The 71476-nt window shown below is 51.8% G+C and overlaps 3 protein-coding genes across 4 annotated transcripts in view; all 3 read left to right on the forward strand.

Annotated features, from left to right (window-relative positions):
* The first annotated feature begins 11139 nt into the window (after positions 1-11139).
* On the forward strand, positions 11140-23772 carry LOC140716259 (uncharacterized). Its single transcript, XM_073028868.1, is given in 6 exon segments — positions 11140-11419; positions 11901-12540; positions 12543-12733; positions 12735-12993; positions 13038-13321; positions 21354-23772. Coding segments are annotated over 5 exon segments (2406 nt in total). The 5' UTR covers positions 11140-11419; positions 11901-12053; the 3' UTR covers positions 22539-23772.
* A 213-nt stretch (positions 23773-23985) lies between these two features.
* On the forward strand, positions 23986-38589 carry LOC140716463 (uncharacterized). Of its 2 annotated transcripts, XM_073029211.1 has the most exons (3): positions 23986-24103; positions 32461-33450; positions 34033-38589. In XM_073029211.1, exon 3 carries the CDS (start codon positions 34172-34174, stop codon positions 35111-35113), a length of 942 nt encoding a protein of 313 aa, XP_072885312.1. In that variant the 5' UTR covers positions 23986-24103; positions 32461-33450; positions 34033-34171; the 3' UTR covers positions 35114-38589. The 2 variants fall into 2 exon arrangements, with proteins under 2 accessions (XP_072885312.1, XP_072885313.1); XM_073029212.1 differs by lacking the exon at positions 32461-33450 and having other exon boundaries at positions 24031-24103.
* An 11898-nt stretch (positions 38590-50487) lies between these two features.
* The window catches only part of LOC140716260 (uncharacterized), a 29706-nt gene continuing 8717 nt past the window's right edge, over positions 50488-71476 (forward strand). Inside the window, 4 exon segments of the mRNA XM_073028869.1 lie at positions 50488-50606; positions 51277-52421; positions 62293-62448; positions 65381-65735. Of these exon segments, the coding sequence (XP_072884970.1) occupies positions 51361-52421; positions 62293-62448; positions 65381-65735 (1572 nt within the window). The 5' untranslated portion in view covers positions 50488-50606; positions 51277-51360.

The raw sequence follows: 71476 nt of genomic DNA on the forward strand, positions 1-71476 counted from the left end.
CTGCTCACCCCCTTCCCTGTACATTGCTGAGGCAATCTGAGCCGTTCCGGTTCCTGGCACCCCTGGGTGCCCCTACCACGTCCAGAGCAAGTCATGTCCACTCCTCCTGCTGTGGAGTGTTGTATCACCCCTTTCCTTCTGAGCCACAGCACCAGACCCGGTCACTGCAGCTTGCTACCCACCATCCGTCGCAGGTCTTCTCCCTCGGTGATATCATGTCACCTGTCTCTAGCTTGGTCAACCTTTTCTCATAGGACCCACCTTCCAGTTCGGCAAATCTCCTCCGCACCCTCTCTAAAGCTTCCTCATCCTTTCTGCACTGAGGCGACCAGAACGGAACACAATGCACCAAGTGTGGTCCAACCGGGGGTTTATAGAGCCGAAACGTTGCCTCGTCATCCTGAGCCCGGTTCCCTGATGAGTGAAGGCCACCACACCGCCTGGCATCCCAGCCACCCGATACCATCCCATCACACACTCCCGGGGCCAGACACAGAGTGAATCTCCCTCCACACCGTCCCATCACACACTCCCGGGGCCAGACACAGAGTGAATCTCCCTCCACACCGTCCCATCACACACTCCCGGGGCCAGACACAGAGTGAATCTCCCTCCACACCGTCCCATCACACACTCCCGGGGTCAGACACAGAGTGAATCTCCCTCCACACCGTCCCATCACACACTCCCGGGGTCAGACACAGAGTGAAACTCCCTCCACCCTGTCCCATCACACACTCCCGGGGTCAGACACAGAGTGAATCTCCCTCCACACCGTCCCATCACACACTCCCGGGGTCAGACACAGAGTGAATCTCCCTCCACACCGTCCCATCACACACTCCCGGGGCCAGACACAGAGTGAATCTCCCTCCACACCGTCCCATCACACACTCCCGGGGTCAGACACAGAGTGAATATCCCTCCACACCGTCCCATCACACACTCCCGGGGTCAGACACAGAGTGAATCTCCCTCCACACCGTCCCATCTCACACTCCCGGGGTCAGACACAGAGTGAAACTCCCTCCACTCCCTCCCATCACACACTCCCGGGGTCAGACACAGAGTGAATCTCCCTCCACACCGTCCCATCACACACTCCCGGGGTCAGACACAGAGTGAATATCCCTCCACACCGTCCCATCACACACTCCCGGGGTCAGACACAGAGTGAATCTCCCTCCACACCGTCCCATCTCACACTCCCGGGGTCAGACACAGAGTGAAACTCCCTCCACACTGTCCCATCACACACTCCCGGGGTCAGACACAGAGTGAATCTCCCTCCACACCGTCCCATCACACACTCCCGGGGTCAGACACAGAGTGAATCTCTCTCCACACCATCCCATCACACACTCCCGGGGCCAGACACAGAGTGAATCTCCCTCCACACCGTCCCATCACACACTCCCGGGGTCAGACACAGAGTGAATCTCTCTCCACACCATCCCATCACACACTCCCGGGGCCAGACACAGAGTGAATCTCTCCCCACACCGTCCCATCACACACTCCCGGGGTCAGACACAGAGTGAAACTCCCTCCACACCGTCCCATCACACACTCCTGGGGTCAGACACAGAGTGAAACTCCCTCCGCACCGTCCCATCACACACTCCCGGGTCAGACACAGAGTGAAACTCCCTCTACACACTCCCGGGGTCAGACACAGAGTAAAATTCCCTCCACACCGTCCCATCACACACTCCCGGGGTCAGACACAGAGTGAAACTCCCTCCGCACCGTCCCATCACACACTCCCGGGTCAGACACAGAGTGAAACTCCCTCTACACACTCCCGGGGTCAGACACAGAGTGAAATTCCCTCCACACCGTCCCATCACACACTCCCGGGGTCAGACACAGAGTGAAGCTCCCTCCACACCGTCCCATCACACACCCCTGGGGTCAGACACAGAGTGAATCTCCCTCCACACCGTCCCATCACACACTCCCGGGGTCAGACACAGAGTGAAACTCCCTCCACACCGTCCCATCACACACTCCCGGGGTCAGACACAGAGTGAAACTCCCTCCACACCGTCCCATCACACACTCCCGGGGTCAGACACAGAGTGAATCTCCCTCCACATCGTCCCATCACACACTCCCGGGGTCAGACACAGAGTGAATCTCCCTCCACGCCGTCCCATCACACACTCCCGGGGTCAGACACAGAGTGAATCTCCCTCCACGCCGTCCCATCACACACTCCCGGGGTCAGACACAGAGTGAAACTCCCTCCACACCGTCCCATCACACACTCCCGGGGTCAGACACAGAGTGAAACTCCCTCCACACCGTCCCATCGCACACTCCCGGGGTCAGACACAGAGTGAAACTCCCTCCACACCGTCCCATCGCACACTCCCGGGGTCAGACACAGAGTGAAACTCCCTCCACACCGTCCCATCGCACACTCCCGGGGTCAGACACAGAGTGAAACTCCCTCCACACCGTCCCATCGCACACTCCCGGGGTCAGACACAAAGAGAAACTCCCTCCACACCGTCCCATCACACACTCCCGGGGTCAGACACAGAGTGAAACTCCCTCCACACCGTCCCATCACACACTCCCAGGGTCAGACACGGAGTGAAACTCCCTCCACACCGTCCCATCACACACTCCCGGGATCAGACACAGAGTGAAGCTCCCTCTATCTGTGTTATTGAGATAACAATCTCTTGGTGAAAAATTGCCCCACAATTCCTCAAATGCACGCTCACCCCAAGCGTGTGCCCCCTGTCTATCCAGTCTCTCAGAGACACGAGATTCTGCTAATGTTGAGCAAAGCCCAGATGACAGAGTAACTCAGCAGGTCAGCCAGCGTCTATGGTGGGGAATAAACAGCCGAAGTTTCAGGCTGAAACCCTTCATCGGGGCTGCAGCGGAAACGAGCTGGGAGAGGGGAGGAGTAGGTTAGGGGAGAGCACAGGTGAGGTGTAGGGAGGGTGGGGGGTATGTGGGGGTGGACGATAGGAGAAACTGGTGGTAACAGGTGGGGTAGGACTGGTCTAGAGGAGAATGAATCTGAGAGGAGAGGGTCGTGGTGGAGAGGGAACCGGACGGAGGTGGTTGGCAGGTCATCAGGGTGAGTGAGGAGAGAGGGTCACCAGAATGGGAAAATAGTATTTAGCTTATTACCTGCCCCTACACCTCCTCCCCACTACCTCTCAGGTCCCCAAACAGTCCTCCCAGGTGAGACAACATTTCACTTGCGAGTCTTGTGATCATCTACTGTATCTGGTGGTCCCAGAGCGGCCTCCTGACACCCAAAGGAGATTGGGGAGCTGTTTCGTCCAACACTTTCACTCTTTCTGCCACAAAAGGCAGGATTAGCCGGCGTCCGACCATTTCAATTCAACATCCCATTTCATACTGACGTGTCTGACCATGGCCAGGTTCAGCTTGGAGGAGCAACACCCCAAATTCTGTCTGTGAGGCCTCCAGCCTCGAAGTTGAAGATAAATTTAATATCAACGTACGGATATCTCACCACGTAAAATCTTGAGATTCATTCAGAACTCTGACAGTGAATAAACACTACAGACAAATAACACTGAGAACTGGAGTTCCGGAGTCCTTGAAAGTGAGTCCCTAGGTCGTGGAACTCCTTCAGAATTGATGCCAGTGCAGTTATCCACGCTGGTTCAGGAGCCTGATGGTTGAAGTGTAATAACTGTTCCTGAACCCGGTGATGTGGGTCCTGTGGCTCCTGTACTTCATTCCCAGTGGCAGTGTTGAGAAGGGAGGTAGCCTGGGTGGTGGGGGTCCTTACTGGAGTGACCAGCACTTTCTCCAGCTTCTGGTCGCTTCTTCCCCTCTCTCCTCCTGTCTCCTCGTCCCCTCTCCTGTCTCCTCGTCCCCTCTCCTGTCTCCTTGTCCCCTCTCCTGTCTCCTCGTCCCCTCTCCTGTCTCCTCATCCCCTCTCGCTTCCTGTCTCCTCGTCCCCTCTCGCTTCCTGTCTCCTCGTCCCCTCTTGCTTCCTGTCTCCTCGTCCCCTCTCTCCTCCTGTCTCCTCATCCCCTCTCGCCTCCTCTCCTCCCATCCCTTCCAATCCCCATTCTGGCTCCCCTCTCGTCCCTTCCTCTCTGCTCTCGTGACCTGACCATCTCCTCCCTCTGCATCCCCTCTTCCTTCCCCTTATTCCTCGGTCCAATGTCTTTCCTATTAACATCCTTATTCTCTTGTCATTTACCTCTTCCACCTATCAGATCCAAACTTCTTACAACATCCCCAGTGCCCCAACTCAACTGGTCTCCCATATCACCTTGCAACTTGTGTTCCTCCATCTCTCCCGACATCTGATTCTGGCTTCTACCTTCTTCATCACCGATCCTGATGACAGTTCTCAGCTCAAAACTTGTTGTGAAGATGTCACCTTAAGGTCCTGTACAGTTGTACAGCTGCAGAGAAGGGGGGTGTGGGGGGCATGATGGATATCCAGTTTCCTGGGCCCGAGACCCTCAGCTTTCTGACTCAGGGGTATGACTTTTTCAAAGGGTCAGAGTCGTTTGTGACAAAGTTAAACTTCTAACAGATATTCCTTGCTCAGCTTTATGTTGTAAACGAGAACCAGTCTTCAGTTCCTAATATAAATTGCAAACAGTAATCAGTTTGAAGTTGAAAGCACAACTTTGCAAACAACAGAGTTACAGAGCACAGTTTGCTCCCCCAGGGTGGGGAAGGAGGTTTGGGGGTGGGGGATACAGGGGTTGCCAGGTGCTGAGAGGTTTGGTTTGTGAAGGAGCCTTCTTGTCTGCACAGCCAAGTGCGAGACCATGGGGTTGTGTCACAGCACATCAGACATGCTTACAGGCTGGGGTATTTGTGTGCTCGCAGAGTCCGCCTCCCGGCATTAATTGTGGGTGTTTGGGAAATCTCTGTCACCAGAAGCTTTCAGACCGTCTGTGTGAATTACTTTGTCCCGGCAAAGGTTTCTGGAAAATATCACACGCAGATGACGTCTCCAAGCAGAAAACGGTTCAGATATCAGAAAGCATTGGCGATTGTTCGGAGCGACACGGAGACTGACAGATCAGCTGATGTGACAGAAAGAACTAAACTTCTTTCCTCAGCCTTCGGTCTCTGCGGCTCGTTCGTCTGCAGCTCCTTGGCCTGTTCCTTTAATTTGTAAGGATTGTACTTGTGTTTGGAAATTGGCTGTGGTTTGTAAATCTTTTGTAATTCAGAGATCTTTTATAAGTCAGAAATCCTCTGTAATTGTTAAATGTGTGTTTAGACCAATTTGTATAAATTTAACCGTGAATCATTGAAAATAGAATAAAGTCTGTTTAAGCCACTTTGTTAGCTGGAATATCTCATCCTGGGGGGTGGGGGGGGGGGTTGGTACAGGCAGCTGGACCTCGGGGCAGACAGAGAACCGGGAGCTGTTCCTTGTTGATACAGTATAATCTCCCTAGGGTAAGGGGGTGGGGGTAATCTATATCAGATAGGCTTAAAATCTTCTGTTGAGTTGAGAGTTTTGTGGAGGGGGTGTTCACGTGACATTGCCATTTCCGGATCAGCACCTTTGGGTGGAGCCACATCATGTGTTTGTTTTTAATCCAGATGACATTAACACCACTGCGTGTCCCCCGCCGCAGAGATTCACTTGCTCTCGGCACCATCGCAGCCACGCGGTCTCCGATAAGCATCGCCCGCACGGAGAGCGTGAACCAAACGTAACCGATGCCCGTTAACGGAAAGCTCGGTGTACTGCCATCACGCTGTCGCTGTACTGAGGAGGCGCCGAGGGCTTTGTCGGTCGGTTCAGGGACTCAGTGACTGAAGAGAAGCTGCGGTTCCTGAACCTCAGTGGTGGGGCATCACGGGCTTCTGCCCCTCCTACCCTCCGGCAGCCGTGAAAAGGTGGCACGGCCCAGCTGGTGGGGACTGAGATCTAGAGACAAGGGGCTGGTCCACAGACGCACGTAGCAACAAATTCCACAAATTCAGCAATCTTTGGATAAAGAAATTTCTCCACATCTCTGGTTTGAAAGGGCACCCCTCTTGTCCTAGACTCTGCCATTATAGGAAACATCCTTTCCACATCTAATCTGTCTAGGCCTTTCAACATTGAGCTCCCCACTCATTCCTCTGAATTCCAGTGAGTACAGACCCAGAGTCATCAATGTTCCTCGTATGATAACCCTTTCATTCCTGGAATCATCCTTGTGAACCTCCTCTGGACCCTCTCCAAAGCCAGCACGTCTTTTCTAAGATGACGGACCCAAAACTGTTCACAATACTCAAGGTGAGGCCTCACCAGTGCCTTATAAAGCCTCAACATCACATTCCTGCTCTTGTAATCTAGACCTCTTGAAATGAATGCTAACATGGCATTTGCCTTCCTCACCACCATCTCAACCTGCAAGTTAACCATTTGGGTGTTCTGCACAAGGACTCCCAAGTCCCTCTGCATCTCAGATTCCTGGATTTTCTCCCCGTTTAGAAAATATCCTGCACAATTATTTCACTACCAAAGTGCATGACCATGCATTTTCCAACAGTGTATTTCATTTGCGACTTTCTTACTCATTCTCCTAATCTGTCCAAGTCCAGCATCCTACCTGTTGCCTCAACACTACCTGTTCCTCCATCAAGCTGTAACTATCTCCACAGCACCTGCAATGATGAGAATCTGTTTGTGTTCCATCTTCCTCCTTCCTTGTTCAGAAACACAAACCTCCCTCAGGCTCTAATTATGTTCTTTAGTTTAAGAATTTGTGTGTCATTTATGTTTAATTTACATCTTTTCTGAAAGCTGTACAGGTGCCTGTGGATTTTCATGGCAGCTGTGCCTACGTGGACCTGCACATATCAAAGATTCATTTGTTATCAAACAAAATCTGCAGACTACCACTCAGAGATTTGCCTTCTCCAGATAGTCATGAAAGAAGGAAAACCACGGAACTCGGGTCAAAGAGAAACGGGGACTCCAACCCCCACCCCACCACACACAAAAAAGTACGGCAACATGATAATCACCCCACAGAAAATGGAACAAGAATATTGAGCCCTAAATCTACCCACCCCACACAAAACACAAATACACCAAACCCCAAATTCTCACCCCACACAAAAACACCAACCCCCAAACTCCCACCCCCACACAAAACACAAAAACTCCCACCCCCACACGAAACACAAAAACTCCCACCCCCACACGAAACACAAAAACTCCCACCCCCACACAAAAACACCAACCCCCAAACTCCCACCCACACATAAAACACAAAGACACCAACCCCCAAACTCCCACCCCCACACAAAACACAAAAACACCAACCCCCACACGAAACACAAAAACTCCCACCCCCACACAAAAACACCAACCCCCAAACTCCCACCCCCACACAAAAACACCAACCCCCAAACTCCCACCCCCACACAAAACACAAAAACACCAACCCCCACACGAAACACAAAAACTCCCACCCCCACACAAAAACACCAACCCCCAAACTCCCACCCACACATAAAACACAAAGACACCAACCCCCAAACTCCCACCCCCACACGAAACACAAAAACACCAACCCCCAAACTCCCACCCCCACACAAAAACACCAATCCCCAAACTCCCACCCACACATAAAACACAAAGACACCAACCCCCAAACTCCCACCCCCACACAAAAACACCAACCCCCAAACTCCCACCCCCACACAAAACACAAAAACACCAACCCCCACACGAAACACAAAAACACCAACCCCCAAACTCCCACCCCCCACTCAAAACACAAAAACACCAACCCCCAAACTCCCACTCACACATAAAACACAAAGACACCAACCCCCAAACTCCCACCCCCACACAAAAACACCAACCCCCAAAATCCCACCCCCACACAAAAACACCAAACACCAAAATCCCACCCCCACACAAAACACAAAAACACCAAACACCAAACTCCCACCCCCACATAAAACACAAAGACACCAACCCCCAAAATCCCACCCCCACACAAAACACAAAAACACCAAACACCAAACTCCCACCCCCACACAAAACACAAAAACATCAACCCCCAAAATCCCACCCCCCACACAAAACACAAAAACTCCAAACACCAAAATCCCACCCCCACACAAAACACAAAAACACCAAACACCAAACTCCCACCCCCACACAAAACATAAAAACACCAACCCCCAAACTCCCACCCCCACACAAAACACAAAAACACCAAACACCAAACTCCCACCCCCACACAAAACACTAAAACATCAACCCCCAAAATCCCACCCCCACACAAAACACAAAAACACCAAACACCAAAATCCCACCCCCACACAAAACACAAAAACACCAAACACCAAACTCCCACCCCCACATAAAACACAAAGACACCAACCCCCACACAAAACACAAAAACACCAACCCCCAAACTCCCACCCCCACACAAAACACAAACCCCCAAACTCCCACCCCCACACAAAACACCAACCCCCAAACTCCCACCCCCACACAAAACACAAAAACACCAACCCCCAAACTCCCACCCCCACACGAAACACAAAAACACCAACCCCCAAACTCCCACCCCCACACGAAACACAAAAACACCAACCCCCAAACTCCCACCCCCACACGAAACACAAAAACACCAACCCCCAAACTCCCACCCACACACAAAACACAAAGACACCAACCTCCAAACGCCCACCCCCACACAAAAACACCAACCCCCAAACTCCCACCCCCACACAAAAAGACCAAACCCCAAACTCCCACCCCCACACAAAAACACCAACCCCCAAACTCCCACCCACACATAAAACACAAAAACACCAACCCCCAAACTCCCACCTCCCACACAAAACACAAAGACACCAACCCCCAAACTCCCACCCCCCACACAAAACACAAAAACACCAACCCCCAAACTCCCACCCCCCACACAAAACACAAAAACTCCAACCCCCAAACTCCCACCCCCACACAAAACACAAAAACACCAAACCCCAAAATCCCACCCCCCACAAAACGCAACAGAACATCGACCCTCAAGCTCCCTCCTCTGCACAATAAAAATAATTGAGAATGGCCAAAATCACAGAATATAAAAACCCTAGGACTGAAATAGTTCACTGTCCAAATCCAGAAAGTCCACAACTCGGTAACGTCCCTGGACATCATCAAACGAGGGAGACACCACTGGATCGTAAATGCCTATACCCCCGGGCTACGGCGATTCGCTACACAGTGACACCTTCTCCAGCAGCAGAATGATCCCGTCCATGATCCCAGCCGGCAGTTGCCGCTGAACCCTCGCTCAGCTTCTGCATTCTCCTCGGTGTTTCAATCTTCCTGGGTGCTTCAATCGGTGAAATGGAGGCCTCGAGGGTTCCAGCTTCCTTCCAGGAGCCTTCTCGGAGACAGCAAAGCACCGGAACGCTGACTCAGACTCTAAACTCACAGGCTTTAACCGTTCCAGAAATAAATTCAACGTAAAAACCCCATGCAAAGCTATGGAAATGCAGGGTTTTGTGGTCTATCGAGAAGATGTCAACTGAGGGAGCACCGTGAGCAGGCACCATCTTAGCCAGACATATCTGGTCATATCTAGCTGCTTCGCTGCCTGGTATGGGAACTGTACCTCCCTCCATCGCAGGACTCTGCAGAGAGTGGTGCGGACAGCCCAGCGCATCTGTAGTTGTGAACTTCCCATTATTCAGGACATTTACAGAGACAGGTGTGTGAAAAGGGCCGGAAGGATCATTGGGAACCCCAGTCACCCCAACCACAAACTGTTCCAGTTGCTACCATCCGGGAAACGGTACCGCAGCATAAAAGCCAGGACCAACAGGCTCCGGGACAGCTTCTCCCACCAGGCCATCAGACTGATGAACCCACGCTGATATAATTGTATTGACTGTCCTGTTGTACTTATTATAAATGACTATCAATTGCACATTGCACATTTAGTCAAAGATCTTTACTCCTCCTGTATATGAAGGATGTAAGTAATAAAGTCAATCCAATTCAACTCTGTAAACTTGACTTTGAGACAAAGAATTTATCAGGCCGAACAGCATCTGTGGAGCTGCTAACCCCTACAAGCACGTGGCCGTCACCGCTGACAGCGCAGTGGCTGGCTGAATCACAGGTGGAGAGGAGTCAAGGTGGGTCCCCAGACTGAGAGGCACCACACCACCAACCTCTCGCTCAGCACCAACAACCCCAAGGATCGAACGGTTGACTTCGGAACGGAGAAGTGCAGAGACCGGAGCTCGCTGGTGGATCACTGATGGAAAGACGGCTGCAAACACTGTGCATTAGCATCTCGGAGGACCTGCTGTGGGCCCAGGAAGAAGGCTCACCATTGCTGCTGCTTCGTCCTTCAAAGCTTAGTGAGGTTCGGCAGTGTTATAATGTGAACAAAATCACTAGAGAGACACTGTAGTCTTTTATTCAACAAAGTGATTCTGTCCGACCCAGTATTACATGACACTCTGTTTGCTAAAGATCAAAGGACAATTCAGTATTTATAACGTATGTACAATGCTTACTGTGAATTACACGTGTAACTTTCACACCTGCGTCTTCGCACCCACACTCCAGACACCCAATCAACATAGTCTGGTTTTTCAATTACCTGCTGTCCAGAGCTCTCCAAAAGTGGATTGTAGATTAAATTTAGAATACAGTCCTGGAAAACGCTGTCCAGGACCGTATTCTAAATTTAATCTGCAATCCACGTTCAGATTGGTTGCTGAAGTGATTATTTGATATATAGAATATGTCCCGACGAGGGAGGACATAGCTTCCCTATGGCAAACTATGGATGTGCCCTTGACTGGTTGCATCATCTCACCGCTCTCCCATCTGGCAGAAGATGCAAATGTACCACCAGGCTCAGGAAAGATCCTACCCCTCTGTTACCCCTCTACCCCCGAGTATCGAATGGTTCCCTATTTAAATAAGATGGGTTTGATTACTGTGTCTGACAACACCCGGTACGTTTGATCCGCCCACCTGTCAATCAACCGGTCCTAGTTACACCCATTCAGCCATCCTATTGGTTGGATGGCAAGGTTGGGTTCACCGGGTACCCGGATTGGCGAATGCGCCTGCCCATCAGGAACCAAGCGGGGGAGTTGTGATGACGCCACATCTGATCACGTGGGAGCTCGGTTCGGCCAACGGGCAGCGGCGGCGCCTGCTTCCCGATTGCGCAGCCCATCTGGTCGGTGTTTCCTGCCAGATTCCCCCGATCTTCACCGGTTCCCGTTGGCGACTCTTACCCCGCCGCCGGGTGGGAACCTGCAGCCGGGGACTGTCCACCGCGTAGGTGCCAGGGCGGGTGATTTACTCTGGAGCGGGGCCCGTACTTCCGAGCATGCGTAGTGTTGTCCGTTCTTTCGACGTCACGTGGTGCGGAGGGCGCTGGCTGAAAAGGTAGAGCGGTTTCAGGGGCGCGGGGCATTGTGGGATATGCGCTCACCATCTACTGTTTGCAGAAACTCCGAAACCCAAGTTTTTCATCGCGCTCTCCGCTGATTATTCTTGTCGCAGTTTGTCATGAATAGTTTGATTTCAGATCATCAGGTTTTTAGCACCTATAGTAACACTTTTTAAAAAAATATTGCAACCTGATAATGGCAGGGATATGAGCTTGTTGGGCTACGAGGAAGCTGGGGAAAGAAGTACTGAATTTGAGACTCAGACCATTTAAAAAGATATTTGGTGCTAAATTCAGCACAGTGGTACAGGTTTTAATTTATTACTGTTACTTATGTGGGAAAAAATGTGTATGCTTGATTGTGCCAAACATGAAATGGTGAAATGGAGTTATGTTTTACAGTTATTGTTATAGGCTGTAAAATTTACTGCAGTTAACCTATATATATATATAGAAGACTTCTGTTTACCTTTTCAGGTATCAGAGACTGCTTTCTATGTCCCTCTCACAACAGCATCATCGAGCCTAAGTGGAGCATCACAGCAGGCTAAGCGAAGTCCAAGCGTTCACACCACAATCTCACAAAGTGACTCAGGAGTGTCAGGACCTGACTGACAACAGCAACAACCAATGGAAGAAAAACCCAGTGACATCCTTGTGGAGATACCCGCTGCCGAGGGCAGTGAGGGTTTGCCGAGGAGCAGGCCCGCCCGGGAGGGCCCGTTGCCCTGCACGCTGTGCGGGAAGGTGTTCGCCTACCAGTCCATGCTGCGGCGCCACTGGCTGGCGCACACCGAGATCCGGCCCTTCAGGTGCGACGACTGCGGCAAGGCCTTCAAAACCGGCCCGGACCGCTCACGGCACCAGCGCATCCACACAGGCGATACGAACTTCATCTGCCCCGAGTGCGGCAAGGCCTTCAGCCACTCCTCCCACCTGCAGGCACACCTGCGCACCCACACCGGCGAGCGGCCCTTCCCCTGCCCCGACTGCGGAAAAGCCTTCGGCCACTCCTCCCACCTGCAGAGGCACAGGCGCACCCACACCGGCGAGCGGCCCAACGCTTGTCCCGACTGCGGAAAGGCCTATGGCCACTCGTCCCACCTGCAGAGGCACCGGCGCACCACACCGGCGAGCGGCCCTTCACCTGCCCCGACTGCGGCAAGGCCTTCACCTACGACTCACACTTGCAGGTGCACCGGAGGATCCACACCGGGGAGAAGCCCTACACCTGCACCTTCTGCGGGAAGAGCTTCGCCCGCTCCTCTCAGCTTCAAGCCCACCAGCGCACCCACACAGGGGGAGAGGCCCTACGCCTGCCCCGACTGCGGCAAGAGCTTCAGCACGTCCTCCATCCTGCTGCAGCACCGGCAGGTCCACACCGAGGAGCGGCCCTTCCCCTGCCCCGTCTGCGGCAAGGCCTTCAAGAGCCCCCTGAACCTGAAGCAGCACCACGTGATCCACGCCGGGGAGAGGCATTTCTACTGCGCCGTCTGCGGCAAGGCCTTCGCCCGGTACTCCAACCTGCGGACCCACCGGCGGGTCCACGCCGACGAGACGAGCTTCGCCTGACGCGGGAGCAGCAAGGCCTTCAGTCTTTCCCCGTGCCTGCAGCTGGCCCAGCGGGCTGTGCTCCTCCTATCCCGAGTGCGGCAAGGCCTTCGTCAGCTCCTGGACTACGGGGAGGTCCCACTGCGGTGGAGCCCTTTGCCTTCCACGTTTGTGGGACATCACAGCTCCAGAACCACCGGAGGACCCACACAGGAGAGGGGCGCTCTACCCGCACCGACTGTGGGAGAGCTTCCACTCAGTCCTCCCAACTCCTGGGCCATCTGAAACTCACTCTGCCTCGGTCTTCATTCAGGGGAGCGTGTGCTTCCATTGTCCGCTCGGGTGCTGTATCTGTCTGTTCCACGTTCCCCCCTCTTTCACAGGGGCAGCTCATCCACCTCCGCCCCTCCCCACCTAACTTCTGGGTATCTGGTGGGGGGGGGGGGGCAGTGTTGCAGGGGACGTGATGCAGCTGCCAGTGAGCTTTTCCGGGCAGCAAGGACTTGTGCCTCTGGAGGTGAACTTTGTGCGACGGGACCTGGGTAACTGTGGTCGGTGCTCACAGAACAGGGCAGGGGGTGGACACCCCAGAGGCAGCTGAAGAAACTGTGGAGGCACAAGTTGTGATCTTTCACGAGTCAATCGATTCTGTAGCATTTCCGGAGGAGGGCTGGGCAAGTGGCAAATGTTACTCCACTCTTTAAGAAGGGAGGGAGGCAAAAAACAGGAAATTCCTTCAATTCCACTTCCCATTCCGACCTGTCCGTCCACGGCCGGCTCTGCTGTCGCGATGAGATCACACGCTGGAGGAGTGGTAGCCTCCAACCCGATGGCATCGATATCGATTTCTCAAGCTTACAGTAATTGCCCTCCCCGCCCATTCCCTTTTCCCCCTCTCACCTCATCTCCTTGCCTGCCCATCACCTCCCTCTGGGGCTCCTCCCCCATGGTCTTCTGTCCTCGCCTATCAGATTCCCCCTTCTCCAGCCCTTTATCTCTTTCACAAATCAACTTCCCAGCTCTTTACCTCACTGCCCCCTCTCCCAGTTTCACCTGCCACCGACCACTTGTACTTCTTCCTCCCCTTCCCCCCACCTTCTTACTCTGGCTTCTCATCTTTTTTTTCAATTCCAGTCCTGAGGATGGGCCTCGGCCTGAAATGTTGACCTTTTACTCCGTTCCATAGATGCTTCCTGGCCTGCTGAGTTCCTCCAGCATTTCATATGTGGAACGATCTGCCAGAGGGAGTGGTTGAAGTGGGTAGTTCCACATTTACACTTGGACAGGGTAGGAAAGAGAGGGATGTGGGCCAGGAGAGGTCAACTAGGACCGGAGCAAAGTAGGCACCTTGGTCAGTACGGATTGGGGTCTTGGCCTGAAACATCAACTGTTGACTCTTTTCCATAGATTCTGCCTGGCCTGCTGAGTTCCTCCGGCATTTTGTGTGTGTCGCACGGGAAACGATAGGCCAGTTCAATAGTTGCTATGATTTTGGAGTCCTTATGAAGGGTAGGGTTTCGGGATTCTTGGAGGCTCGTGATAAAATGGGCCAAAGTCAGCATGGTTTCCTCAAAGGGCAAACTTTCCTGATAAATTTGTTGGAATTCTTCGAGGAAGTAAGGGGCAGGATAGGCAAAGGAGAGTCGGTGGATGTGGTGTACTCGGATTTTCAGAAGGCCTTTGACAAGGTGCCGCACGTGAGGCTGCTCAGCAAGAGTCCATGTTATTGAGGGGAAAGTGCGAGCATGGATGGAAGACAGGCTGACTTAGCAGAAGGCATAGAGAGGGCCTTTTCTGGTTGCTATTCCCTATTCCCAATTCCTCCATCACCGCAGCATCTGCTCCCAGGATGAGGCTTTCCGTTCCAAGACATCTCAAATGTCTTATTTCTTTAAGGATCGCGGTTTCCCTTCTGCCGTAACCAATGATGCCCTCACCCGCATCTCCTCCATTTCCCGCACTTCGCCCCCCACCCCATCCTCCCGTCACCACAACAGGGACCGAGTTCACCTTGTCCTCACCTACCACCCCACCAGCCTCCGGATCCAGCATATTATCCTCCGTCACTTCCACCACCTTCAACACCAGGAAGCACATCTTTCCCCCTCTACGTTCCCTCCATGACTGCCTGGTCCAAACGTCCCTCCCCACAGATCTCCCACCTGGTACTTATCCCTGCAAGCGTAAGTGCTACACCTGTCCCTACACCTGCTCTCCTACCACCATTCAGGGTCCCAAACAGCCCTTCCAGGTGAGGCAACACTTCACTTGTGAGTCTGTTGGGGTCATCTATTGCATCCGGTGCGGCCTCCTCTACATCGGTGAGGCCTGACGCAGATTGGGGGAGTGCTTCATCGAGCACCTCCGCTCCGTCCGCCACAACAGACTGCCATGGTGAGGCCAAACTCAGGTGGGAGGAGCAACACCTCATAAACTGTCTGGGTAGTCTCCAGCCCCTTGGTATGAACATCGAATTCTCCAACTTCCGGTAATTCCCTCCCTCTCCCTTCCCCCATCCCAGTTTCACTCTGCCTCCTCCTCCAGCTGCCTATCACCTCTCTCATGATTCTGCCTTCTACCACCCACAGTGCTTTCCCCTTACATTCCTTCTTCACCTCTCCTGCCTGTCCCCTCCCCCACCCCTTGATCTTTCCTCTGATTGGTTTTTCACCCTCCCCCACCCTCCCCACACCTTCTTTATGGGGCCCCTACCCCCTCCCTCTTCAGTCCTGACGAAGGGTCTCGGCCCGAAACGTTGACTGCTCGTTTCCACGGATGCTGCCCGACCTGCTGAGTTCCTCCCGCGTGTTGTCTGTGTTGCTTCTCTGGCTGCTTTTCACATTGTGCGTTAATGATTCGGATGACGGAATCGATGGCGTTGCGGCCAAGTTTGCAGGTGACACCGAGGCAGGCGGAGGGGCAGGTGGTGTCGAGGAAGCAGGAGCCTTGGACCGATTGGGAGAGTGGGCGAAGAAGTGCCGGGTGGAATGCGGTGTAGGGACGTGGATGGTCGTGCACTCTGGTAGGAGTAGAGGCGGAGACTAGCCTCGAAACTGGGGAAGAGGGAGGAAATGCTGCAAGTTCAGAATTCAGAAATGGATTCCCTAAAGGTTAATTTGCAGGTTGAGTCGCTGGTAAGGCAGGCAAGTGCGATGTTGGCATTTGTTCCGAGAGGGCTAGAATACGAAAGCAAGGAATGACCACACTGAGGCTTTGTAAAGTGTTAGCCAGACCATTAGCAACTTTGGGCCCTTTTTCTAAGAGTTTGCTAGCGTTGGAAGCGGCCCGGAGGAGGTGAACGAGAATGATCCCAGGAATGGAAAGGTTAATGTAGAAGGAGTGTTTGATGGCTCTGTGCCGTACACGCTGCAGTCTGGAAGAATGAGGGGAGACTTGTCGAATATTAAAAGGCCTAGACAGAGTGGACGTGGAGAAGATGTTTCCGATAGTGGGCGGGGTCTGGGACCAGAGGGCACAGCTCCAGAATACAAGGACGTCCCTTGAGAACAGAGATGGTGGGGGGGGGGGGGGGGCGGGGGAGAGGTTTCTTTAACCAGAGTGGGGGGAATCTGTGGAATTCATTGCCACAGATGGTGGTGGTGGTCAAGTCATTGGAGTATTTAAACTGAGGATTGACTAGTAAGGGCTGTGAAAGGGCTACAAGAAAATTGGATGAGAGGGATAGCACATCAGCCATGATGTAATGGCAGATGGGCCGAGTAGCCTAGTTCTGTTCCCATGTATTACAGTGCTGTTGTGCAATCCCTTCAGCCTTCACAATGTCCACACGTCTCTCAGACATTCACATGGCCATCTGAGCTCTGAGGACCTCTGAAAACCCTCTGTTTGTATCTGCTACCACCACCACTCCAGGCACCCATCAACCTGTTGGACGCATCTTTAACCTTCGCCCTTTTGTCTTAACTGCATGCTCTCTGGTATTAGACATTTCCACACGGGGCTGGGGGCGGGGGGGTAGATACAGCTGTCGACTCCAACTATGCCTCTCATAACCTTTGGAACTTCCCTTGCCCTCCACCACGTCAGAGAAAGTAATCTAAATTTTGAAAAGGTATCTAGTGTTTTCCACATTAACTCTTCTCGGGCCTACTGGTATCAATTTGAACCGACGTTTCAGTGACAGACTCTGCCATCGTCATCACAGATGATGCTCGGGCAGTATTTGTACCCCCGTCGTCCACCCCTCCTGATTGGTCAGTCCTCGTCCAATCAGGTTTCCCTTGTCCCACCTTGTTTACAATCGAATTCCAGCTCTTTACTTATGGAGACCTTGAACTTTGTTCAAATTCTTTGCCATTACGCTGTGGCTCTGAGAATTAAGCAATTGGGAGGGACGGACGATGGGGGTATAAATACCACTGGACTAGACATGCCCAGGGATCAGCCCTGAAGAAGATGGCAGAGTTTGTCATCGAAACATCGGTTTCTACCGGTACCCGGTTGAAATCCCGAGGAGAGTTATTTAATCCAAGTTTGTCTAATGTCTCATAGCTCATACGCTCTAAACCAGGCAGCGTCTGGTGAATCTCGTCTGCATTCGTTGCAAAGCCTCCACACACTTCTGATAGTTTTAGAGATACAGTGCGGAATAGACCCCCCCTCCCTCCAAGCCACGCCGTCCGGCCACCCATGATTTAACCCGAGCCCAATCACAGGACAATTTATGATAATTAACCTACTGACTGACCGGTACGCCCTTTGGACGGTGGGGAGGAAACCGGAGCAGCTGGAGGAAACCCACATGGTCACGGGGGAGAGTTAAAAACTCCTTGGCGGAGAATGCCAGGATTGAACTCTGACCGCCTCACGACCATAGTGCACTTGGGATGAAAAGGCCGAAGGGGTTTCAGGACTCGGACTGGGTGACGGTACGTGACTGGCTGAAGTGTTCCACGCTGGGATACTCTGGGACTCGGATGCTTGGGGGTGGGGGGGGGCCTAGGTTGTAATAGGCTTGGACTGTATCTGCAGTGCCGTGTTGTAAATGTTAGTTACGGGAAGTGTGTGGCATTTTGGTCTGTATTTCAATGTTGTGGTTTTAAAAAAATAAATCAGATGTAACCCCAAGATCTCCAAGACCAATCTGATCCCACCCTCCCACTTAACCCAATCCTATTGCTGTCTGAGCCTGTAAAATTGTCCCAATGTATCTGCCTCCACCACTGCCCCAGTAATGTGTTCCATCACACCTACCACTCCCCGTGTGAAATGCCGACATCTGTCACCGCTGTACTTTCCTCCAATCACCTTCGTTAGAGCCACATCTGTCCTGGGAAAACGAGTCTGTGGCCTATCTCATCCTCCTTGACTGCCAGAACTCCCTCAACCTATCCTCACAAGACATGCTCTCCAATCCGGGCAAACCTCCTATGTACCACCTTCAAATGATCCACATCCTGGACGGTGAGGCAGACCAGAACTGAATACAATATTCGCAGCGTGATCTAACCCGAGATTGAAAGAGCTGCAACATTACCTCGCAGTTCTTGAACTCAACGACCCCCCCCCCCCCCCCCCCGTAAGACTCACACAAAATGCTGGAGGAACTCAGCAGGTCGGGCAGTGTCTATAGAGAAGGGTAAACGGTCAGCGTTTCGGGCCGAGACCCTTCAGCAAACCTGCCGAGTTCCTCCAGCATTTTGTGTGTGTCACTTGGATTTCCAGCATCTGCAGATTTGCTGTTGACCCGATCAACCTGCAGGGCAATTTTGACGTAGCTGCAGACTGCAAGGTTCCTCTGCTCCTGCACACTGCTAAGATCCCTGTGTTCTGTCCGAGAGTTCAACGTTCCAAAGGGAATCAGCTCGCGCTTTTCCAGGTTGAACTGCAGCCGGGCTCTGCTTCCTATCGGTGTCCTGACGAAACGTAGGACAATCTTCCACACTGTCCACAACACCAGCAAACTTTATACAGGTCCACAATCCCTTATCTGAAATCCGTGGGGCCAGTTGCATTTCGGAATTCAGAATTTTTTTGGATTTCGGAAAATTGATAATTTACAGGCGACAAATTCAAAGCAAAGCTCACTGTACACCGTCCCAACACACAAGTCTGGTGCTCAGACATTGAGTGAAGCTCCCCCTGAACTGTCCCATTCCCATCACACACATCCCAGGTCAGATACGGAATGAAACTCCCTCCACACCGTCCCATCACACTCCCGGGGTCAGACACAGAGTGAAACTCCCTCCACACCGTCCCATCACACACTCCCGGGGTCAGACACAGAGTGAATCTCCCTCCACACCGTCCCATCACACACTCCCGGGGTCAGACACAGAGTGAATCTTCCTCCACACCGTCCCATCACACACTCCCAGGGTCAGATACGGAATGAAGCTCCCTCCACACCGTCCCATCACACACTCCCGGGGTCAGACACAGAGTGAAACTCCCTCCACTCCGTCCCATCACACACTCCCAGGGTCAGATACGGAATGAAGCTCCCTCCACACCGTCCCATCACACACTCCCGGGGTCAGACACAGAGTGAAACTCCCTCCACACCGTCCCATCACACACTCCCAGGGTCAGACACAGAGTGAAACTCCCTCCACACCGTCACATCACACACTCCCGGGGTCAGACACAGAGTGAAGCTGATTTGATTGAGCTGGGAGAAATCGAAGAAAACTGCTGGATAAAATTTCCTGATACAGTGAGGGAGGCGTGGAGGGTCTCCTGCCCCTCTTCGTGAGTGGCTGTTCTATAGTGGAGAGTTCTTTTGGAATTCTCCGCCAGTTTGGGCTGCGTTTGATGGCGGCTGCTAATCGTTTAGCTTCTCCCCGCGGCCCCGTCAAATCGCCAAGAAGCCCCCCCCCCCCCCCCCGTTTCGCTCGTAAAGGGGGGAAGAGAATCATTGTCATTCCGCCACACCGGGTCAACGCCCCTTCCTCTGGTCGGCCTGATATTTCCGAGACCGAGGGAGCATTCCCTGGCTGGGAATCTGGCGCCGTTCCGAAAAGGACGGTGGAGTGATGGGCGTTTTCCAACTGCCCAGCAGCCCAGGCTGGTCTCGGAAGCCGGCGATGTGCTCCAGCTCTGTGTACTGATTTGATTCGTAAGTTTTTTTAATAATGCATTTTGGTGCATGTGACAATAATCAATACTATTATCAATTCGATTACTGAGTTCATTGATGGACATCCGGATCTTCCAACCCATCAATCAATCCGTCTTGGTTAACGCCCTCTCACGCAGTCGACACACTGATTGGATGAAAACCAGAGGGGATTCTCTGCGCTGAGCTCTGATTGGTGAAAGGGCCTGTTAATCAGGCGCCAAGCAGGGTATGTATATACACATCAATGACGTCTATGTGGACGGGCGCTAGGATCACGTGGGTGGTCTCGGTTCCGTCAACGGCGGCGTCTGCTTCCCGGTTGCGCGGCCCATCTAATTGGTGCTTCCCCCCCCCCCCCCCGGATTGCCCTGATCCTGACCTCTCCTGTTGGTGACTCCCACCCCGCTGCCACGGGTGTGTCCACCGCCCAGGTTAATTTACACGGGAGCGAGGCCCGGTCTTCGGAGCATGCGTAGTGTGGTCGACCGATACTTAGTCCCGTGGTCCGGAAGGCGCGGGCTGATGAGATAGAGTGGCCTCCGGCGCGCGGGTCATTGTGGGAGAAGTGTCCGCCATGCTCCATTGGCTGACGCTTGGAAACTCTTGTTATTCATCACGCTCTCCGCTGCTTATTCGACGTACATTTTGTTCTGAGTAGTTTAATTTCAGATCGAGCAGTTTTAGCGCCTGCAGCAGTGCCCTCCCCTTTACCGATTTTGATGCGTTTGAGCAGAGAACAGAGGTATAAATTCTTTGGGCTACGATAGTTAACAGAACGACGTCCAGAATGTGGGAGTCAGGTGATATTGGATGCGAATTTCGGCAGAGCAGTACAGGTTTTGACTTATTACTGTCGATTCTCGAAACACTTGACAACCATGTGAACCATCAGATAGATCATGCCAACATAAAACAGGAACACAGTGACACAACCTCAGATTGGGGGACGTCCATCTCAAGCAGCGGATGAATTAAGGCAGAGGCAGAGGTGAATAGGTTGTTGATCAATCCGGGCCTCGGAGAATACGAGGAGAAGGCAGAAGAACGGGGTTTGAGAGGGATAATAAATCAGCCATGATGGAAAGGCGGAGAAGACTTTTTTGGGGCTAAATTCTGCTCCTATATCTTACGCTCTTGAAACAGTTACAGAGAAAGATTGTAACATTTACCACCATTAAACTACATTTAGATGTCTTCTGTTTGTATTTTTAGGTATCAGACTGCTGTGAAGGGCTTGCTTTGTCCGCCCTTAGCATCATCGAGCGTGGATGAAGCATTAGGACAGAGGAAGTTGAGACCAAACGCTCAAACCAAGATCTCGCCGCGGGACTCTGACCCACCAGGACCCGGCTGACAGCAGCAAACAACCAATGGAAGGAAAGGCCAATGACCTCCGTACGGATGTACCTGCCTCCAAGGGGGGAGAGGGTGTGCAGAGAAGCTCATCCCCAGGGGATAGCCAGTCGCCCTGCCCGCTGTGCGGAAAGGTGTTTTCTGACCAGTCCACGCTGCGGCGCCACCGGCTGGCCCACACCGAGATCGGGCCCTTCAGGTGCGACGACTGCGGCAGGGCCTTCCGGAACAGCCTGGACCACATGTGGCACCGGCGGATCCACACGGGTGAGAAGAGCATCACCTGCCCCGAGTGTGGCAAGGCCTTCAGCAGCTTCTCCTACCTGCAGGCGCACCTGCGCAGCCACACCGGCGAGCGGCCCTTCTCCTGCCCCGACTGCGGAAAGGCCTACAGCCACTCCTCCCACCTGGTAGTGCACCGGCGCACCCACACCGGCGAACGGCCCTTCTCCTGCCCCGAATGTGGCAAGGCCTTCACTCACTCCTCCCACCTAAAGGGCCACCAGCGCACCCACACCGGCGAGCGGCCCTTCTCCTGCCCCGACTGCGGAAAGGCCTACGGCCACTCTTCACACCTGGTAGTGCACCGGCGCACCCACACCGGCGAGCGGCCCTTCTCCTGCCCCGACTGCGGAAAGGCCTTCACTCACTCCTCCCACCTAAAGGGCCACCAGCGTACACACACCGGCGAGCGGCCCTTCTCCTGCCCCGACTGCGGCAAGGCTTTCGTCCAGTCTTCCCAACTTGTGGAGCACCGGAGGGTTCACACTGGGGAGAAGCCCTTCACCTGCCCCTTCTGTGGGAAGAGCTTGGCTCGGTTGTCAGAGCTGCAGGCCCATCAGCGCACCCACACGGGGGAGAAGCCCCACGCCTGCCCCGACTGCGGGATGAGCTTTAGTACCACCTGCAGCCTGCGGCAGCACCAACACGTCCACACCGAGGAGCGCCCCTTCCCCTGCCCCGAGTGTGGCAAGGTCTTCAAGGCACCCCGGAATCTGAAGCAGCACCTCGTGATCCACGCCGGGGAGAAGAACTTCTTCTGCACCGTCTGCGGGAAGGCTTTCGTCCGCTCCTACAACCTGCGGAGGCACCAGCGGGTTCACACCAAGGAAAGGAGTTTTGCCTGACGCAAAGACCTTCACCCGTTCCTCCTACCTGATGGCACACCCACACCGGCGAGCGGCCCTTCTCCTGCCCCACGTACAGCAGGGCCCTCATCTACTCCTCCCAGCCCCTGGACTCCCGGGCGATCCTCACCAAGGAGAAGCCCTTCACCTTCCATGTCTGCAGGGAGGGCTTCACTGGCTCGTCACAGCTCCAGAACCATCGGCAGATAGAGTCGATCAGCTGTCCTGATTGTGGGGGGGCTCCTCTCAACTCCGGCCCACCAGCGCACTCACCCCCACCCCCCCCCCCCCATGTAGGGCAGACGTGGTCTCAATTCGGGGGGGGGGGCGCTTCCAACCCACCCTCAGATGCCGTCTGCGTGTCTCTCTATTCTGATTGCATCCTACGTTAGGGATAGAATCTCGGGCGGTTGGGGGTTGTTGACGGGGGTGTAATGCAACTGTAACTGAGTTGCCCATGGCAGATGTGTGAGCGTGGACGTGGGCCTCTGGCAGTGAACTCTGTGGGGGGAGAGGAGGGTCAGTGTAAGTGTGGTCGGCAGAGCCTAGCAGAGAATGTAAAGCAGAGTAACTGCGGAAGTAAAAAACAATTTGCCACGCACATCTCCTTTAAACTTTTCCCCTCTCACCCTGACTTTGGTGTGAGACCTTTCTCCCTGGTAAAAAGATTCAGACTGTCTGCCCCATCGATGCTTCACATAATCCTTTAAACTCCAGGCAATGTAAACCAAGTTCTTCCAAGCTGTCCCTGTAGCTCTGTCCCTCCTACCCACACAGATCCTCCACACCCCTCCTGTGAAGGGATGACCCCAGGTGTTTGTGATGGGACGGTGTGGAGGGATTTTCACTCTATGTCTGACCCCGGGAGTGTGTGATGGGACGGTGTGGAGGGATTTTCACTCTGTGTCTGACCCTGGGAGTGTGTGATGGGACGGTGTGGAGGGAGTTTCACTCTGTGTCTGACCCCGGGAGTGTGTAATGGGACGGTGTGGAGGGATGAGGTCTGTTGTAGGATTGGGACTCGGTGACGATACACACTTGGCTGATATGTTCCAGGTTGGGACACTGTGGGACTCGGAGGGTGGGAGAGGAGTTGTGGTTGTGGGCGTTGCCATTGGATTAGAGCTGGGCTGTATTTACTGTGTCGATTTGTTAATGTAGATATGAGAAGTGGTGAAATTCTGAGCCGTATTTTAATGCTGTTGTAAAAAAAATAAATTAGTGTTCTTTAAAATTCCTTGTCTGTTGATTTGAAACATTGGGACAGGGAGCAGTAGAGGCCCTTCGGCCCAGAATGTTGTACTGGCATTTTAATCTAACACTTCCCTCCCACATAACCCTTCATTCCTCTGTTGACAAAGGTGCTGTTTGAGTCTCTTAAATGTCCTTACTGTACCGGCCTCTACCTCGTCACGTGGTAGCGTGTTCCTCACCTTCTGTCCAAAGCAGGGGGCCTGCAGAAGAACTTCAAAAGATCAATAGCGCGGGGTAAGGAAGTAGCAGATGGATTACAGTGTGGTCTGGGACCGGGAGTGTGGAAGAGCGGCTGGTTTGCAGTAGCTGAGGTCAGTATCTGCCGCGACGTTTTGTGTGGGAAGTGCGTGAGGCTTCGGGCTGTTGTAAAAATAAATAAACCAGATCTAACCCCAAGATCTCTAAGGCCAAATCTGACCCCACCCTCCCACTTAACCCTCTTTTGCCCTTTCATTCCTGAGCCTCTAAAATGCCCCCAGTGTATCTGCCTCCACCACCGCCCTGGCAGTGGGTTCCACGCACCCACCACTCTCCGTGTGAAATGCCGACACCTGACAGCTCCACCAAACTTTCTGCCTCCTACAGAAGGGGTACAATTAAGCCATTTCTGCCCAGGTAAAAGTCTCGAGCTGTCCACTCTATCTCTGCCTCTAACCGTCTTACATACCTCTATAAAGTTGCCTCTCAGCTTCCTTTGTTTCAAAGAGAAAAACACTGTCTGGGTAAACCCATCCTCAGAAGACACGCTCTCCAATCCAGGCAGCACCCAGCGCCCTCTCTAAAGGTTTCACATCCTTCCTCTAATGAGGCGACTGGAACCGAACACTGTACTGCAAGTTCAAAGCCTGCCTACAACCCCAAGATTCATTTCCTTGCAGCCATACTCAATAATTCCAATAACCACAATAGGATCAGTGAAAGTCCGCATCAGCAGAACAGACTGATACGCAAAAAATACAAATAAATAAATAAGCAGGAATTATCAATAACCTCAGATAAAAAGTCCTTGGAAGTGAGTCCAAATGTTCTAGCAGCAATTCAGTGAAGGGGCAAGTGAAGTTATCCCTTTTGGGTCAAAGGTCCGATGGTTGAGGGGCGGTAACTGTTCCTAAACCTGGTGCTGCGAGTCCTGGGGCTCCAGTACCCTCTTGCTGACGGCCGGAGAGAGAAGAGATGGTGGGGGTCCTGGATGGTGGATGCTGCTTTCCTGCACGATTCTCCGTCTGTATGTGCTGGGTGACAGGGGGAGCTTTATCCGTGATGGACTTGGACACAAGTGAGGTCTAAAGATAGTTTTATGGAGATGCAACATTACTTCACACCTGTTGAATTCAACCCTCATCTTCTCCATGTTGATGGAGAAGATCCTGAGAGGCAGGATTTATGAACATTTGGAGAGGCATAATATGATTAGGAATAATCAGCATGGCTTTGTCAAGGGCAGGTCATGCCTTACGAGCCTGATTGAATTTTCTGAAGATGTGACTAAACACATTGATGAAGGAAGGGCAGTAGATGTAGTGTATATGGATTTCAGCAAGGCATTTGATAAGGTACCCTATGCAAGGCTTATTGAGAAAGTAAGGAGGTATGGGATCCAAGGGGACATTGCTTTGTGGATCCAGAACTGGCTTGCCCACAAAGGCAAAGAGCGGTTGTAGGTGGGTCATATTCTGCATGGAGACTGGTGACCAGTGGTGTGCCTCAGAGATCTGTTCTGGGACCCCTACTCTTTGTGATTTTTATAAATGACCTGGATGAGGAAGTGGAGGGATGGGTTAGTAAATTTGCTGATGGCACAAAGGTTGGGGGTGTTGTGGATAGTGTGGAGGGCTGTCAGAGGTTACAATGGGACATTGATAGGGTGCAAAACTGGGCTGAGAAGTGGCAGATGGAGTTCAATCCAGATAACTGTGAAGTGGTTCATTTTGGTTGGTCAAATATGATGGCAGAATATAGTATTAATGGTAAGACTCTTGGCAGTGTGGAGGGTCAGAGGGATCTTGGGATCTGAGTCCATAGGATGCTCAAAGCAGCTGCGCAGGTTGACTCTGTGGTTAAGAAGGTGTACGGTGTATTGGCCTTCATCAATTGTGGAATTGAATTTAGGAGCCGAGAGGTAATGTTGCAGGTACAGTGGTAAGCAAAAGTTTGGGCACCCCGGTCAAAATTTCTGTTACGGTGAATAGCTAAGCAAGTAAAAGATGACCTGATTTCCAAAAGGCATAAAGTTAAAGATGACACATTTTTTCAATATTTTAAGCAAGATTACCTTTTTATTTCCATCTTTTACAGTTTCAAAATAACAAAAAAAGGAAAAGGGCCCTGTAACGTTCTCGCTCGGGTGTGAAGTAACGCCGAGGTAAACGTCGAGATAAACCAGAATCAATGCAAACGAGACCGCAGTAAGATTAACCATTTACTGTTCACTCTTCACATTAACGCATGGTGAAAACTGTTGAAAAACAATACAAGATTGGTACAGTGTTTGTTCCCTTCTAAATATCACATTTACATTGTGAATACTTGCAAAGGTAAAACTACAATAACTACATTACATTAAAGTGCAGCATACAGTCAGAATCTAGCTGCTCCATTGGCTGCTTTAGATACACTTCAATACAAACTATCCCGACTCTTTAACTGACGAAAAGGTAAACCTTACCGACCGTCGTTACTTTTAACAGAATCGGCGTTAACATTTTAACTCAAAATACCGATTATCTAATGACTTACAGCGTTGCTTTCACTGTGTCTTTGGTGCATAGAGAGACCCTAGTCAGCGTTATGGTCGCACATGTGAGTGACCCCCACCCTTGCGTGAATCTCAAACCGGTAATTCCCCACAAGACGCGGCGAACCCGGATGTGACGTCGTCGCAGCCGCGATGTATTACAGACAAATCAATTGATTTAAACAATCCTAACTTTAACTAAAAATGCTAACAAATTACTACGCGAAAATATTATAAACTAAATAACTGCCATAAAGGCAGCACAGGCCCGAAGCAAAAGTTTGGGCACCCTGCATGCTCAGTACTTAGTAACACCCGCTTTGGCAAGTATCACAGCTTGTAAACGCATTCTGTAACCAGCTAAGAGTCTTTCAACTCTTGTCTGGGGGATTTTTGCCCATTCTTCCTTGCAAAAGGCTTTGAGTTCTGTGAGATTCTTGGGCCGTCTTGCATGCACTTCTCTTTTGAGGTCTATCCACAGATTTTCGATGATGTTTAGGTCGGGGGACTGTGAGGGCCATGGCAAAACCTTCAGCCTACACCTCTTGAGGTAGTCCATTGTGGATTTTGAGGTGTGTTTAGGATCATTATCCTGTTGTAGAATCCATCCTCTTTTTGTCATCAGCTTTTTTACAGACGGTGTGATGTTTTCTTCCAGAACTTGCTGGTATTTAATTGAATTCATTCTTCCCTCTACCAGTGAAATGTTCCCCGTGCCACTGGCTGCAACACAAGCCCAAAGCATGATCGACCCACCCCTATGCTTAACAGTTGGAGAGGTGTTCTTTTCATGCAATTCTGCACTCTTTTTTCTCCAAACATACCTTTCCTCGTTGCGGCCAAAATTCAGCATCAGAAGTTTGCAAAGGAACATCTCAACAAGCCTGATGCATTCTGGAAACAAGTCCTGTGGACTGATGAAGTTAAGACAGAACTTTTTGGCCGCAATGAGCAAAGGTATGTTTGGAGAAAAAAGGGTGCAGAATTTCATGAAAAGAACACCTCTCCAACTTGTGCCCCCACCCCCCAGAGGTCAGACCAAGTTGAGTTTATTAAATCAGTCTGTGCACTGTCCCATGAAAGGAGGGGCCATTCTGTACCTGGTGCTGGGTCATGATCCTGGCCAGGTGACGGACCTTTCAGTGGGTGAGCAGTGACCACAACTCATTAACTTTCAGGACAACTATCGACAAGGATAGGTATCGTCCTTGTGAAACAGTTTTAAATTGGCTTGGGGCAATTTACAAGGGCATTCGGCAGGAACGAAGAAGAGTTAATTGGAAACAGCTTCTCTCTGGCAAGTCCACATCAGACATGTGGAGGGTGTTTAAAGAGCAATTGCACACAGTGCAGGAAAGGTATGTTCCTGTCAGAAGGAAGGATCTGCATGGAAAGAGAAGAGAACATCAGAGAGGTGATGAATTTAGTCAAGAAGGAAAAGAGAAAGCATGTAAAGCTTCAGATGTTTGGATCAAAGGAAGCAGATGAGGAGTGTTAAGGAACTAAAGGGAATGGGGAAAGTCAGGAGGGGCCATGAAAAGTCCTTGGAAAGTAGGATTAAGGTGAATCTCAAGGCATTTTATACATATATCGAGAATTTGAGGAAAACTTGGGAGAGGACCACTCAAGGACGGGGGGTGGGGGGGGGGGAACATTTGCTTGGATGCAGAGAATGTGAGTGAGGTGCCTAATGTGTACTTTGGTTCAGTATTTACCAAGGAAAAGGAAATGGAGGAGCAAGAGATCAGTGCTGAGTGTATAAATACATTTGGGCACTTAGAGGTCAAGGAGGAGGAAGTGTTGGGCCTCCTGATCAGGATTAAGATGGATAAGTCCTCAGGCCAGATGGGATTTACTCCCAGTTACTGAAGGAGGCAAGAGGTGAACTTGCTGGGTCCTTGACCAGTATCCTTGTGTCCTCTCTCACCACAGGTGAGGTCCCAGAGCACTGGTGAGTGGCTTATGTTGAACCTCTATTTAAGGAGGGAACAAGGGAGAATTCTGGGAACCTATAGACCAGTAAATCTCACTTCAATTGAAGGGAAATTCCTCAATAAAAATCATAGGGATAGAATACCTGAGCACTTGGAAACCCATGGCCTAATTAGGGAGAGCCAGCATGGCTTTGTGTGTGGCAGGTCATGCCTTACCAACTTGATGAATTTTTTGACAAAGTGACAAGACAGACTGATGAGGGGAGGGCAGTGGATGTTGTCCACATGGATTTTAGGAAGGCATTTGACAAAGTCCCTCATGGGAGGCTAATCCAGAAGATTAAGATGCATGGGATCCGTGACAAATTAGCTGTTTGGGTTCAGAACTGGCTTGTTCATAGAAGACAGAGGGTAATACTTGAGGGGACTTGTTCAAGCTGGTGGTCGGTAATTAGTGGAGTTCTGCAGGGATCTGTGCTGGGATCTCTGCTTTTTGTGATGTATATAAATGATCTGGATGAAAATGCATGCGGGTGGGTTAGTAAATTTGTAGATGATACCAAGACTGGTGGGGTTGTGGATAGTGTAGAATTCAGTACGATATAGATCAGTTGCGGATACGGGCAGAGAAGTGGCAGATGGAGTTTAACCCAGATAAATGTGAGGTGTTGCACCTTGGTAGGGCAAATACAAGGAAACAGTACACTGTTAAGTGAACAGTGCTGCTGAGCAGAGAGATCTCAGGGTCCAAGTTCATAGCTCCTTGAAAGTGGCTGCACAGGTGGATAGGGTGGTTAAGAATGCTTATGGAATGCTTGCATTTATTAGTCGAGGCATTGAGTTCCATAGTCAAGGGGTTATGTTGCAACTTCATAAAACTCTGGTTAGGCCACATCTGGAGTATTGCGTAGAGTTCTGGTTGCCCCACTGTAGGAAGGATGTTGAGGCTTTGGGGAGGGCGCAGAAGAGGTTTACCAGGACGCTGCCTGGTTTAGAGGGCGTGTGCTATCACAAGAGGCTGGATAAACTTGGATTGTTCCCCCTGGAGTGGCGGAGGCCGAGGGGAGATCAGATAGAGGTTTACAAGATTATGAGAGGCAAAGATAGAGTGGACAGGGAGTGTCTTTTTTCCCCCAGGGTAGAGGTGTCTAATACCAGAGGGCATTCACTGAGGGTGAGAGTGGGTAGGTTCAGGGGGGATGTGAGGGATGTTTTTTACTCGGAGAGAGGTATGCCTGGAATATGTTGCCTGGTGTGGCAGTGAAGGCAAATACATTACAGGTGTTTAACAGCGTTCAGATAAGCACATGAACATGAGGAGATGGAGCGATTTGGACATTGTGTAGGTGCGAGGGATTAGATTTCGGGGGGTTTTGATTAACTTTTTAACTGGTTCAGCACAACTTTGTGGGCTGAATGGCCTGTTCCTCTGCTGTACTGGAAGCAATTCAGAAGGCACGGGATATATACATCCCAAAGAGGAATAAGTCTTCTAAAGGCGAGATGACGCAACCCTGGCGAACAAGAGAAGTCAAAGCCAACATTGAAGCCAAAGAGAGGGCCTGTAACAGAGCAAAAATGAGTGGGAAGTTAGAGAACTGGTGAGCTTTTTAAAAACCAACAGAGGACAACTAAAAAGTCATTAAGAAGGAAAAGTGAGCGAGCCAGAAATATTAAAGAGGCTACCAAAAGTTTCTTCAGAGACATAAAATATAAAAGAGAGGCGAGAGTGGGTATCGGACCACTGGAAAGCGATGCCGGAGAGGTAGTAATGGGGGACGAGAAAATGTCAGATTAACTGAATAAGTATTTTGCATCAGTCTTTACTGTGGAAGACACTAGCAGTATGGTGGAACTTCCAGAGTGTCAGGGGTCAGAAGGGAGAAGGTTCTTGAGAAACTGAAAGGTCTGAAGGTAGATAAGTCACTGAAGCTGAAGTCACCTTCCGTGTCTCTCTGGTGACTTTGTTCACAGTCACAACAAGGGTTTTACCTGTGATGGGCTGGTCTGTAACCATATCCTTTTGGGCAGGTTAGCTAGAGTTGTTCAGGTGGAAGATCCAGATGTCAGGGGTCATGAACTGTGTGAAGTGGGTACCATTACTAGGGAGAAGGTTCTTGAGAAACTGAACGGTCTGAAGGTATTTAGGTCACCTGGACCAGATGGTGTACACCCTAGGGTTCTGGAATAAGTGGCTGAAGACATTGTGCAGGCATTACTAATGATCTCTCAAGAATCACTAGATTATAGAATGGTTCCAGCAGATTAGAAAATTGTGAGTGTCACTCCAATCTTCAAGAAGGGAAAGAGGCAGAAGAAAGGAAATTACCGGCCAGTTAGTCGGACTTCAGTGGTTGGGAGGATGTTGGAGCTGATTATCGAGGGTGAGGTCTCAGAGTCCTTGGAGGCAAATGATAAAACAGGCCACAGTCAGTACAAGGGGAAGTCTTGCCTGACAAATCTGTTGGAATTCTTTGAAGGGATTTTTTTTTTTAGCAGTCAGCCATTCTTGTCTGGCGCCTGGTGTCAGGGTTGGTCTCCTTTCATATTAACTGGGTCACGGTATGAACGTTCCTGACTCAACCCTTGTTTTTTACAAGGCCAAGGGGCTCGTTCGATGCTTAACCCTGGCACAGATGGAAAGCGTGCTCGGGAGTGGCCCGACTTGGATTCGAACTCGGGAGCCTTCGCTCCAGAATCCGGCGCTGATGCCACTGCGCCACCAGCCAGCCCTTTGAGGAAATAACAAGCAGGATAGACAAAGGAAAATTGGTTCATGTTGTGTACTTGGATTTTCAAAAGGCCTTTGACAAGGTGCCACACATGAGGCTGCTGAACAAATTGGAGTCCTTGGTATTAGAGGAAAGGTTCTATCATGGATAAAGCAGTGGCTGACTGGCAGGAGGCAAAGAGTGGGAATGAAGGGAGTCTTTTCTGATTGGCTGCCGGTGACTAGTGGTGTTCCACAGGGGTCTGTGTTGGAACCAATTCTTTTTACATTATATGTCAGTGATGTGGATAACAGAATTGATGGCTTTGTTGCCAAGTTTGTGGAGAATACAAAGATCGGTGGTGGGGCGGATAGTTTTGAGAAAGTACAGAGGCTACAGAAGGACTTAGACTAGGAGAAGGGCAAAAAGTCCACAGATGGGACACAGTCTCAGGATGTTTATGGATGTGCACTTTGGTAAAGGGTTGACTGTTTTCTAAATGGAGAGAAAATACAAAAATCTGAGGTGCAAACGGACTTGGGAGCCCTTGTGCAGGATCTCTGAAGGTTATTTTGCAGGTTGAGTCTGTGGTGAGGAAAGCAAATGTGATGTTAACATTCAGTTCCAGAGGACGGGAACATAAAAGCAAGGATGTAATGTCGAGACTTTATACGGTGAGGCCTCACTTGGAGTATTGGGAGCAGCTTTAGGCCCCTCATCTTAGAAAGGACGTGCTGAAACTGAGGAGGATTCAAAGGAGATTCATAAAACATCATTCCAGGATTGAACGGCTTGGCATATGAAAAGCATTTGATGGCTCTGGGCCTGTATTCACTAGAATTCAGAAGACCTCATTGAAACCTATCGAATGGAGAAAGGCCTTGATAGAGTGGATGTGGAGAGGATGTTTCCTATGGAGAGGGGTGGGGTCTAAGACCAGGGGATACAGTCTGAGAATAGAGTGGCGGTGAGGAAGAATTTCTTTAGCCAGATGGTGGTGAATCTTGTGGAATTTGTTGCCACAGGCAGCAGTGGAGGTCAAGTCTTTACGTATATTTAAGGCAGAGGATGATAGATTCTTGATTGGTCAGGGCATGAAGTGATACGAGGGGGCAGGGGATGTGAAGGCAGGAGATTGGGGCTGAGAGGAATAATGGGTCAGCCATGATGAAATGGCAGAGCAGACTCAATGGGCCAAATGGCCTAATTCTGCTCCGTACTGAATCTTAGGGTCTTATTATGGTCAGTTGGTTCGAGCTGCTCCTGAAATTGGTGATGTGTTATTACAGACCTCTGCACCTCCTTCCCGATCGTAGCCCTGGAAAGATGGCCCGGCCTGATTGATGAGAAACAGGGACGCAGATCTTGCACCGTATGATCCGCCCGCAGTGCACAGTCTCTAAATTCCGCATTCCATTGTCACTTCTGTGCTGCAGAGAGTTGTAAATTTAGTCAGCTCCATTGTGTCCAAGGCATCTCCAAGCAGCAGCGCCTCATCCATTATTAAGCACTCAAATCACCCGGGACATGGCCTCTTCTCACTGTTACCGTCAGGGAGGAGGTACAGAAGCCTGAAGACACACACTCAGAAATTCAAGAACAGCTTCTTCCCCTCTGCCATCGATTCCTAAATGGACATTGAACACCGCCTCACTAATTTGTAAAAATTTGTTTTCGCCCTACTTAATTAATCGTTTTATTTTCTAGATTATCATGTTTTGCATTGTACTGACGCCGCTAAATTAACAAACTTCACGGTGTATGCCGGTGATGTTAAACCTGATTCTGATACACTGTGTAATTATTTGATTGAATAAACAGTTTTCCAGGCGATATTTTTTACTGTATCGCAATGAAGTGACAATAGTAAACCAATTCCAATACTAATTCGATAACTCGGTCCTTTGATGGGCGCCGGGCACCGGGTCCGCTTCTTCCACCGACCCATCAATCAACCGATCCCGGTTACGCCCACTCCGCTGTCCCTTTGTTTGGATGACAACCGCAGGCTTCAGACCATCCGTTCCTCGGATTGGCTAACGGGCCTGTATATCAGAGGCCAAGCCAATCAATCGCGGGTATCGTTCGGTGGGCGGGCACAGGGATCACGTGGAGCCTCGGTTCCGGCAACGTGCAGCGGCGAAATCTGCTTTCCGGTTGCGCGGCCCATCTGCTCGGTGTTTCCTCCCGGATTCCGCCGATCTTGACCGGTCCCTGCCGGCGACTCCAACCCCGCTGCTGAGTGGGACACTGCGGCCGGGGGCTGTCCACCGCCCAGGGTAATTTACAGTGGAGCGAGGCCCGCACTTTGAGCATGCGTAGTGTAGTCGATTGATACTCCGTCCCGTGGTGGGAAGGTCGCCGGCTAATGAGATAGAGCGGTTTCTGGCGCGCGGTACATCATGGGATATGTCTCTGCCATCAACGTTCTGCAAAATCTGGAAACCTAAGTTCAGCATCTCGCTCTTCTCCAGTTATTCATCATGCAAATTGTCCTGAATAGTTTGATTTAAGATCATCAGCTTTTTAGCGCCTTTGTGACATATTTTAAACATTGTATTTGAGTAGAGGATAGATATATAAATGTGCTGGGCTGGAAGGAAATTAATGAAAAAAGTCTCTGGATTTGGGAGTCAGAACCATTTGAATAGTAATACTGGATGTGAATTTGGCACCACAGTGCAGATTTTGATTTATTACTGTCACTTAAATTCATGAAAAAGATTTTATATTGGCGGCATTTAGACAGATCATGCTAAACGTAAAGTGGTAAAACAGAATTATGTGTGACAATTACAGAGACAGGTTATAAAATAACCACCATGAACTTATATGTAGAAGTCTCCTTTCTGTCTTTTCAGAGACTGCTGAGAAAGATTTGATTTGTTTGTCCCACACTACACCAGCGTTGGAGCCAAAAGGTGAAGTCAAGCGTTCACACCAAGATCCTGCAGAGTGACTCGGGAGGGCCAGGATCTGACAAACAGCAGACGACGACCGATGGAAGGAGAGCCCTGTGACGTCCTCAGGGACATACCTGTCTCCGAGGGTGGCGAGGGTGTGCTGGGGGGAGCACCCTCCGGGGAGAACCTGTTGCCTTGCATTTTATGTGGGAATGTGTTTCCTGACCAGTCCGTGCCGCACCACAACCGGCTGGCCCACAATGAGATCCGGCCCTTCAGGTGTGACGGCTGCAGCAAGGCCTTGAAGAGCGGCCAGGACCTCTCTCGACTCCAGCGGATCCACACTAGGGAGAAGAGCATCACCTGCCCCGAGTGTGGCAAGGCCTTCAGCAGCTTCTCTCACCTGCAGGCGCACCTGCGCAGCCACACCGGCGAGCGGCCCTTCTCCTGCCCCGACTGCGGAAAGGCCTACGGCCACTCTTCACACCTGGTAGTGCACCGGCGCACCCACACCGGCGAACGCCCCTTCTCATGCCTCGAGTGCGGCAAGAGCTTCATTCGCTCCTCACACCTACTTCAGCACCGAAGGACCCACACCGGTGAGAGGCCTTTCTGCTGCCTCGACTGTGGCAAGGCTTTCGTCCAGTCATCCCACCTCGTGCAGCACCGGAGGGTTCACACGGGGGAGAAGCCCTTCACCTGCCCCTTCTGCGGGAAGAGCTTCGCTGGATTGTCAAAGCTCCAAATCCATCAGCGGTCGCACACGGGGGAGAGGCCTCACACCTGCCCCGACTGCGGGATGAGCTTTAGTACCACCTGCACCTTGTGGCGGCACCAACACGTCCACACCGAGGAGCGCCCCTACCCCTGCCCCGAGTGTGGCAAGGTCTTCAAGAGACCCCGGTACCTGAAGCAGCACCTCGTGATCCACACCGGGGAGAGGAACTACTACTGCACCGTCTGCGGGAAGGCTTTCGTCCGTTATTCCTACCTGTGGAGGCACCGGCAGGTTCACAACAAGGAGACGAGCTTCACCTGACGCAAAGACCTTCACTCGTTCCTCGTACCTGATGGCACACCCACACCGGCGAGCGGCCCTTCTCCTGCCCCACGTGCAGCAGGGCCCTCATCAACTCCTCCCAGCCCCTGGACTCCCGGGCGATCCTCACCAGGGAGAAGCCCTTCACCTTCCATGTCTGCAGGGAGGGCTTCACTGGCTCGTCACAGCTCCAGAACCATCGGCAGATAGAGTCGATCAGCTGTCCTGATTGTGGGGGGGCTCCTCTCAACTCCGGCCCACCAATGCACTCACCCCCCCCATGTAGGGAAGGCGTGGTCTCAATTCAGGGGGGAGGAGGTGCGCTTCCAACCCACCCTCGGGTGCCGTCAGCGTGTGTCTCTCTGTTCTGGTTTTGTCATCCATTAGGGATAGAATCTCGGGCGGTTGGGGGTTGTTGACGGGGGGTGTAATGCAACTGTAACTGAGTTGCCCATGGCAGATGTGTGAGCGTGGACGTGGGCCTCTGGCAGTGAACTCTGTGGGAAGTGAGACGGGTCAGTGTAAATATAGTCAGTTCAGGCCCTTTGGCCCACAATGCAGTGCTAACACCTAATCCCTTCCGCCTACACAATGTCCAGATCACACCCTTCCCTGCACTTCGGTGTGCCACCTTAATGGTCTTAAACTCCTCTGTCATACCCACCTCACCACCACATTGGCAGCATATCCCCGGTACCCATGACTGACTATGGAAGTGAAAAACAACTTGTTTCCCACATCTCCCTTAAACTTACTGCCTCTCACCTCAACTCCAAACTCTCTAGTCTGAGACGTGTCTCCCTGGTAAAAGGATTCTGACTGTCTGCTCCATCTGTCTTCCTCAAAATCCTGTCAACTTCCATCAGGTCCCCCTTCAGCCTCTGCCACTCCAGGCAATGTAACCCAAGGTTTTCCAAGCTGTCCCTGTAGCTCTGTCCCTCCTACCCACACAGATCCTCCACACCCCTCCTGTGAAGGGATGACCCCAGGTGTTTGTGATGGGACGGTGTGGAGGGAGTTTCACTCTGTGTCTGACCCTGAGAGTGTGTGATGGGACGGTGTGGAGGGGAGATTCACTCTGTGTCTGACCCCAGGAGTGTGTGATGGGACGGTGTGGAGGGAGATTCACTCTGTGTCTGACCCCGGGAGTGTGTGATGGGACGGTGTGGAGGGAGATTCACTCTGTGTCTGACCCCGGGAGTGTGTGATGGGACGGTGTGGAGGGAGATTCACTCTGTATCTGACCCCGGGAGTGTGTGATGGGACGGTGTGGAGGGAGCTTCACTCTGTGTCTGACCCCGGGAGTGTGTGATGGGACGGTGTGGAGGGAGATTCACTCTGTGTCTGACCCCGGGAGTGTGTGATGGGACGGTGTGGAGGGAGTTTCACTCTGTGTCTGACCCCGGGAGTGTGTGATGGGACGGTGTGGAGGGAGTTTCACTCTGTGTCTGACCCCGGGAGTGTGTGATGGGACGGTGTGGAGGGAGTTTCACTCTGTGTCTGACCCCGGGAGTGTGTGATGGGACGGTGTGGAGGGAGTTTTACTCTGTGTCTGACCTAGGAGTGTGTGATGGGACGGTGTGGAGGGAGATTCACTCTGTGTCTGTCCCCGGGAGTGTGTGATGGGAGAGAGTGGAGGGAGTTTCACTCTGTGTCTGACCCTGGGAGTATGTGATGGGACGGTGTGGAGGGAGATTCACTCTGTGCCTGACTCCGGGAGTGAGTGATGGGATGATGGGGAGGGAGTTTCACTCTGTGTCTGACCCTGGGAGTGTGTGATGGGGCGGTGTGGAGGGAGATTTACTCTGTGTCTGACCCCGGGATTGTGTGATGGGACGGTGTGGAGGGAGTTTCACTCTGTGTCTGACCTAGGAGTGTGTGATGGGACGGTGTGGAGGGAGTTTCACTCTGTGTCTGACCCCGGGAGTGTCTGATGGGACGGTGTGGAGGGAGTTTCACTCTGTGTCTGATGGGACGGTGTGGAGGGAGATTCACTCTGTGTCTGTCCCCGGGAGTGTGTGATGGGAGAGAGTGGAGGGAGTTTCACTCTGTGTTTGACCCTGGGAGTGTGTGATGGGACGGTGTGGAGGGAGATTCACTCTGTGCCTGACTCCGGGAGTGTGTGATGGGATGATGGGGAGGGAGTTTCACTCTGTGTCTGACCCTGGGAGTGTGTGATGGGATGATGGGGAGGGAGTTTCACTCTGTGTCTGACCCTGGGAGTGTGTGATGGGACGTTGTGGAGGGAGCTTTACTCTGTGTCTGACCCCAGGAGTGTGTGATGGGACGGTGTGGAGGGAGTTTCACTCTGTGTCTGACCTAGGAGTGTGTGATGGGACGGTGTGGAGGGAGATTCACTCTGTGTCTGTCCCCAGGAGTGTGTGATGGGAGAGAATGGAGGGAGTTTCACTCTGTGTCTGACCCTGGGAGTGTGTGATGGGACGGTGTGGAGGGAGATTCACTCTGTGCCTGACTCCGGGAGTGTGTGATGGGATGATGGGGAGGGAGTTTCACTCTGTGTCTGACCCTGGGAGTGTGTGATGGGACGGTGTGGAGGAAGATTCACTCTGTGTCTGACCCCGGGAGTGTGTGATGGGACGGTGTGGAGGGAGTTTCACTCTGTGCCTGACTCCGGGAGTGTGTGATGGGATGATGGGGAGGGAGTTTCACTTTGTGTCTGACCCCAGGAGTGTGTGATGGGACGGTGTGGAGGGAGTTTCACTCTGTGTCTGACCTAGGAGTGTGTGATGGGACGGTGTGGAGGGAGTTTCACTCTTGCCTGACTCCGGGAGTGTGTGATGGGATGATGGGGAGGGAGTTTCACTCAAGTGTCTGACTCCGGGAGTGTGTGATGGGATGATGTGGAGGGAGTTTCACTCTGTGTCTAACCCTGGGAGTGTGTGATGGGATGGTGTGGAGGGAGATTCACTCTGTGTCTTTCCCCGGGAGTGTGTGATGGGACGATGTGGAGGGAGATTCACTCTGTGTCTGACCCCAGGGGTGTGTGATCGGATGGTGTGGAGGGAGATACACTCTGTGTCTGTCCCCGGGAGTGTCTGATGGGACGGTGTGGAGGGAGCTTCACTATGTGTCTGAACCGGGGAGTGTGTGATGGGACGGTGTGGAGGGAGCTTCACTATGTGTCTGACCCCGGGAGTGTGTGATGGGACGGTGTGGAGGGAGATTCACTCTGTGCCTGACCCCGGGAGTGTGTGATGGGACGGTGTGGAGGGAGATTCCCTCTGTGTCTGACCCCGGGAGTGTGTGATGGGATGGTGTGGTGGGAGTTTCACTGTGTGTCTGACCCCGGGAGTGTGTGATGGGACGGTGTGGAGGGAGCTTCACTCTGTGTCTGACCCCGGGAGTGTGTGATGGGACGGTGTGGAGGGAGATTCACTCTGTGCCTGACTCCGGGAGTGTGTGATGGGATGATGGGGAGGGAGTTTCACTCTGTGTCTGACCCCGGGAGTGTGTGATGGGACGGTGTGGAGGGAGTTTCACTCTGTGTCTGACCCCGGGAGTGTGTGATGGGACGGTGTGGAGGGAGTTTTACTCTGTGTCTGACCTAGGAGTGTGTGATGGGACGGTGTGGAGGGAGATTCACTCTGTGTCTGTCCCCGGGAGTGTGTGATGGGATAGAGTGGAGGGAGTTTCACTCTGTGTCTGACCCTGGGAGTATGTGATGGGACGGTGTGGAGGGAGATTCACTCTGTGCCTGACTCCGGGAGTGAGTGATGGGATGATGGGGAGGGAGTTTCACTCTGTGTCTGACCCTGGGAGTGTGTGATGGGGCGGTGTGGAGGGAGATTTACTCTGTGTCTGACCCCGGGATTGTGTGATGGGACGGTGTGGAGGGAGTTTCACTCTGTGTCTGACCTAGGAGTGTGTGATGGGACGGTGTGGAGGGTGTTTCACTCTGTGTCTGACCCCGGGAGTGTCTGATGGGACGGTGTGGAGGGAGATTCACTCTGTGTCTGTCCCCGGGAGTGTGTGATGGGAGAGAGTGGAGGGAGTTTCACTCTGTGTTTGACCCTGGGAGTGTGTGATGGGACGGTGTGGAGGGAGATTCACTCTGTGCCTGACTCCGGGAGTGTGTGATGGGATGATGGGGAGGGAGTTTCACTCTGTGTCTGACCCTGGGAGTGTGTGATGGGATGATGGGGAGGGAGTTTCACTCTGTGTCTGACCCTGGGAGTGTGTGATGGGACGTTGTGGAGGGAGCTTTACTCTGTGTCTGACCCCAGGAGTGTGTGATGGGACGGTGTGGAGGGAGTTTCACTCTGTGTCTGACCTAGGAGTGTGTGATGGGACGGTGTGGAGGGAGATTCACTCTGTGTCTGTCCCCAGGAGTGTGTGATGGGAGAGAATGGAGGGAGTTTCACTCTGTGTCTGACCCTGGGAGTGTGTGATGGGACGGTGTGGAGGGAGATTCACTCTGTGCCTGACTCCGGGAGTGTGTGATGGGATGATGGGGAGGGAGTTTCACTCTGTGTCTGACCCTGGGAGTGTGTGATGGGACGGTGTGGAGGAAGATTCACTCTGTGTCTGACCCCGGGAGTGTGTGATGGGACGGTGTGGAGGGAGTTTCACTCTGTGCCTGACTCCGGGAGTGTGTGATGGGATGATGGGGAGGGAGTTTCACTTTGTGTCTGACCCCAGGAGTGTGTGATGGGACGGTGTGGAGGGAGTTTCACTCTGTGTCTGACCTAGGAGTGTGTGATGGGACGGTGTGGAGGGAGTTTCACTCTTGCCTGACTCCGGGAGTGTGTGATGGGATGATGGGGAGGGAGTTTCACTCAAGTGTCTGACTCCGGGAGTGTGTGATGGGATGATGTGGAGGGAGTTTCACTCTGTGTCTAACCCTGGGAGTGTGTGATCGGATGGTGTGGAGGGAGATACACTCTGTGTCTGTCCCCGGGAGTGTCTGATGGGACGGTGTGGAGGGAGCTTCACTATGTGTCTGAACCGGGGAGTGTGTGATGGGACGGTGTGGAGGGAGCTTCACTATGTGTCTGACCCCGGGAGTGTGTGATGGGACGGTGTGGAGGGAGATTCACTCTGTGCCTGACCCCGGGAGTGTGTGATGGGACGGTGTGGAGGGAGATTCCCTCTGTGTCTGACCCCGGGAGTGTGTGATGGGATGGTGTGGTGGGAGTTTCACTCTGTGTCTGACCCCGGGAGTGTGTGATGGGACGGTGTGGAGGGAGCTTCACTCTGTGTCTGACCCCGGGAGTGTGTGATGGGACGGTGTGGAGGGAGTTTCACTCTGTGTCTGACCCCGGGAGTGTGTGATGGGACGGTGTGGAGGGAGATTCACTCTGTCTGACCCCGGGAGTGTGTGATGGGATGGTGTGGAGGGAGCTTCACTCTGTGTCTGACCCCGGGAGTGTGTGATGAGATGGTGTGGAGGGAGCTTCACTCTGTGTCTGACCCCGGGAGTGTGTGATGGGACAGTGTGGAGGGAGTTTCACTCTGTGTCTAACCCCGGGAGTGTGTGATGGGACGGTGTGGAGGGAGTTTCACTCTGTGTCTGCCCCCAGGAGTGTGTGATGGGACGGTGTGGAGGGAGTTTCGCTCTGTGTCTGACCCCGGGAGTGTGTGATGGGACGGTGTGGAGGGAGATTCACTCTGTGTCTGACCCCGGGGGTGTGTGATGGGACGGTGTGGAGGGATGAGGTCTGTAGTCGGGGTTGTAGGATTGGGACTCGATGACGATACACACTTGGCTGATATGTTGCAGGCTGGGACACTGTGGGACTCCGAGGGTGAGAGAGGAGTTGTTGTTGTGGGGGCTGCTGTTGGATTAGAGCTGGGCTGTATTTGTAGTGTTGTTCTGTTAATGTAGATATGGGAATTACTGAAATTGGAATGGCAGTCGAAAAATTCAATCAGTGTTCTTTAGAATAGGCGACCTGTGTATTTGAGACATTAGGACAGGGAACAGTACAGGCCCTTCGGCCCTGAATGTTGTACTGACGTTTTAATCTAACGCTTCCCTCCCACATAACCCTTCGTTCCTCTGTCTGAGTCTCTAAAATGTCCTTACTGTGCTGGCCTCTACCACACCACGTGGTTATGTGTTCCTCACATTCTGTCCAAAGCAGGGGGCCTGCAGATTGTCTTAGACCGATTAATAGCGCGGCACAGCGAGTGTCGGGGAAGTATATGGTCAGGCACCTTGGTAGAAGGAAGAAAGGTGTAGATAATTTCCTAAAAGTTGGGGTGGGGGCAAATCCGGTTATCAGGGGTACTATCTGACTTGAGAGTTGTCATGTCGGTTTCCCCAAGGGCTGTCTTGCAGGACGATTCCCTGCTGAGCCTTTCGAAGGCAGTGGATGGACCACAAGTATAATATCACAGTGGTGCTGGAAAGTTTGTGAACTCTGTAGAATTTTCTCTATTTCTGCAAACGTATGATCTAAAATGTGATCGGATCTTCACACAAGTCAATAGACAATAGGTGCAGGAGTAGGCCGTTCGGCCCTTTGAGCCAGCACCGCCATTCACTGTAATCATGGCTGATCATCCACAATCAGTACCCTGTTCCTGCTTTCTCCCCGTATCCCTTGACTCCGCTATCTTTAAGAGCTCTATCTAACTCTTTCTCGAAAGCATCCAGAGAATTGGCCTCCACTGCCTTCTGAGGCAGAGCATTCCATAGATCCACAACTCTCTGGGTGAAAAAGTTTTTCCTGAACTCAGTTCTAAATGGCCTACCCCTTATTCTTAAACTGTGGCCTCTGGTTCTGGACTCCCCTGACATCGGGAACATGTTTCCGGCCTCTAGTGTGTCCAGCCCCTAAAACCTAAAGTTCTAAAACTACGTCCTAATCCTTAAGTGCTAAAGCTAGATAAAGAGAACCCAGTTAAATAAATAACACTATGTTTGTTGGAAAATAAATGTGAACATCTGGGGTCATGCTTTCTGTTGTTCAGCCATTAAGTCAAGTCCGACTCTTTGTGACCTCGTGATCCACAGGGTTTTGAGGGAAGGAAGCCAGGCCTTCCTTCCGCGCTTATAGTTGCTGCCCAGGTTGGGACCCGGCTGGATTTGAACTCACGACTATCTGCCTTGCAGTCCAGTGCTGATGCCACTACACCACCAGCCGGCCTTCTGCAGAAGCTATTCGGAGTCAGGCGTTCCTGTCAGATGAGGTGTGGGTTGTAGAGGGGCCCTGCCCTATAAAAAAAAGACACAAAATCAGGTTACTAACAGAACCTGCTCTTCCCAAGAAAGATCTGTTTACACGCACCATGCCTCGATAAAAACAACTTTCAGAGGACCTTGGAAGAACTGTAGAGACACATGAAACTGGAAAAGGCTGCAAAAGCATTTCTAAAGACCTGAGTGTTCATCAGTCCACAACAACAGAAATTGTCTATAAATGGAGGTAATTCAGTACTGTTGCTACTCTCCCTTGGAGTGAGCATCCTACAAAGATCCCATCAAGAGCACAATGTGCAATGCTGAAGGAAGAGTAAAAGAACCCAAGGGTAACAGCAAAGGACCGGAGAAATCTCTAGAACTTGATAAAGTCTCTGTCCATGTGTCCACTACAAGACAAACACCGAACAAGAACGGTGTTCGTGGAAGGACACCACAGAGGAAACCAGTGCAGTTAAAAAAGACATTGCTGCAAGTCCCAAGTTTGCAGAAGATCTCGGATGTTCCACAACACTTCCGGGACAATGTTTACTGAACCAGATGAGACAAAAACTGAATTCTGGCAGAAAAGCACACCGCCATGTTTGGAGGGGAAAGGGCACTTCCCACCGACAGCAAAACCTCATCCTGACTGTGGAGCGTGGCGGAAGGAGCATCATGGTTTGGGGCAGCTTGTCTGCCTCGGGGCCTGGACAACTTGCAGTCACTGAGGGAACAACGAATTCAAAACTCATCAAGATATTTTCCAGGAGAATGTCAGAGTAACGCTCCGTCACCTGAAGCTGAATAGAAGTTGGGTGATGCAACAAGACGATGATCCGAAACACAAGAATAAATCAAAAACAGAAAGGTTTAAAAAGAAGAAAATTTGTGTTATGGAACGGCCAAGTCAGAGTCCTGACCTTAAACCCATAGAAATGTTGTGGAAGCAAGCAGTTCATCCAAGGAAACCAACTAACATCCCTGAGTTGAAGCAGTTTTGTAAGGAAGAATGACCTAAAATTCCTCCAAGCTGATGTGCTGGACAGTTCCCGGAAACGTTTGGTTGAAGTTATTGCTGTACAAGGGGGGGGGGGGGGTGGTCACACCAGTTATTGAGAGCAAAGGTTCACATACCTTTTCCAACAAATACATGTACTATTGGATAATTTTTCTCAATAAATAAATGAACAAATACAATGTTTTTTGAGTCCTGATGAAGGGTTTCGGCCCGAAACGTCGACAGTGCTTCTCCCTATAGATGCTGCCTGGCCTGCTGTGTTCCACCAGCATTTTGTGTGTGTTGTTGTTAACGTTGACAGCGCTCCTCCCTATAGATGCTGCCTGGCCTGCTGTGTTCCACCAGCATTTTGTGTGTTGTTTGAATTTCCAGCAGATTTCCTCGTGTTTGCAATGTTTTTTGTGTTATTTATTTAATTGGGTTCTAGGTTTAGGACTTGTGTGAAGATCCAATCACATTTTAGATCAGAAATAGAGAAAATTCTACAGGGTTCACAAACTTTCTTGCACCACTGTGCTGTGGAATTTGTGGCAGCAGTAGAATGCAATATATGATAAATATATTTAGAAGCTGAATTACAGTAAGATATATGTATATTAAATAGTTAACTAAGTAGTGTAGGAACAGAAATTTTTTAAAAAGTAGTGAGGTAGTGTTCATGGGTTCAATGTCCATTTAGGAATCAGATGGCAGAGGGGAAGAAGCTGTTCCTGAATCGCTGCTCCTGTACTTCCTTCCTGATGGTAACAGTGAGAACAGGGCGTGAACTGGGTGATGGGGGTCCTTACTGATGGACGTCAGTTTTCTGAGGTACCACCCCTTGAAGTTTTCTCGGATACTAGGGAGGCTAATGCCCATGATGGAGCTGACTAATTTTATAACTCTCTACAGCTTGCTAACCGCCCCCCCCAACATACCAGATGGTGATGCAGCGAGTCAGAATGCTCTCCACGGTACACGTATAGACATGTTCGAGTGTTTTAGGTGGCAAAGCAAATCTCAAACTCTTCATGAAATATAGCTGCTGTTGTGCTTCTTTCTTGGTGCATCGATATGCTGGGACCAGGTTAGATCCTCAGAGATACTCACCACCAGGAAGTTATTGTATTATGAGCTATTTTGGGCCCCTTTGCTAGTAAAGAGTGCGTTGGCATTGGAAAAGGTCCACAGGAAGTCCAGGAGAACGATCCCTGGAACGCAAAGCCGAATGTTTGAGGAGCATTTTGATGATTCTGGGCTTGACACACTGGAGAATGAGGGGAGATCTTGTTGAAGCCCATCGAATACTGAACGCTCTAGATAGAGTGGGGGTGGAGAAGATGTTCCATGTAGCAGGGGACCAGCAGGTACACCTCAGAGTATGAAGACGTCCTTAGAATGGAGATGAAGAGGAATTTCTTTAGTCAGAATGCGGTGAATCTGTGGAATTCATTGCCACAGACGGCTGTGGAGGCCAAATCATTGGGTAGGTTTAAAGTGGAGGTTGATAGGTTCTTGATTAGTAAGGGGGTCAAAAGTTTTGGTGAGAGCGTGGGAGAATGAGGTTGAGAGGAGTCCCGTGATGGAATGGTGGAGCAGACTCAATGGGCTGAATGGCCTGATTCTGATCCTACATCTTGAGATGCCATTAAACATATAATGTTGTACCGATGCCCAATACTTCCTGCCTACGTCTCCCTGCTCGTCCACTTCGGGGGGATGAAGACACAGCTTTCTCAACCATCAATCTCTCTCTTAATCTGCTGCTTCGGAGAAGAGAACCCCAGTTTGTCCAGCCTCCCAGAGAGCCCTTCGCTTCTAATCCAGGCAACAACTGGTGAATCTCTTCTGCAGCCTCTCCAAAGCCTGCACACCCTTCCTGTAATGGGGTGAGAAGACTCAGAGAGTTTCGGAATTTGGACTCTGTGCTGATACACAACTGGCTGGTGTTTTCCACACTGGGATGCTCTGCGGCCATTAGATACGGAGCAGAATGAGGCTATTTGGCCCATCAAGTCTGCTCTGCCATTTCATCATGGCTGACCCACTCTCCCTCTCTCCGTCCTTCTCCCTGTATCCCTTCATGCCCTGACTAATCAATAACCTATCAATCTCTGCCTTACGTATACCCAGTGACTTGGCCTCCACAGCCACCTGTGGCAACAAATTCCACAGATTCACCACTCTCTGGCTAAAGAAATTCCTCCCCTCCTCCGTTCTAAATGGATACTCCTCTTTTCTGAGGCTGTGACTTCTGGCCTTAGACTCTCCCCCCCCCCCCCCCCACAGGAATCTTCCTCTCTATCGAAGCCTTTCGGCATTCGATCGGTTTCAATGAGGTCACCCCACTTTCTTCTGAATTCCAGTGAGTACAGGCCCAGAGCCTCAAATGCTCCTCATACGATAGGCCTTTCAATCCCGGCATCACTTTCGTGAACTTCCTTCGAACCCTTTCCAAGGTCAGTACGTCCTATCTTAGATTAGGGTCTCCAAATTGTAATTTGTAAAATCTCAACATTACATCTTGTTTTTATATCCTAGTCCTCTCAAACAGAATGCTGACATCACATCTGCCTTCCTCACCACAAATTAACCTTTAGGGAATCCTGCACAAGTCCGTTTGCATCTCAGAATTTTGTATTTTCTCTCCATTTAGGAAATAGTCAACCCTTTCATTTATTCTACCAAATATTTCAGCACACTCTATTCCATCTGCCACTTCTTTGCCCATTCTCCTAATCTGTCTAAATCCTTCTGTAGCCTCCCTACTTCCACAAAGCTACCTGCCCCTCCACCTATCTTCATATCATCTGCAAGCTTTGCCACAAGGCCGTTAATTCTGGTCTCAGTGTGGGGTGGGGTGGGGAGAGGTTGGGTGTGGGAGGAGCTGTGGGAATAGTGGAGCACTGGGCCTGTGGTGACCTCTGGTAAATTTTAGTTATGGGAAGTTTGTGACATTCTGTGCTGTTGTGGTAAAAATAAATAAATCAAATTTAAGCCCAAGATGTCCAAGACATCACCCCACCCTCTCACTTAACTTTCATTCCTGTTACTGTCTGAGTCTCTGAAATGCCCCCAGTGTATCTGCCTCCACCACCGCCCTGGCAGAGTGTGAAACGCACCCACCACTCTCCGTGTGAAATGCCTACAACTGACATCTCCACTGTACTTCCCTCCAATCACCTTCAAATTATGCCTCCCATAGCTTAAGCCATTTCTGCCCTGGAGAAAAGCCTCAAGCTGCCCACTCTATCTGTGATTACTATCAGCTGATGATCCTCGGTAAAGTTACCCCTCGTCTCCATCTGCTCCAAAGAGGGAAAAACCCTAGTTTGCTAAACCTATCCTCACGAAACATTGTCTCCAATCTCTGCACCCTCTCTAAAGGTTTCACATCCTTCCCCTAATGAGGTGACCGGAACCGAACACTGTACTGCAAGTTCAGAGTGCATTTATTATCAAAGTACGTGTCACAGCAAAAAACACCGACAGGTTGTAGGTTGTGGGAACACTTCAGTGACGGGGTTTTCCCCTCTGGTTCACGAGCCTGATGGTTGAGGGGTGGTAACTCTTCCTGAACCTGGAGCTGTGGGTCCTGAGGCTCCTCTACCTTCTTCCTGATGGCGGCAGCGAGAGGAGAGCCTGGCCTGGGTGGTGGAGGTCATTAACGGCGGGTGTTGTTTACCTGCGGAACTGCTCTGTTCAGACGCGCTCAGAGGCTGAGAGAGCTTCACCGGTGATGTACTGGGACACAAGTACCGGCGAAGTAAAGTTTTTATCAAGTTGTAACATTACTTCACGCCTCTTGAACTTAATCCCCCTTCTCATGAGGGACAACACTCCACACTTTTGCAGATTGAACTACAGCTGCCACTTCCCAGCCCAGCTCTGAACCCTGTCAACGTCACGATGTAACCGACAACACCGCCAACCCTTGTGTCCTCTGCAAACTTACTGGCGCATCTTAAACTTCGTCATCCAAGGGATGTACAAAAATTGCAAAGAGTGGGAATCCCAAAAAAGAATTTGCGGAGAAGTTAATTACTGGCAGCAAATCCAGAGTGAAGCTCCCATCACACACTCCCGGGGTCAGACACAGAGTGAATCTCCCTCCACACCGTCCCATCACACACTCCCAGGGTCAGACACAGAGTGAATCTCCCTCCACACCATCCCATCACACACTCCCGGGGTCAGACACAGAGTGAAACTCCCTCCACACCGTCCCATCACACACTCCCAGGGTCAGACACAGAGTGAATCTCCCTCCACACCGTCCCATCACACACTCCCAGGGTCAGACACAGAGTGAAACTCCCTCCACACCGTCCCATCACACACCCCCGGGGTCGGACACAGAGTGAGACTCCCTCCACACCGTCCCATCACACACTCCCGGGGTCAGACACAGAGTGAAACTCCCTCCACACCGTCCCATCACACACTCCCGGGGTCAGACACAGAGTGAATCTCCCTCCACACCGTCCCATCACACACTCCCGGGGTCAGACACAGAGTGAATCTCCCTCCACACCGTCCCATCACACACTCCCGGGGTCAGACACAGAGTGAGACTCCCTCCACACCGTCCCATCACACACCCCCGGGGTCGGACACAGAGTGAGACTCCCTCCACACCGTCCCATCACACACTCCCGGGGTCAGACACAGAGTGAATCTCCCTCCGCACCGTCCCATCACACACTCCCGGGGTCAGACACAGAGTGAATCTCCCTCCGCACCGTCCCATCGCACACTCCCGGGGTCAGACACAGAGTGAAGCTCCCTCCACACCGTCCCATCACACACTCCCGGGGTCAGACACAGAGTGAATCTCCCTCCACACCGTCCCATCACACACTCCCGGGGTCAGACACAGATGAAACTCCCTCCACACCATCCCATCACACACACTCGGGGTCAGACACAGAGTGAATCTCCCTCCACACCGTCCCATCACACACTCCCGGAGTCAGACACAGAGTGAAACTCCCTCCACACCGTCCCATCACACACTCCCGGGGTCAGACACAGAGTGAAGCTCCCTCCACACCGTCCCATCACACACTCCCGGGATCAGACACAGAGTGAATCTCCCTCCACACCGTCCCATCACACACTCCCGGGGTCAGACACAGAGTGAAGCTCCCTCCACACCGTCCCATCACACACTCCCGGGGTCAGACACAGATGAAACTCCCTCCACACCGTCCCATCACACACTCCCGGGGTCAGACACAGAGTGAAACTCCCTCCACACCGTCCCATCACACACTCCCGGGGTCAGACACAGAGTGAAACTCCCTCCACACCGTCCCATCACACACTCCCGGGGTCAGACACAGAGTGAATCTCCCTCAACACCGTCCCATCACACACTCCCAGGGTCAGACACAGAGTGAAGCTCCCTCCACACCGTCCCATCACACACTCCCGGGGTCAGACACAGAGTGAAGCTCCCTCCACACCGTCCAATCACACACTCCCGGGGTCAGACACAGAGTGAAGCTCCCTCCACACCGTCCAATCACACACTCCCGGGGTCAGACACAGAGTGAAGCTCCCTCCACACCGTCCCATCACACACTCCCGGGGTCAGACACAGAGTGAATCTCCCTCCACACCGTCCCATCACACACTCCCGGTGTCAGACACAGAGTGAATCTCCCTCCACACCGTCCCATCACACACTCCCGGGGTCAGACACAGATGAAACTCCCTCAACACCGTCCCATCACACACTCTCGGGGTCAGACACAGAGTGAATCTCCCTCCACACCGTTCCATCACACACTCCCGGGGTCAGACACAGAGTGAAACTCCCTCCACACCGTCCCATCACACACTCCCGGGGTCAGACACAGAGTGAATCTCCCTCCACACCGTCCCATCACACACTCCCGGGGTCAGACACAGAGCGAAACTCCCTCCACACCGTCCCATCACACACTCCCGGGGTCAGACACAGAGTGAATCTCCCTCCACACCGTCCCATCACACACTCCCGGGGTCAGACACAGAGTGAATCTCCCTCCACACCGTCCCATCACACACTCCCGGGGTCAGACACAGAGTGAAACTCCCTCCACACCGTCCCATCACACACTCCCGGGGTCAGACACTGAGTGAAACTCCCTCCAAACCATCCCATCACACTCTCCCAGTGGCCACTCATTCCAATTCAACTTCCCATGTTTGTCCGTGGTCACCACAATGAGGCCAAACTCAGGCTGGAGGAGCATGTCGTATTTGTCCAGGTAGCCTCCAACCTGATGATATAAACGTTAATTTCTCTAACTTCTGGTCATTTCTGTTCCCCACGCTCTTTATCTTTTTATTTAATTCCCCACTCTGGTTACTCTCTTGCCTCTTTCTTCTGCTCCCCTACCCTCATATGCCTATCACCTCCCTCTGGTTCCTCTCTTTGGTCTATTAGATTCCTTCTTCTTCAGCCTTTTTCCATTTCCACCTATCACCTCCCTGTTTCTTGTAACACCCCCCACCTGTTTTTAATTATTACATGCCAGCTTCCATTCCTCCTGCTCCCCCCTCCCGAAACTTTCCTGGTTCCGACCCTTCTCAGCCCTGATAAAGGGTAAAGACCCGAAAGGTCAACTCTTTATTCCTCTTCATAAGTGCTGCCTGACTATGATCCTGTAGCAGTGTGTGCGCAGATCTCCTGCGTTGCTCGGACATAACGGGTACTGGAGGACGGGGAGGAAAATATATTAGCCATGGAACAGGTTTGATGAGTTAAATGTCCGAATTCAGCTCCTGTGACATGGCTGTGAATGGAGAGGCTGGGGCTATTTTCCTGGAGCAAAGCAGGCGCCCCCACCCACCCTACCACCAACGAGCAGTGGTTAAGGTAATTGCCTATTGGTCAAGACGATGACAGTGATTGTGCTCTGAAAGGCCGGAGACTGCAGGAAAGAACGCGACGCCACGGGCTGATTGCCCAGCAGGAAAAGGGGGCGGTACACATTGCTGCTGTTTGGTTGGATGATTAGTCCGTCAACTACCCAGCCAGGATTGACATTGGTCGTATCTTTGGCTCACAGCCCGATGACACGTCACCTCAACCTCTGCGACTGCCTTATTGGTGAAGCTCACAGATGGAGGCGGGACCATGCTCGCGGCAGCGGTGATTGGTCGGCAGCCGTATCCCAGGGAGAGCCAGCTCCGATTGGTCGACTGTAGGGGGGGCTCCCTAACGTGTACGGCGCCGAGCGGGAGGAAGCGCTCTGTTTAGTCACGTGACGCCGTCCGCCCGGCGTATCGCCGGGGGGTCACGTGAGCGGGAGCCGCGGTCAGCTTGAAGAGGCCTCGCTCGGCACCGGGAGCGTCGGGTAGGTACTATCCCGGGATCGCTGCCCCTTCCCTAACCCCCAGCCCTCCTCCGTCACCTGCCAGCTCCCGTCCGGTGAGGAGCCGCCGCACCCACGGCCCCGTCCCCCTCGCCCGTGACCGCCCCCGCCAGCGCCGCTGGGCCAAAGGAGCGCTCGGGGAGGACAACGCGCAGGCGCGCGGCCGTCTGATTGGCAGCCCCGAGGGGCGGGGCTACTGTCCGTGCGGGCATGCGCAGTGGTGACCGGCCGTCCGGGATTTCCCGCGCCCTCCGAGGGGTTCGGGGTCTCTGTAACAATTTTGTTTGACCAGTCGGGGTTGATAGCCCTGAGCTGAACCCCCAAACCTGGAGGGTCGGTGGACCTCTCTTAGTCTGTACCCTACCCTTTGACCTGTTCGGCATGGTTGACCCGACCTAGAGCTAAAGTATAAAGCCCCGACTCCAGCCGACATAGTTTTCCGAGTCATTGAGGTACGCAAGCTTTCAAACACATTGACGAGGTTCTGGCTCTCTTAGAAGAAATGAAGGGCAACACCCTGGGAAATCTCTCCTGTCCGTCTCCAACCTTCCAGTGATAGAACGAGCACGTTCCTATTACAATTACGGCGCTTTAAGCCATGTGTCTCTCGACATAGACACACTCATTAAGCCCTTTCTCTACATACACACAGGGCTCGGGCGGAGAGCCACATGCAGGCTGGGGATCCCGCCGGAAGAGTGGTGAACCTGATCCCTGGGACCGGAGAACCTCGGCAATGGACGGTGAGAGCGGGAAGCAGAGCGCGCCGGAGGAGGGGGAGAACCACATCTGCTCGGTGTGCGGGCTGAGCTTCAGCCGCCTGGAGGAGGTGGAGGCCCACGCCCGCGAGCACGCCCGGCCAGAGACCTACCAGTGTGAGGTGTGCGGAGAGTCCTGGCTGTACCCCAGGCTGCTGGAGGCGCACCGGCGCATCCACACCGGCGAGACGCCCTTCACCTGCGCTGAATGCGGCAAGGGCTTCACCCGATCTGGCAACCTGCTGGCCCACCAGCGGGTCCACACCGGCGAGCGGCCCTTCCTCTGCACTCGCTGCGGCAAGGCCTTCAAGACAGCCCAGCACCTGAAGGAACACTTGCGGCTGCACGCCTCCGCCCCCTCCCCGTGCCCCAGGTGCGGCAGAGACCCCAGAGGCAAGGAGTGCCCCAACTGTGTGGGGCGGGCGAAGGGGCCCGCCGGGGACGGGGGGCGTCTCCACAACTGTCCCGATTGCCGCAGGAGCTTCCGCAGCCCCCGGGACCTGGCCCAGCACCGGGGCGTCCACAGCGGGGAGCGGCCCCACGCCTGCCCCGTCTGCGGCAAGGGCTTCGCCCGCACCTCCGGCCTGCGGCGGCACCGGCTCGTCCACACCGGCGAGAAGCCCTTCACCTGCCCCATCTGCGGCAAGGGCTACACCCAGTCGTCCAGCCTGCTGGCCCACCGCACCGTCCACACGGGCGAGAGCCCCTACTCCTGCCCCGACTGCGGCAAGGGCTTCACCCGCCTCTCCCACCTCAGCCAGCACCGGCGGGTGCACACCGGCGAGCGGCCTTTCACCTGCCCCGAGTGCGGCAAGGGCTTCACCCACTCCTCCAGCCTCCTGCGGCACCAGCGGGTCCACACCGGCGAGCGGCCCTTCGCCTGCCCCGTCTGCGGCCTGGAGTTCTCACAGTCGTCCCACCTGCGGCGGCACCTGCCCGCCCACACCGGCCTCAAGCCCTTCGTCTGCGCTGAGTGCGGCAAGGGCTTCACCGAGTCCTCCAACCTGCTGAGGCACCAGCAGATCCACACGCGCGACTGACCCCCCGACTGGGGAGGGGGGAGGTTGCAGCTCCCTCTTCCCCCAGCCCCCAACGGTTAGAGATTCAGTGACGGGGGCACAGAAAAGGCTTTACGGCCCAACTGACCTGTTTGCACCCCATCCTAATTTAGATTCCAAATCTTACCCCCCCCCATGGATTGTACCCCTCACCCACACGCTAAGAGGGCAGTTCACAGCATCAGATGAACCCACGACCCCGCGAGTCATTGGGTAAGGGGTCACACAGCATGGCCACTGGCCCTATGTCCCATCAAGCCTGTACTGAGTTGTCACCCCAACCCCCAACCCCTCTGAACCTATCCCATGCATGTACCCATCTTTGGACAACTTAAACTGTGACAATCTGCTCCCCAGCCTCCCACTTCCTCAACCCCCCCCCCCCCCCCCAGCCTAGTTTTGCTTGTGAGCATAGCCTGTGTGGGTAATGAACCTGCCTCCCCCACTCCCACAGGGAGCCCGTTCCACATACTGACCACCCTCTGAGTCTCTTCTCTCACCTGAAACCCGTGCCCTCACTCCTTCCCTGGGGGAAGAAGACCGTGACCTTCCACCTTATCTGTGGCCCCACAGTAAACAGTGGCAGCCTGTTCAGCCTCTCTGGTCCTGGCGATATGATGTCATCAGTCCCGAGATCATTATGGTCCTCGGGTTGAGATCCCAGTTGGGGAAAGCAGAGTCTTGACGCTATCTGCCAAGTGTGGATCGGGACAGGTTGTTTTCTGGCCAATTGGTACATGGGAGGCCTTCAAAAGTGCAGTTTTGAGAGTACAGAGTTTGTATGTTCTTGTGAAGATAAAAGGCAAGGATAACATGTTTTGGGAACCTTTGAGCCCCTCGTTAAAAAGGAGGTGCATGGTAGGGAGGAGCAAATGAGGTGCTTGAGGGGTATAAGAAATGCAAGAGAGCACTAAAGAAGGAAATCAGAATGGCTACGAGGCCTGAGGTTGCTCTACAGACAAGGTGAAGGATAATCCAGAGAGCTTCTACAGATATATTAAGAGCAAAATGATAGCAAGGGACAAAATTGGTCCTCTGGAAGATCAGGGGTATCTACGCGAGGAGCCAAAAAAGAAAGGGGGAGGCCTTCAATGGATTGTTTTTCACATCTGGTGTGAGCAGCTGTGAGGACACGGACCCGTTACAGACAGAGGGGCAAGTGTTTGCTGTCCTGAGGCAGACTAGGGTGGATAAATCCCTAGGGGCTGACAGTGTGTTCCTATAGTCCCTGTAGAAGGTAAGTGTAGAAATTGCAGGGGTATTTAAGACATCCTTAGCCACGGGTGAGCGGAGTATAGCTAGTATTGTTCCATTGTTTAAGAAAGGCTCAAAGATTAAGCCAGGAAATTATAGGCCTTGGGGAAGTTATTGGAAAGTATTCTGAGGGACAGCTATCTAAGTATTTGGGTAGACAGATTAGGGATGGTCAACATGGCTCTGTGTGTGGTAGATTGACTCTAGCTTAAAGAGTTTTTCGAGGACGTTGAAGGCAAGGCGTGTTGCCTACATGGAGTTTAGCAAGGTTCCATGAGGGATATTGATCAAGAAGTTTCAGTCACTCAGCATTCAAGATGAAGTAGGAGATTGGATTAATTCGAGAAGCCAGAGAGTGGTGGTAGATGGTTGCCTCTCTGACTGGAGGCCTGTGACGAGTGGAGTCTCGCAGGGATCGGTGCCGGGTCCATCATCTGAATCAATGATCTGGATGACAATGTGGTTAACTGGATCAGCATATTTGCAATTGACACCAAGACTGGGGGTGTAGTGGACAGCGAGGAAGACTATCAGAGCTTGCAGCAAGATGTGGACCAGCTGGAAAATGGACTGAAAAGTGGCAGATGGAATTTAATGCAGACAAGTGCGAGAAATTACACTTTGGAAGGACAAATCGGGGTAGGACTTGCACAGTGAATGGTAGGGCACCGAGGAATGAGGTAGAACAGAGTGATCTGGGAATACGGGTTCATAATTCATTGAAAGTGGCGTCACAGGTAGATGGGGTTGTAAAGAAAGATTTTGGCCTTCAGAAATCAAAGTACTGAGGACAGGAGATGAGATGTGATGTTGAAGTTGTATAAGATGTCGGTGAGGCTTAATTTGGAGTGTTGGTCACCTACCTACAGGAAAAGATGTCAATAAGATTGAAAGATAACAGAGAAGGTTTACAAGGATGTTTCAGGGACTTGAGGTCCTGAATGATAGGGAAAGGTTGAGTGTAGGTTGGGACTTCATTCCCTAGGACGTAGGCGAGGGAGGGGAGATTTGATAGCGGTGTACGAGGGGTATCGAGAGGGTAAATGTAAGCAGCTTTTTCCACTGGTGTTGGGTGAGACTGGAACTAGAGGTCACAGGTTAAGGGTGAAAGGTGAATAGTTTAAGGGGTTGTGAGAGTGTGGAACGAGCTGCCAGTGGAGGTTGTGGAGGAAGCTTCGATTTCAAGAAATTTGGATAGGGCTGTGGTCTGGGTGCAGGTTAATGGGGCTGGCCAGTTAAATAGTTCAGCATGGAATAGATGGGCTGAAGGACCTCTTTCAGCGCTATGACTGACTATAACATGCCCATGAAACTTTCCCACATCCTCTCCAGCCTCATCACACCCTACCGACCGTAATCATTATCCGTGCCTTTCGGGGCCCTGAGGGAATCTTGCAGTGTTTCCTCCCAGGAATCTGACCTGCACCAGATTAAAAAGAACACCTTGTTTCTGGACCGTAAGGCATAAACATTCGGCCCATCGAGTTTGCTTCAGCATTCAGCTGTTTTCCCTCTCAGTCCCATTCTCACCTTACTAAGTGAGAACCTTTCAACCTCTGCTTTAAATACACTTGGAGTCCACAGACAGCTGCAGCAATGAGTTCCGAAGATTTACCGCCCTCTGGCTTATGAAGTTCCTCCTCATCTCCATTCTGGGCCCTTTTTAACTCCTTTAGTCCCAGCTGAGAGAGGCAGAAGTCCCTGCTGAACATTGACCGCTGCCTCAAACCGATCCCACTTTTTAAAAGTCTGCACATTCTCACCGACATCTCCCGCACCCCTTTAACCCAAATTCCGCTCCTGACAGTCCTCCCACAGCATCCTCTCCATCCCCAGCCTCTCCAGAACCCTCCGAATCTCTCACTGCTTCCTGTTGCCCATACAGGAAACCTTTGGACTGTTTACTCGTGCACCAGCTTCCTTAAATATCCGGACCGCACACGACACACTGGGGATGCCTGCAAGCTGCGTTCCACTGCTGCCCTGGCGTGCGCCTCTGTGCGTTCAGTTGTGTCTCACAGCTCCCTAAACGTTTTCCCACAGGTTGACAGGATGGTCCGGCCCACTGATTGCCATTGAGTTATCTTGCAGCCTTCGATACACCATATCTGGAGTATTGCATTCATTCACAAAGGGCTTGGGGGCTTTGGGGAGAGGTTGGACCAAATGGGGTCGTTTTCTCTGGCGTGGTGGAGACCAGAGTGAGACCGGATTGATGTTTATAAAGTTCTGAGAGTAGGCAGCTGGTTGAAATGTTTAATACCAGAGGGCGTGCATTTGTGCTGAGAGCAGAGGAGGTGTGCAGTATGAGGTGGGTGGGCGCCTGGGCCGGAGGTGAAGGGTTGAGGAGGTTCAGACACTGTGGAGGTAGAAGGGATTGAGAGCCATTACCTTAATTAGTTCAGTACAAGAGGGTGCACAAAAGGCCTTTTCTTGTTCGTCTGCTCTGTGTGTGAGAGTGGTGCTGGCATCTTCTCCCCGTGACCTTGTGCTTTCTGAACCCCACCCCCATCCCAGTGCTACTTGAGGTCAGTGGGTCGACCGGCTGCTGTGAACTGCCCCCACCCCTCTCCCCTCTGTGTGGGTGAGGGGAGGGAGAGAGCTGATGGGGACCTCGGTTGGGGCGTGGACCCCGCATCCTTTCTGCCCACCCCACGTCTCCCTATCTCCCCCCCCCCCCACACCCCGACGTCTCCAACTCGAGCACGATCTCCCCACCCCACGAGGAGCTCCCACCCCCTCGCTGTGCCTAGCAGCAATGTGAATCACTCAACTGTCTGCCCAGTAGGAAGTGTTCCGAACGGCTGTACGGGAACACCCCCACCCCCACCCGGCTGCCCGTGGAATGGAGGCGGAGGCTCTCGCAGAAGGCAACAAGAGACTGAACCGAGGGAGGAAGCCTTCTTTTCTCTGCCCCAGAGGCCCCTGACTGCCCTCTTCCTGTCCGCCGGCGACTGGGTCCGTCCGTGAGAATAGAGTCATTGTGTCACTGCTCCTAACCCGGGGGGTGGGAGGGCAGGGAGAGAGAGACACTCAAGCTACATCCAGGGCGAGAGGAACCGGTTTTCGCTCGCCTGCTCCGGGATGGAGGAAATAGCTCCGTGAAATATCGTCTGGAACGCTCTGGCAGGTAAGGGGAACCCTCCAAAGATTCAATGTTTGTTAGGCAGGTACATTGACAGGGATGCAGGCAATTGGAAGTTGAGATGCTCCATGCGTGCATGGTTGCAGTAAAAAGCTTACATGCAGCAGCATCTCCGGAGAAATTGAATTTATACATAATTTTTACAAAGAACACAACTGGAAGAAAGCCTGCTGTAGTGCAGAAGCCCTGGTATTGCGGTGGTGAGGTGGTGATCAGGGTCGTGCCGGATGGCTCAGGAACCGAGAGGTCGAAGGGAAGCAGCTGCTCCTGTACCTGGTGGTGTGGGACTTCGGGCTTCTGCACCCCCTGCCCGTTTGCCGCTGGGAAAAGGCGCAGCCCAGATGCTGGGGGGTCCTTGGTGGTGGTCGTTCCTTCTTGAGCCGGTGCCTCCTGCGGGTATTCCCGATGATGGGAAGAGTCTGGCGTTACTGTAGTGGATCTTGACGCAGCTGGTCAGGGCTCTCCCGACAGGAACTCGAGAGAACCTGCAGACTCTGGAAATCCAAAGCAATGCATTCATTGTGTATTCAGTAGAGTATAGAAGAATGAGAGGGGATCTCATAGGAACATTTAGCATGTTGGAAGGGTTGGACAGAGTAGATGTGGAAAGGCTGTTTTCCTTGGTGGGTGAGTCCAGGACAAGAGGTCACAGTCTTAGAATTAGAGGGTACCCATTTAAAACAGAGATGAGGAGAAATTTTTTTTAGCCAGAGGGTCATGGATTTATGGAATTCGTTGCCACATACAGCTGTGGAGGCCCGATCATTGAGAGTGTTTAAGGAGGAGATTGGTATTAGTCAGGGTATCAAGGGATATGGGAAAAAAGCCAGAAATTGGAACTAGACGGGAGAATAGTTTAGCTCATGGTGCAGTGGCGGAGCGGACTCGATGGGCCGAATGGCCTGCTTCTGCTCCTTTGTCTTGTGAATGCTGGCAGACTCGGCAGGTCAGGCAGCAGCTTTCGAAAAGAGGAAACAGTCGACATTTTGGTGTTGGCAAGGAAGGTGGGGGGAAGGGGTGAGTAAGAAGGTGGCAGGTGATTGGTGAATCCGGGAGAGGGGGAGGGGTGAAGTAAAGAGCTGGGAAGTTGGTGGAAGAGATACGGGAGAATCTGATAGGAGGGGACAGAAGACTTTCCAACAGGATAGCTGTCAAAGTTTGTTGGTGACAAGACATTAAAATTACTATAAATTCCAATTAGAATATATAAAATATAGTTGAAACGGGGAGTAACATTCAGAAATGTGGTGGCAGAGAAGATGAAGTTGCTCCTGAATCATTGAATGTGTGCCTTCAGGCTCCTGTGCCCCCTCCTGGTTGGCAGTAATAAGAGGACATGTCCCAGACAGTGAGGGTCTGTGATGTTGGGTGCCAGCTTCTGGGCACCACCTCTATGGTGGAGCGGCCTGTTCCGTATATGGACCATCGTTTGCCCCTGGGTGTCTGCTCTCACCTCCTTTGGTTTTGTGCTCTACCACCCGCACCTTCAGCCCCTTTTCTCTCTGTCCCCTCCACGGCCTGAGTGCCCATCTCCAGCTTGAACCCCTCCACCGGTTCTGTCTGAACCAGAGGGTGGATTATCCAGGGCTGAGTCCGATGTTCCCAGAAGCAATCTCGGCGATGGCTGGGGGAAGGGGGAGGTGCGGGCCTGGACCAAAACGGACAGGAGGGCTGTCGGGACCAGAAATGGCACGGACGTTGGCTGGAGCACTTCTCCAGACTCCACGTCTCTTGTGATTGACTGTGTGCCACCCCCCCCTCCCCCCCCCAACACCCCGATTCCGATCTGCCTGTTCCCAGAAAGAACAAAGTGGTGAGTTGTTTCACTTCGGGCCCGGTAGGGCATGGCTTTGAGGAGAGGAGGAAGTGGGGACGGGGGGTGTAAAAGGGACCTGTTTTACTGAGACATTGTGAAGTCCATGGAAGTGCGGTGGGTTCTGTGAGGTGTCCACAACTCTGTGCAGCTCCCTGCGGTCCCAGGCAGAGCATTTGCTGGATGGAATCTGCAAAAAATTAAAATCGAAAGGGTGGACAGGGCATGGAAATAACTTCAGCCTCGTGAGAAGCAGAGGTGTTGACATGGTTGGATCATGACTGCCTACTAGTGCTGTTCATAGCTAAGAACTTGAACCTGTTCTGATTCCCCCTGGAGCGCAGAGACTAATGCTAATTAGTAATTAATGTATAAAATCACAAGGCTCATACACGGGGTAGATCGTCAGTGAATCATCAAAAGAGCACAGAAACAGGCCATTCAGCCCATCAGTCCGTGCCGAACCATTTAAACCACCTGCTCCCATCAATGTGCACAATAGCCCTCCATACCCCTACCGGGGAAATTCAACTTTTTTCCAATGTCCCATACACTTGTTGTAGCAAAACTAATTACATACAATACTTAACTCAGTAAAAAAAAATATATGATATGCATCTAAATCACCATCTCAAAAAGCATTAATAATAGCTTTTAAAAAGTTCTTAAGTCCTGGCGGTAGAATTGTAAAGCCTAATGGCATTGGGGAGTATTGACCTCTTCATCCTGTCTGAGGAGCATTGCATCGATAGTAACCTGTCGCTGAAACTGCTTCTCTGTCTCTGGATGGTGCTATGTAGAGGATGTTCAGAGTTATCCATAGTTGACCGTAGCCTACTCAGCGCCCTTCGCTCAGCTACCGATGTTAAACTCTCCAGTACTTTGCCCACGACAGAGCCCGCCTTCCTTACCAGCTTATTAAGACGTGAGGCGTCCCTCTTCTTAGTCTCACTCAGCCTCAGTGGAAAAGCCTGCTTTCACTTACCCTATCTATACCCTTCATATACCTCTATCAAATCTACCCTCAATCTTCTGTGTTCCAAGGAATGAAGCCCTAGCCTATTCAGTCTTTCCCTATAACTCAGCTCCTCCAGTCCTGGCAACATCCGTGTACTCTCATCTTTCCTGTAAGGTGACCAAAACTGCACACACTTCTCCAAATTTGGCCTCACCAACACCTTGTACAACTTCTGGAACTGGAGGGCACAGGTTTGAGGGGAGAGTTTTTAAAGGGGGCTTGAGGGGTTAGGTTTTCACGCAGGGGGTGTGGGGTATCTGTACCGAGCGAGAGTGGTAGAGGAAGTGGCAATTACAACACAATTAGCTTAAACAGACCGGCGCAGGGGAATATGGGCAAAGAGGATTACATCACCGACCAGCTGGGCCGAAGGGCCTGTTTCTGTGCTGTAAAGGGTGCAAAATTTTTTACAGGGTCAAACGGGATAGATGGGGGGGGGGAGTTTTAGCTCAGACTCGGAGTCAATGGTCACCCAACATCGCAGTGACCAAAGCAAGGGGCTGGGATCGACGTCCAGCACTGTCAGTGGAAAGAGAAAGGGTGGTATTTAGCAGGTGGATTTTAATCCAGCCAAGTTCGCGGTGTTGCCTACTGGAAGGTGAAATATAAAGGGTCAGTACGTTGTCAGTGGCAGCAGTGGTAAGATACAGAACTGCTCTGGGGCGAGGATTAGAGCGTAGCATAGAGATGTGCAAAACCATGAGGGGCAGAGATCAGGTAAATTACGCACAATTTATCCCCCCCCCCCCCCCCCCAGGGATGGGGAATCAAGAACTAGAGGGCACAGGTTTAAGGTGAGAGGAGAATTTAATAGGAACCCAAGGAGGAGCTTTTTCCAACTAGAGGGTGGTGTCTACATGGAATGCCATCACACAAAATGCCAGAGGAACTCAGCAGGTCGGGCAACATCTATGGAGAGGAATAAACAGTCGACATTTCGGGCTGATGCCCTTCTCCAGGTGTGGAAAGAAAGGGGGAAGGTGGGTGGTGGGGTGGTGGCTTCTCATTTCATCCCACTATCCCCCATCCAACTGTTTATTCTCCTCAGTAGACGCTGCCTGACCTGTTGAGTTCCTCCAGCGTTTTACGTTTGTTCCAGCAACCAGAGATGCCATGTAGAACAGGACAACGATCTGCGCTGCCCAGCAGCTCTTCGATATATCATCGGCCTAACCACAGGGCAGTTTTACAATGACTAAATTCGCCTAGCCACCAGTATGTCTTTGCACCAGGGGAAGGAACCCGGAGAAATCCCGGGTCGCGGGGAGAACTCACGGACAGGGGCGGGAATTGAACCCGGGTCGCTATCTCTTGTGTCTCTGTGGAATGATTGACCAGAAGAAGGGATTTTGACAGCATCGTAAGAACCATTTGGATAGGAAAGACTCAGAGGAATATGGACCCCACAGGCTAATGGGACCGGCTTAGACGGTTTTCGTGGACCAGTTGGGCCAAGGAGCCTGTTTCATGCTGGGTGTCTGTGATACTACAGAACAGTACAGCTCAGGAACAGGCCCTTCAGCCCACAGTCTTGTGCCAAACCAGCTACAAAGTAATTTAAAAAATCCAAAAACTAATCCCTCCTACCTACCATATCCCTCCATCCTCCTCACATCCACGTGCCTATCCAAATGTCTCTTAAAAGCCTCTATCGCCATACCAGACATCCACCACGCTGAGTAAAAAACTTACCCCTCACTTCCCCTCTGAACCTACCCCCTCACCTTCAGTGCATACCCTCTGGTATTAGGCATTTCTACCGTGGTAAGAAAGATACTCCCTGTCTACTCTATCTCTGCCCCCCATAACATTATAAAGCTCTGTCAGATCTCCCCTCAGCCTCTGGCGCCCCAGAGAAAACAACCAAGGTTTATCCAGCCTCTCGTGCCCTCTAAACCAGGCAGCATCCTGGTGAACCTCCCCTTCACCCTCTCCAAAGCCTCAACATCCTTCCTACAGCGGGACAAGTAGAACATACGCAATACTCCAGCTGTGGCCAAACCGGAGTTTTATAAAGTTGCAACATAACACGTAACAGTGCTGTTCCGCGGAGGGATCTTGGGGGTTTGAGCCCCTAACTCCCTGAAAGTGGCTGCACAGGTTGATCAGGTGTTGTACAAGCCGGTCGGCTCGCTTGCCTGTATCATTTGGGCCGTTGTGTGGAAATTCAGGAAGTTATGTTGCCGCTGTATAAAACTCTGGATAGGTACCATCTGCAGTTCTGAGTTGCCCCGTTACAGGCGCATGTGGGGGCTTTTTGGTACAGATGACGTTCACCAGGGTGCTGCCTGGATTCGAAGGTACAGGCTGTAAGGGGTTGGACAAGCATGAATTGTTTGCTCTGGAGGGGTTGAGGCTGAGGGCAGACCCGATACAGGTTTCTAAGATTGAGAAGCACAGACAGGAGTAGACAGTATCTTTTTTCCCTCAGGGTCAAAAATGTTTAATACCAGAGCACATGGGAGGGGGTAAGTTAAAGGAAATTTGGGGGGGGCAATTTTACACATAGGGTGATGGTGTCTGGAATGTTTAGGGGCAGGGATGGGATAGATGGTGGAACCCAGAGGGTTCATGGTTGGGACGAGGTCTGGAGCATTGAGAGAAGATCTTTCTCCTTCCCAGGGGTTGGCTGGAATCTGGAGGGCACTGCCTGAAGGGGGTGCTGGAGCTGAGACTTGCAACATCGAAGAAGAGATCGACACTACGGACACGATACGTCCGCCTGCCCCCGGAAGCTGACTCGGACGGACTTGATAAGCCCGCAGCCTGCTGGAGAAGGTACAGCGTAGAAAACCTGCTCCCGGCCAGCACTGGGTCTATTGTGAAGCTATTGGGACACTCTGATGTTCCCGGTGATAAATCGTCACAACCATGCAGCTATTTGAGACAGGGCACTTGGCTCTTGAGTAATTCTTGTCCAGGACACTGCCATTTGCTCTGGAAGCTGACCCTCCCCGTTCTCACCCCCGGAACTTGTGTGGTGACCTAAACTTCTACAGATGCTGGCAATCTAGAACAATGACTGACAAATGCTGGAAAATCTCTACCAGGATCAGCTGGTTTAGAGACCAAAAGCAATACAGCATCGGTCACAAATCGAGTTCATCTTCACTGTCCTAATGGTGTCAAATTTATTGTTTTGCGGCAGCTGTACAGTGAAAAGATAGAAAATTACTATAAATTTCAAAAATAAATAAATAGTGCAAAAAAAAGCAATGGTGAAGTCGTGTCCGTGGGTTTGTGGACCATTCGGAGGACTAGTGGTGGAGGGCAAGATGCTGTTCCTGAATTGATGAGTGTTGGCCTTCAGGCTCTTGTGCTCATCCTCCCTGAGGCATTTCCCGGAGGTGGGGGTCCTCAGTGATGGATTCTGCCTTGAAGATGCCCTGGACAATGGGGAGAGTGTTGCCTGTGATGGAGCTGGTGGAATCTACAACCCTCTGCAGAGTTTCTAAGCGCTTTTGGTGACACACCAGACACCCTCAGACTCCTAACAAAGTTAGAGACTTGCCATCATAATTACACCAATACCTGGGGCCCAGAATAGATGCTCTCACCCAGGGACTTGAAGGCTGTTGACCCTTTCCCAACTTCCCCGTGCCGAAATCGACAGTTAATTCACGGAGTGTTTGGGTGCTGTTGCAACACCGCTCCAGCCCGTCTCTCGTTGCCGTCTGAGACTCGCGTCATTGGTCCCAGCTTTTGAGCTGAGCTTAGCCACACAGTCATGGGTGTCAAGAGAGTAGAGCAGTGGGCTAAGCGTACGTCCTTGAGGTGTGCCTGTGTTGATAGTCAGCGAGGAACAGACTCTGGTTTCCCGATGAGGAAGTAGAAGACCAGGTTTCAAAGCTTGGTTATTAATACTGATGGTGTTAAACGCCGAGCTGTAATGGGTAAACAGCAGCCTGACATATCTCCTGTACCTAATGAAGTGGCTACCGAGTGCATATTTGTGGCTTCTGTAGCTCTAGCCCATCCACTTCAAGGTTTAACGTACTACACGTTCAAAGACGTTCTTGTCTACGCCGCTGTTGTAACATGTGGTCACTTGGGTTACTGTCGCCTTCCTGTTAGCTTGAACTAGTCTGGCCAGATGGAAACCTGCCGTGGGGGTGGGGTGCGGGTGAGCTGATCATCTCGGGTTAGATAGATAGATAGATAGATACTTTATTCATCCCCATGGGGAAATTCAGCATTTTTTCCAATGTCCCATACACTTGTTGTAGCAAAACTAATTACATACAATACTTAACTCAGTAAAAATATGATATGCATCTAAATCACTATCTCAAAAAGCATTAATAATAGCTTTTAAAAGTTCTTAAGTCCTGGCGGTTGAATTGTAAAGCCTGTGGGTTACCTGGCCACAGAACTGATCACCGGATATTTTTTACTCTAGGGACAGCTCTGGATGAAAATCTCAGGAGATCAGCAGTTTCTGAGATTCTCAAACCACCCCACATGGCACCAATGATCATTCCACGGTCGAAGACACCTAGATCGCATCACTTGCCCATTTTGAGGTCTGGTCTGAACAACAGCAGAACCTCTTGACCATGCCTGCCTGCTTTTTGAGTGGCTGCCGCGTGGCTGGGACTGTATTACCGAGCCGGTGTACCTAATAAACTGGCCACTAAGCGTCTGTCTTGGTTGGGTGCGGGGCAGAGAGCCGGTGTTCAGTCCCAGCCAGTCCGTGCCACTGGTCAGTTGGTCTCAATTTCCTGCATTCTGCCCGGGGGGTGGGTGGGGGGAGTGTGTAAGTGACCGGTTGATGGTCAGCAAGGGCCGAAGGAACCCCCACACTAGAGCCCTGCGGGGGTTGGAGTTTCTCTGGCACCTTATACCCCAGAACAGATTGGGGTGGGGGAGAGGAGGCTGAGCGGCTTTTAATTGGAATACAGAATGAGGTCGCGCCGTCCAGTCCGAATACTTTCCGCGAATCCCAATCAGCAAGTGCGGCGCTCCTGACACAAGTCAGCGTCCAGGATGGGGGATTTGGTGCCCGAGTCGGGAGTCCGGGAACCCTTCAGCAATCCCGGGCGGGCTGAATGCGGAAGCCGCAGCATCGAGGCGATCGGATTGGTCAGCAGGCTGAGGTCGCAGGTAGGTCTTGTCCCACCGCCGGCCGCTGGTGGAGGGGGCGTGGGAAGGATGCAAATCCCCCTCCACCGGTCTGGCGGGTCTGTAGTAGTGGGGGTGGGGAGGGGGGGGGGCAGCTCCCTAGTTTGTGCGCGTGCGCCATGGCTGGACATCGCCCGGCAAATAGCGACGCCGTGATTTATGAGCATGCGTGGTGGGGAAAGCCGGCAGCGCTCTAGCTCTGAGTATGCGCAGAAATGAGGTGGGAACCGTCAGTGCTCGCCCGGGGTTGTGGAATTAAGGGCTCAGGTGTAAAGTGCGGGGAGGGGAGATTTAACAAGTGCCCAATAGGAAACCTTTTTCCACCCAGAGGTTGGTTGAAGCAGGGACACTGATAGGAAAGGTTTAGAACAGGGGTGTCCAGACTCCCCGGTTAATGGTAACGGTCCATGGCATAAAAATGTTGGGAACCCCTGGTTTAGAGGGATACAGGGCAACTGCAGAGCTTACATGGGAATCTTGGTCACAATAGTCCACTTTGATGTTAAATTACTGCGACTGTACATTGTCTCTTGCAGTGCTTCTGAATCTTCGTTCTGCCGTCTCATCCCTCTCTACACTCCCCCTGAAGGAGAGTGGACACCAGGAAGCCTCGCCCTCACAGAATAATTGCACCCCGTCCACGACCTGAACGGCTACACCCGAGTTCGGGGCAGACGGCCTGCAGAAGCACCAGTTGTGCGGCAAGGCCTGGCTCCAGCCGTCCCTGCTGGGCGCCCGCCGGCGAGCGCTTCATCCACCCCTGCACGCCAGTGAGCGTCCTTTCGAGTGCTCCGTCTGCCCCAGAAACTCCACGAGTTTCCGGGTCCTCGCTGGCGGGTGCACACCAGTGGGTGGCCCTTTCACCTGCCCCAGCTACAGCAAGGGCTTCACCCAGTCCTCCAGCCTGCCCCGACAGAAGCGGGCCCACACCACCAACTAGCTGGGTATTTACTTACCATTGTTACACTACAGGGCAAGCCCTGCTGGTCCAGTCAGCTACCCTGTGTTGTGTTCTTTATACTCATACGTACCGTGGGTTACTAATAAAGAAACACCTTCTGGAAGAAATATAACTTTTATTTAACAACAACCACCGTTTGTTGTTAAACCATCCTACAATGCCATGTTTTACTCGATCTTTCTATCATCCCTGCACATGCTCAGAACTCTCTCCAATCACATTCTTACACGTCATATCACCACATCTGCCTTTCCTTAAAAAGAAAAACAATTAGCAACACTGACCAGAGCAAATGCATAATTTAACATGTCTCTGTCCGTCTCTCTGGGTGTTTACAAACACAAGTAGACCTTCTAAGTGGTTCACACAGTTCCTGTGTTTTGTCTGGTCGGCATCAGTTAACTGAAGCTCTGAAGTTGGCTCTTTCTTGAGGTCTTTGCGATTTCTTCTTAACACCGCTCTTCTGTTACGATCTGGGTTGTACTTCTTCAAGTACTGTAGCTTTCTGTGTCCTTGTGTTCATTTTGTCTGGTATCCTCACTTCCTCTCCTTGGTGCAGTTCAGGTAATGGACGAGAACCTCTGTCAAACTATGTTTCCTGCTTTGCTTTGAGTCCACCTTTCCATCTTTCCAATATTCACCTCCCTCTGTTCTCAGAAGGCTCTCGTCCATTGGCAGATCGGATCTCAAACGGTGTCCCATCACATGTATGTGAAGGATGTAAGAAATACAGTCAATTCAATTCAGTGATTACAGGGGGATTTTGATCAACTGGGTGAGCGGGTTGACTTGACCTCATATAAGCCCGAGATGTCGCGCTTGGAAAGTCATATCCAGGGTAGGAGTGACCGTGGGGCCTGTGGGGTGTCACTGAACAGAAAACCTCGAAGAGGGCAAACCCAGGGGTGGGAGACAGAACCCTCCCCGAGAGTGGGGTCACAGGTTGGCAGGGTGAGGAAGGCGTTTGGCTTCTGTCAGTCAGAGGCAGTGGGTGTAAAAGCTGGAGGTTATGGCGTGACAGCACAGGCCGTCACTGTGGTGGCACTTGGAGCATTGTATTTGGTTTTGGTCGTCCCGCTGTGGGATGGTTGTCACCTTTGAAAGCTGATAATACAAAGCAGGGAGAAGATTCACTGCGGAGCTGCTGGGGCCCCAGGGGTTGAGTTATGAGGTTGGACTTTGCTGGGGCGTAGGGGCATAGACAGGATGAACACACTCAGTCTGTCCCATTGGTGAAAACGTCCCAACAACCCAACCCCTGGGGCCCCCGAGTGGATATGATGTTTCCCAGTGTTGGGGAGTTGAGACCTAGCAGGCAGAGGTCTAAGGTGAGAGGGGACAGATTTAATAGGAAACTGAAAGGCATCTTTTATTTAGAGGTGTAACATGGTCACCTCTGGCCCAAGAAGTCTGCGTTGCCCAGTTAGTGGCCTAGTACATGTGAGCAATCAGCCTGCGAACCCGTACGTCTTTGGGATGTGGGAGGAAACAGGGCACCTGGAGGAAACAAAGGCAGTCATGGTGAGAGCTTATCGACAGTGGTGGTCACTGGCACTGTTACCGTGTCTCGCTAACCGTTACTCTAGCGTGCTGCCCCAAACGTTGTTACACAAAGGGTGGTATCTGTGTGGAATCAGCTCCCAGAGGACGTGGGGTTGAGGCAGGTACATTAAAATTTGAAGGGTGCTTGGACAGCTACAGGGGTGGAAAAGGCTCAGAGGGACGCAGGCCAAATGCTGCTGCTAAGTTAACAAATCTCACAACACATGCTAGTGATAATAAACCTGATTCTGAAATGCATACAGATGGGGGTCTTGGTCAGTACGAGCTAGTTGGGCTGAAGGGCCTCTCCCTGTTCTGTATGATCTTATGATCCGTCCTCCACCACTCTCTGGAAAAGGACACTTTTTTTCCCAGAATTGTTTTACATATGTAACACTCAGCTCTATCAACCCTCGTTTGTCTAGGGGAGACCGCCGTCTGCCCACCAAACTGTGACTCACGTTTGCGTAGATGCTGTGTAATGACCCCTGGCACAAGCCCACAATGTGAAATATCAGTCAGTACACAATGTACGTTTAAATGATTACACTTTATAAATTTTACTGTGACTATGGGGTGAGTAGAGAAACAAAAATATAAAATAAAAGTGCCAGAATAGAGATTATACAGTTCGTGCACAACGTTGGAGCTCGCGCAATATCCTCGGTCCACCCTTCGATTTCCTCTGAACTCCACAACCCTCGGACTGGGGCCGACCACGGTGGTCTACCAGAGCGCTTCCCGCACGTCCTTCCTCGTCACCTCTCCTCGCCGATCTCACCCAGGTTCCCATACATACAGGTAGAATAACATGACTTCCATTGGTTAGTTTCCCATTATCTATAATTATAACTCAGCTCCAAAGAACATTACCTCATCAGTTAACATTACAGAGAAGCCATTTTATTATCAGCAGTTAACAGCCAACACCACAGACAATATTACTGAGAATCCTACACATAAATGGGTCCTTACCCACTGGTGAAAACGTCCCCCATGGACATGATGTGCTTGATTAAGGTTCCCCCACCCCATCTTCCTAAACTATGTAGCCCCTCTGTCCGTACGGTCCACCTCTGCCAATCCCATTTCATTCGCCCACATTTCCAGGTCCTACAGCCCTCGACAGAGACAGTCAGGTTGAAGCTGGATGTACAGGGTTGGGGCACAGACCATTATTCACTGGTTGGAGGGGCTGCTGTAACAATGCCTGCCTGTTGGATCACAGCCACCAATCCCATCGGGTGGCTTTCCCAGGAGAGAGGCTTCCAGCGGCTGATTTATCCTGGGACCTGGGCCAAGTTATAACTGGCTGTGTTTGGTGCTCGGCACACACCCTCGTTGAGGTTTGGTCTGGCTCGGAACTGGACAGAGAGGGTGGGTGCGGTGACCAGCAAGGCTCTCCGCTCCTGGGGGGGAGGGGTGTGGGTGTAACGATAACAGGCTCCTCTGTCTCAGTCCGTTAAAGTGGTGTACCTCTTCATGTTGTCACTTGGTCAGGACTAGGCTCAATCCTTGGATGGAATAAAAATCCTCTTGCCAACAGTGTGTGTGTGTTTCATCGTTGATGTGATCTATAGCAGGGAGAGACCATGCCAGACTACGGCAGTGGAAGTTGCTCGTGATTCCCCCGACTCGCAGACTTGGAATTGCACAGAAACAGGCCCTTTGGCCCATCTAGTCCATGCTGACCCTTTTAAACAGCCTGGGCCCATCAGCCTGCACCCAGACCATAACCCTCACATCCATGTACCTATCCAAATTTCCCTTGAAATCGGACCCACATCCACCACTGGCAGCTCACTCCACTCTCTCACCATCGTCTGAGTGAAGATGCTCCCTGTTAACCCATGACCACCAGTTCTAGTGTCTCTCAATCTCAGTGGAAAAAGCCTGCTTGCGCTTACCCCATCTATCCCCCCGATAATTTTGCAAACCTCTTCTATCTTCTAGGGGATAAATGTCCAACCTTTTCAATCTTTCCCTATAACTCAGGTCCTCCAGTCCCAGCAAGATCCTTGTAAATTTTCTCTGTGCCCTTTCAATGTTATTGACATCTTTCCTGACCTAGCTGTTGCCCAGTGTGTTCTTCCCCCGTGTCTGTGCTGATCGTGATGCCAATCTAAGCAATCCCACCTGCCTGCACATCATCCATTCCCCCCCCCCGTTCCCCCTCTGTTCACGCACCTGTCCCTGAAACATTGCTCTTGTATCTGTTTCTGCCACCTCCCCTGCTGTGCATTCCAGGGACCATGACTCTGTGGGAGGAAAAATCGCCCCACACATCTCCTTTAAGTGTAACCTGTCTCACCTTAAGTGTATGCGCTCTGGTTCCTGGCCACACCCTTTTTCTGGTTCCTATACTGGGTGATTTTGACTGGGGCAGCCCACAGACACCAAACACCGAGCTGAGCTGAATATTGACTCTCAGTTTTGTGTTTTAAATTCTGTGGTTTCCACTCATTTTGTTTGTTTTGTTCTTTGTTGCCGTTTGCATGATTTGTGGGAGGTTTTTTTTTGCACTTGGGAGGGTTTGATGTTTTTCTTTGAACGAGCTCCATGGTTTTCTTTGTTTCGTGCCTGTCTGTGTGAAGACGAATCTCGAGGTTGTATACCTTGATAATAAATGTACTTTGAAGTTTGAATTAAACATGTCAGCCCTGGGGAGAAAGTATCAGTTGTCCATCTATTCCTCTCATAATGTTATAAATCTCTGTCAGATCACTGTCCGTCTCCAACTCTCCAAGGAATTCAGAATCAAATTTAATGTTCAAAAGGTACATTTAGTGTCAGAGAAATGTATACAATATACATCCTGAAATTCTTCTCCTTCACAAACATCCATGAAAACGGAGGAGTGCCCCCAAAGAATGAATGACAGTTAAATGTTAGAACCCCGAAGACTCCCCCCTCCCCCTCTCAGAGCAACGACCCCTCCCCCACCAGCAGAAAAAGCATCGGCGCCCTCCCCCGAGCACTGAAGCGTGGAGTAGTGTCAGTGACATATGTCGTGAAATTAGTGTACAATGAAATACATGACATATATATCGAGAAAAATAGTTACATTATATAATAGTTAAGTAGTGCAAAAAAAAAAGAAATAAAAAAACTAGTGAGGTAGTTCATAAGCTCAATGTCTCTGAATGGCTGAGTGCTCCTGTGCCTCCTCCCTAACAGTAGCAGTGTGAATTATGCCCCGTCCTGCCCAACCTCTCTCTTTAATCGAGTACCTCGAGTCCCGGCAACATCTATGCACACGTTCCGTCTTCATGACATTTTTTTCCTGCAGTAGGGTCCCTAGCATCAGCAAAACGACAGAGCTGGCTGTCGACTTCAGGAAAAGGCGGAGTGCATTCTATCAATGGTGCTGAGGCCGAGAAGTTTGAGAGCTTCAAACGTCCAAGGGGTGAACATCGCCCTATCCTCTCCGGGTCCAGCCAGCGCCTCTTCGGGATCGGTCATGGACCCGTTGGCCCTCCCCGAGACTGAGCTCAGCGCATCACAGAAAGCAGCCTCCCATCGACAGACCCAGTCTGCACCTCGCTGCCTCGGCAGAGTCAAAGATCGGGCATTTTCCCCTCTCCCCATCGGGGCAGCTGATACAAAAGCTATTGAAAGGTTTCCTCGTATGGGAAAACGGACTCAGCCCCAGAACCTTACTCTGTAACTGCTAACACCTTTACCTGCATGCTGTTGCTTCATGCACTGCGTAATGATTAGGAATAATATGCGAGACAATTTTTCAAAGGACGTTCGTACATGTGACAATAATGAGCCGCTTTGCCCTATTGTCCGATGTGGGATCCTTGGGGTGGGAGTGAAATGGTAAAGAGGTTTTTTTTACTTTATCGAACAAACACATATCTACAAACAAGCATCGGCTATCAGTCAGTCCACAGTTCACTGACATTGGTAAATACCTATATTAACAATACCAGGGGTAGAAGAGAGTGGAGCAAGATAAAGAAGAAACATACAAACAAGAAGGTGTTTTAATGTTCAAAATAAGGGGTTTGTGTGGTCAGTAAGTCTATTCTCTATTTCGTCAATGCTGGGGAGTCAGGCAGCATCTACGGAAAGGATTCAGCTGCCAACGCCGCGGCCGAGACCCCTTTCGTCAAACCGGCCGAGCCGAGAGGGGGCGGGTCTTCATGCTCCTGTCAATCTGCGACGTCGGATCCT

Source organism: Hemitrygon akajei, chromosome 25, assembly GCF_048418815.1.
Source record: "Hemitrygon akajei chromosome 25, sHemAka1.3, whole genome shotgun sequence".
In the NCBI taxonomy this organism is placed as follows: Eukaryota; Metazoa; Chordata; class Chondrichthyes; order Myliobatiformes; family Dasyatidae; genus Hemitrygon; species Hemitrygon akajei.

Excerpts from the sequence above, each read along its gene's own strand:
- LOC140716463 (XM_073029211.1), top strand. The coding sequence starts at position 34,172 with ATGGAAGGAGAGCCCTGTGACGTCCTCAGGGACATACCTGTCTCCGAG.